Genomic DNA, 72089 nt, shown 5'->3' with positions numbered 1-72089 from the left:
TATACTACAAATTGCTGGTTTAAAGTCTTAATGTTTTCCTGTTTTAATATATATTTACATATTCTAATACTTTACGCCTTTATATTTGAATAACAATTTAATATTAAATAACTAATATTGTACATATTGTCATTTAATAATTTCAAGCTATAACAAATTATAAACAAAGACAACATGAATCAAGGTCTCTGCTTTTTGTATAGTGTGTATAAGTTGTTTAAAATTATTTGCTGTAAAATCTACATGCCATTAATCTCCTGCATAATAGTTCCCGTCCCTTCAAGATTCATTCCATAGTTTTTGCCACTTTGTGGAGCAGCTCTGCAAGCACTCTTCCTTGTCTTTCCCAAGACTCAAAATCACCATGAAAGATAAATGTTTTGAAGGGACTTAGGACGTTTAGGGAGGCAGGACAGCTTGAGAGCTGCTTCAGAAAGTGGTAGAAACATGAAAGAAGTGCGCTGGAGGACAGCAAAGCCATTTGGAAGGAGACACATGACAATGGGCCTTGCTGTAGTAAATTTTTAATTTAAATATTTGCCATTTTATCACACTTCATACTAAATCCTTTTCTTTAGATACATTTCACATTTGAAAATGATTTTTATCTGAAGGAACAAACTTATAAAAAAACAAAAATGCACCTTTATTTATAGGATAGAATTACTAGATTCCAAAATTATTGTGACATGTTATAGGTATACTGGGTTCCAAAAAGGGCAAAGGTGGGATATAGATTGTTACCCCAAAAGAAATCCTTCCTCAGAATTCACTAGATCAACCAGGGAAAAACAGGAATTCAGAGGCAGGATGGAAGTTAACACAGTGCAGAAAGGATTCTGGTGGTAGCAGTGTCTTCCAAAATCTGTGGAAATCAAAATCAAATCACAAGAAAATATACTGTGTCCTTCAAACAAATGCCACATGGTATTTGTGATTGATTGAAACACATAATAGAATAGAAGCAGTAGAAAGGATCATCTCTTACTTGTTAAAGAAAACACACACAATGTCATCCCAATAGAGCAGCACAAGATTAGAACATGCCAGGGAAAATTACCAAGCAGCACTGTGGATGCTATTTTAACAAATGACACTGAACCTCTTCCTTTCGTGTTCAAGGGTATTTTGAGGTTGTTTGGGGAGGTCTGGTTAACATTTTAGAAGTAGTTACTGTTACTCCTCAATTATTTTGGTCACCTTCTCACTCATTTTATTAGTGTTTTCCCCTCAACCTTATTATCCCACACTGATTATTCATTCACTTAAAGGATGTGAGCTGTGAGCTGTGGACCAGACCTGGCCCTTTGCTGCGGGAACAGAGGGCTAACTGTTCTTCCCTGCACCCTACTGAGGCTTGTGGCTGAAATCCACCAGCAAATGAGAACTTCCGTTTGCTGAAACAGTAGATGCTGGGTTTTGTAAGAATCTTTTGGTTTGCATTTTGTATTCGGTGTAACTACTTTGATAATGATAGTGTAATAACTATTATAATTCTCCTATTAAATTGCAAATAAATTTTTTCATAAAAAATATAAACAAAAAATTATTGTAAAGATTCTGTATCCCTGCAGGAGGACTGTTTGTTGAATTTTTCAATTACTAAATCAGAGATGTTAAAACATCCCATCCAAAACTGGTTTTTCTATATTTCTCCCTATAACACTTAGCTTCATGAATTTTAATGTTCTACCATTTTTTTACATGAAAATGGTTGTTTAGCTTTCCCTAAAACTTTCTTCTTTTCTTATTATACAATGTCTTTCATAGTATACTGTGATATCCTTTATTTTGGAGGCTGCCTTTTCTGATATTAATACACTTTGACCACTGTTCTTATGGTTAATGTTTATGTATTGTTTATTTCTTACACTCACAATTTCTGCCTATATTTCAAATGTGTACCTTCTAGAAATCATATAATGCTATTGCTTTTGGAAACTCATTTTGTTGAGCTGTGGGTCAGGAGGAAAACCAAGAAGCCAACGCCCTCCCATGAGCCAACCAGTACATGGGCTGGAAGAGTAGAAGAACCACACCTGCCCCCATAAGCAACCAACTGATCCAGGGGAACACTGGCTAAGCTGGTAGCTACTTAAGTGCACAAACTCTTAATGATTGTATTGTTCCATTGACTTTTCAGGGCAAAAGCCAGTGATCTGAGAATCTATTTAGAGGACAACCATATAAAATATAGCAACTATGAGGGATTTCCTTCTGTCTTGTATTTGAAATCCAAAACTGTTTCACTGTGTCATTTGATTCTATTTTATTTTAATCCCTTTAAATAAAAAAAAATCATGTTGTTTTGAAATGAGTATAAACTCACAGGTAGTTGAACAATAAGATGTTCTAAGACTTCTTAACCCATTTTCAATCAATGGTTAAGAGTTTGTAGAGATAATAGGGTGGTATCAGAACTAGGCAATGTTCCTCTTCACCAGAAGTGTATCACAGATAAGATTTATCACCCACGCTTACATTAGGTAACTAGAGGTTTCATGTGAGCAACTCAAGTAGGTTTGGGCGATATAGCATCATGGTTTTTAATGCTATTTCTTTAATGGGTTTTAGTTGTATCTCTTTAATGGATAATTATGCTAAATTTCATGTTTTCTTAAGCATTTTGCGAGGTCACTAAATTTGCCAAATAGGGAGCCAACCCGGCCTCTACCCCTGCATGCATGCAGGCCGCCATCAAGCCTGTCATGGTTAAACAGCACAAGCAGGAAAAAGACTGGCAGGTTTGTATGGATGGGGCCCACCAGTCTCCTTTGCCTTCCAGGACCTGCAGCCAAGCACTGATCAGGAGAACCACTCAAGCACACTTTAGAGTAGCTCTGAATGTCTGAAGAAGCTTGGCCTGCACCCCACCACCTCCCCAGGAACATGGTTTAAGAGAAACCCAGATGCCTAACTCATTTTCCTATACTGTGGATGGGTAGACAATGTGGGAAGTGCCTAGGACTCCAAAACACATTGGCCTTAAAGATGCTAGGGAAATATCATGTTGGAGGAGCAAAAGGCAATCTCTGGCCTCCAACTCAATTAGACAAAGTCCAGGAGAAGTAGACATGGAATAAGTGGAAGTCATACACCTGAAACTGCTGGGATGATGGCAGCTGAAGGGAAGAAACACTTCATGAGCCTGTAAAAGGAATCAGATAAAACATATCACAGATCGAGAAGAAATGACAAACATAATAAATGAGTTTCTGAGTATACCTAAAGAAGACATATGTTTCAAAGAAAAAGTGGAGCATAGGAAAATGAAGACAATCTTGAATAATACAAAGGAGAACTGGAGACATAAAATAGACTCAAAGAAATATCCAGGAGATTAAACACTCCATTGAAAGTTGGCAGAATTGCTTGAAACAAACTGAAGGTAGACTTTCAAACCTTGAAGTCAGGATGACATCCAATGATCATGAGAGGAAAGATCTCTTAAAAATAATGAACCAGGAAATAGCAATGCAGTGGTGGCAAGACAACACAAACATAATTTAAGAGTAATAAGTGTCAGCAAAAAAGTAGTCAACACAGATGACATAAAGAGACTATTTACAGAAGTAATAGCAGAGAACATCCCAAGCATGGGAAAAGGAGCTGACATACCCATAAATGAGGCACATACAACTCCTACTAGCCATAACAAAAATTAAACTACTCCAAAACAAATAATAATCAAGATCCCAGAAATTCATCACAAGAAAAGACTGTTAAAAGCTATTAGAGAAGAGAAACAGATCACCTATAAAGAAAAACTCATCATACTCATGATTGGTTTCTCAATCAAAACTATCAACTCACATACAGCTTTGGTTAAGTATTTCAAGTCGTGAAACCAAACAGCTTCCAACTCAGACTGATGCAACCTGCAGAACTATATTTCAAAATTAATGGAGAAATTAGATACTTCCCGGATAAAGAACAACTGAAGGAATTCATGAACACCAAGCCAAGCCTACAAGGAGTATTGAAGGCATTCTAGAGAAACATAAAAATGACCACAGATCCAGGAACAGTAGCAGAGTGGGGTCACCGAGAGGAGCAGACAATTGAATGGAGGGAAAAATAGGGAGCTTAAGGCTAGCAAAGAGCACGGCAGAGATGAACCAGTGCATGTTGGCCACAACCATTAATGTAGATGGCCTCGGCTCATCAATAAAAAGAAACACAGACAGAGCAGATCAAAAACAACGTGCACCAATATGTGGTGTACAAGACACCCACTAACTTGAAAGGAAATTCATGGACTGAAAGTCAGAGGAGAAAAAAACAGTGCTCCATGTGACAGGGAACAGAAAAAAGCAGAAGGAGCTTGCCCATCTATCACATAATAGTTAACAATGATTTGGCATTTTATACAATGGAAATTTACTCAGGTATAAATAAAGATAATCATGAGGCTCTTGGGAAATGGGTGCAACTTGTGATTGTGCACTTGGGTGAAATGGTTCAGACACACTTAGCTGAACATCATGGTATCTCCCTGGAATAAAAAAAAAAACTAAAGGAATTAGTGGGATCTAAAATGCATAATAGTGAAAGGGAAAGAGAAGGTGTAGCCATTGTTAATTCCATATCATCTTGTTTTAAAGTCTTGTATCATTTTCATTTGATGTTGTTTTGATTGGTGTCATTCTATCGTGTTTTGTGTCATTAGGGCTGATGGTATGACAGCTATTTTGAAGATAACAAGAGGCACTGTGGTAGTCATTGTTGATTTGCTATTATCGTCTTTTTGAAGTCCTGTATCCGTGTTACAGTCTTGTTTTAATTGACTTTATTCTGTTTTATTTTGTTTAGTTTTATTCTCTTAAAAAGAAAACGATTATCAAACTGGTTTGTAGTTAAGACTTCACAGTGTCCTCAGTGTAATCTGGTCGCAGGTCTGCCCCCCAAACCCAGTGTCAGAGTTTTTGCCCTTTTGGAAAATTGTCCTTAATTTCTTTTGAGTTTTTCTAATAAAGTTTTTTTTTTATTTGGAGTATTGGGGAAATTTATAAAATACATCCTAGACATTTCTACTTCACAGACAATTTTTGCACATATTTTGTTCAGTTTATGGCACTGGTGCGCCCGGAGCTCCAATGGAGAGGAGCCGCTGCCTACAGTAGTTTTCCCAGGTCTCCATCAGGAACTGGATGGCACTGATTCGCAGCCCAGAGGAGGAAGCAAGGTTCCTTAGGATTTGGCGCTCCTAGGAAAGAAGGACTCTGTGAGAAACACTGAAGCTCTAAACTCCACATGAGATCCCTGTCCTGATCACACAGACCTTCCTGGAGCCCCCAGTGGGGACACTCGGGAAGCAAGGTATAAGAGAGCCCAGGACCACAACTACTGCCTAGGAAAGAGTGGCAGGATGAAGGACTGGGACATAGGAGTGCAGACCAGAGCAATCCTAGGAATGAGAGACCTGAGGTCTATGCAGGGTGTCAGAGCTTAGAGCCCATAAAAATGGAGTCCCAAGCCCCTCCTGAAGCTGATCCAGGATCCCTGGAGATTCAGTGTTCCACAACCTGAGTACGCTCCGAGGCTTCCATGAGGCGATGCCTGAGGACAGTGCTGATGACACACTGGGCCACACTTGAGGGCTGAAGGAAAGTGGTGCAGATGGCAGCAGCACGGTGCTCCTTGGCTTTTTTGTCCTGCTGCATCTGGGTAGAATCCTGGAAAGGGAAGAGTACAATGTTTTTAAACAGCTCCTGAAGAGAGATGGTATTACTGGGCCCTGCCACAGGCCACAAGATCCCAAGCAAAGATGGAGACTACTGATCAGGTCTGCAGCTCAGGAAGTCAGGACTGTGCCTCCCACTTCATGGCGAATTCCGGGTTCTGTTTGCCTGCAACCAACAACCTCTCACATAAGAGTGACCCTGTTGTGTGCAAGAATGGAGCTGGGATTTGGGCTCTGGACTAGGGGACAACAGGCCTTTATAACAGATGCCTGAAAGGAGTACAGGCTTGCCTTTCCTTCTGAGCCCAGGCACGCCCCATGACTCTCAGCATCACCCCATGACCAGGTCAAGAGGGAACACCATCATGTGAGGCTTTTCCATACTCACTCTTCTCTTCATGATCATAGGTGAGGGCCAGCATGGCACCATGGGTAGAAGTGGCCCTGCCCTGATTGGCTCCAGCTCCTGAGTCACAGATACAGTCTGCTTCTTCTTTGCAACAAAAGCTCGAGGTGGCTTTAGAGGCACATGTCGCAGTGGAGCTGGTACTGCAGTTGACTCTGGCTCCAGAATGGCTGATGGATCTGCTTCTGGTTTACAGGCTGCTGCTGCAGCTGATTCTCCCTCTCCAGTAGGACCTGGCACTGGGGCTGGTGCCATAGCTGCAGGAAAAAGGTGCTCAACATCACTGCCTTGTTCTGAACCATTACCTGCTGCCAGAAATATCTTCCATCCCTGATTCCAAAACATGATCTTCTCAGAATGTGGTCCACCAACTCAGGGGCCTGTGGCTCATGTATGGGCCTGGCCTGACACAGCCAGAAGCCTCATCCTCATGTGCTTGGATGGACCCATCCCAGCCCTCCTCACCCTCAGTCTTGGCTCTCATGGTCTGCATGTCATCCAGCTCTGCCAGTAGAAGGAATGCATGGTGCTCCAGGCCTGAGCCAGGCATGTGCAGCTGTATATACTCCACCAGCTTCTTAAGGCACACAAACTCCGGAGGCTGATTGAACTGGTCTGAGTACTTTTCAAGCCATGTACCCAAGATGGTAGAGATGGCACTGAGGGCAGATGGGTTTGCAGTGTCACAAAACCCAGCAAAAATGACAGAGAACATCCCCTGGTGGGACTCCAGATTGGCTAATCCCCTTCTTCAGAAAAGACCATAAACTGCTGTGTGGAACTTGAGGGTCCCTGTTCATGGTAAAGTAAACTGGTCAACAGGTTTTGCTCCAACCCATGACTCTGGTGACATCTCAACCTGCAGTCCATGTTACTAGGTTGTGTCTATTTCTGAGACACGTATGAAGTGGTCTTGTCTTCCTATCCACACTTTTATTGAGAGGTGCGGCTACCCCTTACAGTCACCAAGTCCCCTAAAAACTACTAGCAAATTAGCAAGGCTGTGACAAGCATGCTGCTTCCCAAACAGCCAGTGTGTCCCAGTGAGGGATGGGGTGGACACACACAGCTGGAATGGGCTCTGGTGTTCGAGGAGCTTCACAGGGCGTGGCTCAAATCTCTGGGCCTACTTATGTTCCCTGGTCTAGGACCCCACCCACAGCTCTCATTTCCTGCTCCTGCAAGGGAAGCATCTGACCTCCACCCACCATCAGGAAACACATGTAAGAGAGGTGGTGTTTATCCCCCTTCCTATCACATCTCCCGAATTCCCTACTCTGGACACACGCCACTTCCCTCTTGAGTCAAAGCCCACTCACTTTTTCAGTTGATCCAGAGTCCTGCCATTCTTACTGGAGCAATGGAGGCTTTGGCTGTATGTGGAGGCCATGAGACTATCACATCTGTAACCAGTATGACAAAATGGTACTTTAAATGTGAGAGTTACTCCTTAGGGACAAATGGCTTCTCCAAATTTCTACAAGCTAAAGACTTAACCTCAACTACCTCTTTCCTTAGTCCAGACATAAAGAGAGACTATGCAGATGCAAGAAGTCAAGTAGGTCAAGTCCCATTCCTGTCCAGAAGGGAGGGAGGGATTCGAAGGTGTCTGGAAGACATGGAGCAAGCCTAAAAGGGTGTCTTCTTTCTTTTTCATGCCTTCTCCCTTCTCTACCTTGCTAAGAAAGACTCTGCGCACTTGGACACTGTCAGTTGGTGATCTCAGGTCAAGATAGCACCTCTGTCTCCTGGGAGGAAGGTTAAGGTAAATGTTTCTCTTTACCCAGAATAAATGGCTTCCTTTGATTTTTTTCTGGAATGAGTCAATGAACCTGAGCAGATGGACCTGGGAGGCTGGTAATGCACCTGCCACAACTTCTTATGGCTTCTTGGGTTACTGGCTACTCTGACATAGAAATAAAGCCTAGGAGAGAAGGTATTTTCCTTAGGCTTGAATTGGGCTAAATATCCAGAAACATGCCTATGTACAATTACTGCTTCATATCTATGTGAGACATGAATGAACCCAAACATCTCCTTCAGAAATAGCTCCATTGGGTCCAAGACCCAGTCTCCCCACAGCACCACCTCCCCCATATTTTTCTCTGTCTGCATCAAACAGAAGAAGCTCCCAGATGGAGTCCAGAGTCTCCCATACAGATGGGAAACTTGCTCTGCTCTTTCAAGTAAGTGAGGACCAAGATTGAGAGCTTCTCCATTGGATGAAAGGAGAATGTCACACACAGGTCGACTGTGGCACTGGATAACCTGTGTGTACAAGCAAGCCTCAGACAGACATTTGCAGGCTCCTTTGGTCCTGATCACACCTATTAGCATCCCAATTTCCACATAGCAAACTGAGTCGCTTAATAATGCAAGGTATTCCCAAGACCCACCCAAATGGTGCTGAGCTCCCCTGGCCTGTAAGATGATGCACAAACCTTTTCAATAGCTGATCTAACACCTGATCCATGGTGCCAAATGCTTGGTAGTTTTGCAAAAACTTTTGTAGGAACAATGGGTTCCCTTGAAGCAGGGATGACACAAGATGGTTGACCATCGTCTCCCTTATATCAGCCTTCAGAAATTCCAGGCAAGCTGGGATATCCACACTCTGACCGGATTTCTTTTCACCCTGTATTGCAGTTAACATGGAAACAATAGTTGTATTAATCACTTGTCTATCTCTAGGACTAATACGCAACACAATTTAAGAGGCACAGAGGCTTATTTGAGCTCATGGTTTCAGAAAATTTAGTTCGTGGTTGACTCCAAGGCAGAAACACTGTGATCCAAACAAATGGGAGAGGAAAGCTGCTCAATTCTTACAGCCAAAAGAGAGAGGCAGAGAGAAAGGAAGAGACTGGGACAAAAATACGTCCTCCAGAGTTACACCCACAGTGACCCACCTCCTCAAATCAGGCCCCAACTCCTAGCAACATATTCAGCTAGGGAGTCATCAGTTCATTAGTCCACTGATGAGTATGTCACCCACACAGTCAAATCACATCTGAAAGCCCCACTGCTAGATACATGAGACATCTGGGAATATTATACACCTAAGCCACAACCTTAGAAAACTGCCAAATGACAAGAGACATTATGGTAGACATTGGTATCTCCCTATTGTCTGGCTTTGAAGACCTAAAATGCCTTCATCATTCTGTTCTGATGAGTTTAGTTCAGTATGTATTCACTGTGTGAGAAGATGTGGGCAACTATTTGGAAGAAAACAAGAGACAATATGACAAGAGAGTGAAGATCTCCAGGGGTCTTGCTTTGAATTCTGTGTTTCTTAAAATAATTTCCTTAAGATCTGGGGTTTTTTTCTGTTTAATTTTACCCTCTTTAAAATAAAAATTGAAAAAGGAAAACTGTCAAATGACTCTGCCATAAAATAATGTGAGAAAACCACAGACTACGGATATACACACACATACACGTACATGTACGCATACACTTACACACAGAGGGAGGGCCTGGATACACACAAAAGAGATTAGAGCAGTGCGCTGGCCTTTGCTGACCTGTCCTTGGCTACTGTGTGCCCCACTTTGTCCCTTCTGAGAAAATGGCCACAGGCGTCGAATGAGACGAGGAATGTTGTTTCTCCAGACATGGCTGAGTCGTCCCCTGTGAGATCTCCTGGGGCCGAAGCCTTGGGAAGTCGGGAAGCAGCAAGAAAACATCCTCACGTGTCCTATGTCTCCAGACAAGTGAGCAAGCTTCAGTTAGTTAAGTTACCTGGTGCTTGGCAACAGGGTTCCGAGTTTGATCATCAAGGAAGTGAGGTCATCTCCTGGGGTCTCCTTAACTGAACTTTTCATTTTACTGGACTTCAAACAGTCCCTGGGCTGCTGACTGGCCCAAACCTACACCAGATACACAACCAGACACATGCAGTGACACAACATCATCTGACCCACCCTCCCCAGGCAGACCAAGGGTTAGCTGTCAACCCACAAAACAGGTGGACCCTGCCACTCTTAACTCATGGTTAGGTTAAGTACGACATGGTTTAGGGCTAGAAGTTAGGGTTAAGTTTTGTTGTGAAGGTCAGAGTTTGTTTCAGGGTTAGGATTTAGAATTAGGGTTCAGGGGTAAATAAAGAGCTATGATTTAAGGGGTAAGGTTGGTTCCTGCTTTAGAGCTAATTTTTAAGCTTTATGGTTAGGTTTGGAGTTAGAGATGGATTTCTGTTTTATTCTTTGAGTAATTGAAAAGATTACATAATGATTTACTGCTAAGGATTTGGTTAGGATATAGTTGCATTTAGAAGTTAAATGTAACGCAGACAGTTTTGTTTGGATATTTATAGATGTGAGAGTTAGGGGTTAGGATTAGAATTACTTTTATAGCTAGCTATAGTGATAACAAAGTGAGAAGTCTAACTAAATTTGAAAATATTTAAGATATTTGGCTTTCAACAGTTCTTTGTGATTTCTAATATTTAAGTATCCCACGTACACCTTGAACCATAAAAATGTCTTAAAGCACTCATATGCACACCACCATTTTTCTGTTTTCACAGTTTCTGCCAAACATCCTCTTAGAAACTCATTTTGAAGATTCATTTAACCCTTTGCATTTTAGATAACATCTTTATTAAATATTGAATTGTTATAGCTATAAATTATGTTAACAGTTACTATTCTTTGAATGCATTTTTGTGCTTAAACTTTGACAGTGCTTATTACAGCTGAAGAGTATGTAGAGGAAGTAAGTATGCAAGAAACAGAAACTTAAGGTGGTCAGTTTTCAAGACAAAGTAGTTAACTTTGAATGGAAAATTTCTAGTCGTTCAAATTGCCTGATCTAGGGGCCTAAGAAAAGTCAGCACCTCCTGAGAATGGGCCATGCTGGGACTGGGAGTAGCTGACCAACACACCAACTAGCCAGCCTTTCTGGTAAGCTGCACAAGCCATGTAAGACCCAGGAAGAGAAAAGTCAGATAGCACCTCCCATGAGCCTAGCAGCACATAAATGAGGCTCACCAACTCCTTCTTTCCCGCTCTAGCAATTGGCTGGTTCGTGGGTAGGCTGAGTTGATAGCAGCTGAGATACAAAAAGCAACTGAATGCTTGTATTGTTTGACTTTTCAGGCGAGGGGCCAGCGGACTGAGCAACTATAGGGAGGACAGCAGCATGCAGTAGAGCAAATATGGGGGATTTTATACTATATTATTTTTGAAGTCAGATATTGTTCTCACTGTTTTGTTTTGTTCTCATTCATTGTTTTGCTTTGTTTTATATACTGTTTTGATTGGTTTTACTCTGTTTTGTTTTGGTTTGATTTTTCTATATCTGATAGACTGGACAACTATTGTAAAGATAAGCTATACTGTAGTAACCATTGTTATTGTCCTATTATCTTGATTTGAATTTCTTTATCATTTCACTGATTTCTTTGGATAGGATTTAACCTATTTTGTTTTCTTGGGTTATATTATCTTTAAAATAAAAATTTTAAAAATTGCCTAATCTGAAAAGTCTCTATGCAAATGGGACCTGAAGGGAGAGATAAACTAGTGAGAAAGCCTTTATTAAGAAACATAGATGTGAGTGGAAAAGGGAAAAGAAAGGCATAGAATGATCCATTTTCACAACAAGCTATCTAGGTCTAAGTGGAAACATAATAACCACAAGATCACATTAAAAGCTCTAAACAGGATCACCTACTCCTGGGAAACACCCATAGTAAAGAACAGATGGTATCATGAAGAAATCCAATTTGGAGGGGGACCAGGAAACTGCCTTATCAGGAGATAATGAAACATAAGTGAGGTCCAGAAAAGGCTGCACCCCTCATGGTACTCACGCATGAACGGGAATGAGGGGAAGGGATCTGATGCTGGGGACAGACTGCTTGCTGTGACTGGCATAGCAGAGACCCAACCTTGCAAGGCTGAATTAAAGCCTCACGTTCACTGCTCTTCATGCTTCCGAGTCCTTCCTTAAGGCTGAGCAAGCAAATGCATTTCTCACAAGTAGACACCAGGTTTTCTGGGTCAGCATCAAGGAGTTAAATCAGGCAACGCAACCTAATAACACAAACTAATTCTTTAGAAGTTGTTCAGTTACAAGCTGAAATAGGGTCTGTGTAACATGAATTTTTATTTTCTGTATAGTGAGCAGTTTTTCAGAGAATAAACCCAGGACATGGCTACCGCATAAGAACAAAATATATAGTGACGTTTACATGTACAAGTTATTACTTCAATGGAAATATGCTAAAGTAGCTCTTATCTTGACTTATATATTAGAGAATCATTTAAGTTTGAATCATTTAATTTTGCCTAAATGCTCTTACTTAAAATCAGGGTTCAGGAATGGGGATTTAGCTCAGTAGCTTCAGCACGTACTTGGTAAACACAAGATTGTGAGTTCAATCCCCGGTACCAAAAAAGAAAAAGCAGGATGAATGAAGAGGATCAAATACAATATGGCACCTTATAAAGAGTGACGAAAGACAAGAATAAGTCATGGCAAGATGAAAAAGTAACAGTATAAAAATTAAAATCATGAGACAGTCATATTTTCAAGGAAATGAAGTGGAAAAGTGAGTCACATGTGGTGGTGCACAACAGTAATCCCGGCACTCTAGGATGAGGCAGGAGGATCAGTGGTTCATGCTAAGCTTGGGCAACTTAGCAAGATCTTATCTCAAAATGAAGAATTAAATTAAATTTAAAATAAAATAAAAGTTTGTAACTTGGTAAAAAGGCTCTAGGCCCAATATCCAGCAGAAAAGAAAGAAAAAGAAAAGAAAGAGAGAGAGAGAGAGAGAGAGAGAGAGAGAGAGAGAGAGAGAGACAGAGAGAGAGACAGAGAGAAAGAGAGAGAGAGAGAGAAGAAGGAAAGAGGGAAGCAAGGAAAGAGAAAAGGGAAATTTTCAGTTCCATTTGTACACTGATTCCTACATTTTCTCATCTCTGGTGATGAGCATGTCCTTTATTTCAAAAAAGAACCAAATGCAGCCTACGAGATGCACTCAGTGGCACCCAGACAGCCATGTGTCTGTCTTGAAGGTAATTCACTCTGAAAACATATGGAGAATGAGTGTGAATGATTTTCCCATGACCTTTCCCTCTAGCGGGAAGAATAGATCTTGTTAATCCAAACACAAAGGCAAGTAAAATATTAAACCTCAACTATGAGAAAGCAAAAAAACAGGAGAATATATAGAAGACCCAGAAAGGAACGCTAGGCTCCCATCTAAGTAGGTTCCTGTAGATGCCAAGACAACGTTGTAGCAATCATCACTGGCATCCTCCATCTTCTGGATTTCACAGGTGCCATGATCAGGCATAAGTAGCCTGTATTCTTTCTGACAATCAAGTGCTTGTATGGCTTACCAAATGCCATGAGGCACAATGGCCGATGAGGCTTTGCCATACAGCTTTTCCAAACTGGTAAACTATAATATAGTAACAAGGTAGCAGGTGTGGTTATCAGGTGTGGTATTTACCAAAAGTGTATCCAGAGCAGCCTTGACCAGGAAAAGTCCAATGTTGAGCCTATTTGCAATCTGTCTCCTGACATTATGGCCCTCTGTGCCTGTGTCCTATGAGAGCACTGAGGTAGCTCGGGAACTCAGGAGACTGGCATTCATAGAAACAGTTCTCTTGTCTTGGTGGTTTTGAGCATAATGCTATTATGATGACACATGGACAGTATGCACATAGGACAAATATGTCTCCATGCATTGTCTTTATGACAGATTTATCTAAATTCCTATTTTCCAAGTGATTATTGCTTATCTTTCCTTTTTTTCTAAGTCTGTGAACATCCAGACATAGCCACTATCCATGAAACATCTGTAATTTCTGAACTATTCCTATTGCAGGAAAATAAACAACTATATATACTACTTAAAGTTGTGCCTATTGGGAAGACATACCACCTCATTGCCCTTCAGGATCACCTAGCGGGATTGATTCTACAACCCTGTGGTCATTCTCTCTCAGGTGATAGCAATATGCCATCCGAACTATCTGTAAATCAGACCTGGTCTTTTCTCCAGTCAGTTCATCACAGAAATCTTCCCATGGAACCTACACAGCAAGGAAAGCAGTTGTGTCCCTTTAACAGGATTACACACTATTGAAGATACTAAAATTGGAGTTAGGAGGGGGTAGAGTAAGGAAGTAATGGCCAGCACTTAGGAAACTTGTCAGGAATGAGGTAGGGTTTTTCTTAATGTTCCTGTTCTATAAGAGAGAACCCAAGTAAGTCAATTCATTCAGTTCATCCAACTAGCTAATGTGGGATCATGAATTTGAGCAATCTTACTCCTGAGTACTCTAAACCTCTACTCATAACCCTTTAAGCCCTGAGCAACCAAAAACTAAAAAGAAAACAAAGTGGTGTTGTGTGCTTGAAACCCTAGATCTCAGGAATCAGAGGTGGGAGGATCAATGGATCCTGGGAATTCAAGACCAGCTAGCGCAATAAAGAAACCAATGTCGAAAAAAGAAGAAAAAGAAAAAGGAAAAAGCAGATCATTGATAGAATAGCAACAATCTATTGGAGGCTACTAAAGTCCTTTATCGCCATCTGCTGTTGGTCCAAGGCTGGCTGTAGTAAATACTTACCCTCATAGCTCATGGGATTTTCACCAGTTTACTGAAACATGCAAATTGTGTTTTTAAATTTACAGAGAAAAAACACAGAAAAGAAAAACAAAAAACAAGCATGCAGACAACTATGCTATGTTCTTCTCTGCCTCTGGGTCATTTTTCAAACAAAAATTTAGGTTATTATCCTCATTTTAACAAAAATGGTGCTTCTAAGTAGATGAACAAATAGAAAAGGAGTGAAAATTAGATAATGAAGCCAACATGGGCCGCTCTGGCTTTGGGATCAGAAGACACTGTGCTGGAATTCATCTTCTGCACTTGAATATTGGTAACAGATCCTGTGCTTCCTTCTAACACAGTTTGCCGCCTCATAGGAGCTGCTATAACTGAAAAGGTAAAAAAGATCCTTAAAAGATAAGGCTGGACTACAATGTAGGCCTCACTAGGACTGAGGCCTGACTAAGCCCCAGTAAGACTTTGTGACACTGGAACCAAGCCATTCAAAAGCAGGCATGAGATCAGTTTCCAGCTTGCAAGAAAAATGTCCAGAGCAGAAGACACTGATTCAACTATTCTTTTCTTTGACATACAACCTGAATTTTAATGCCTAGCATGCTCCAATTTTAGCCATTCATACCTATTGTTTGAACAAACACATGCTCTCCCATGTGAGCACACAAGATAGTGATAGAGAAGTCACACATCAGGTTCCCAAGGGAATTCTATTCAGCCTCTTGATGCAGACGCAGTGTCTTCAGAAGCTGAATATTTGTGGGGGGAAAAAGAACCCAGGCATGGTTGTGTAAGCCTGTAAAATTACCAATCTGGCAAGCTGGGGCAGGAGGATCAACCCCAGGACCGGGAGGATCAGCCCCACCCGGACAAACAAAGGACTTAGTAAGGCCCTATCTGAAAAAAATTTTTTTTCAAATTTTAATGGCAGGGGATATAGCTCAAGTCCCTGGCTTCAATTCCCAGTTTCTCAAAAACAAATATTCAAATAGAAGCCAGTCCTAAAGGTTCCAATAAAAAAAATTTGACCCTGTAATAGTTTGTCTATCCGCATACTATTCTTAAACTAACCTCTTTAAAATGAAAATAAACTCAAAAATGAAGAGACGATACTAATAAATATAAATACACATGCACCCAACTGTGTAAAACAAATATTAACAGACATGAAGAATCAAATAAACACTACCACTATCACAAACACACAAGTAAACCAAACAAAAACATCAACAAATAAATACCAGAAGTGACCAAGCTTGTGAACAAACGATCACAGTATATATCTACAGTGTTCTACCTCTCGAAATCAGAACATGCATTCTTCTCAGCTGCACGTAGGATGTAATCCAAAATAGACCACATACTACCTTACTGAATATGCTTGAGTAAATGAAAAGAAACTGAAGTCACCCCGTGTATATTATCAGACTATACTGTGATGAACTGGAAATCAATAGCAAAAGAAAACACAAAAACTCCATAAACATAGAGAAATTAAATAACACACTTGTGAACAGCCAGTGAGCCACAGATGAAAATGAAGAAATTAAACGTTATCTACAATTAAATGCTAGTGCCAGTACAACACACTGAAACATACAGGACATAATGAAAACACTCCTAAGCGGAAAATGCAGTAGTTAATTCTCATATCAAGAAAACAAAACCAATTCAAATAAAAAACCTAAAATTGAACTTCAAACCTCTGAAAAAAGAAATGAAAACCAAATCTCTTACAGGGGAGGAAATTATAAACGTCAGAGCAGAAATTAATGCAAATGAGACCAAGAAAATAATACAAAAAATGAATTTAAGAGTTGGTTCTTTGAAAGATTAAATAAAATTGAGAAACCTTTGCCAACTTTATCATAAAAAATAAAGAAAAGACTCAAATTCATGCATCACTAAGAATGAAAAGGGTGAAATCACAGCAGATCCTGTAGAAATCCAGAAGATCATTGATATGTACTTTGAGGACCTTTATTCTAATAAAATGGAAAAAATAGAAGAAATAGATAGATTCTTAGGTGCATATGAATTACCAAAGCTGAATCTAGAAGATGTAAAAATTCTAAATTATGCAATGAAAATTGGAGAATTATAAAACTAACAACAACGAAAAGCCCAGGTCCTGTGGACTTACTGCTGAACTCTACAAGAAATTTAGAGATTTAATGCCATTATTTCTCAAAATCTTTAATGAAGTTGAAAGACAAGTAGTACCCGCAAATTATTTCATGGAGGCAAATATCACCCAATACAAAAGCAAAATAAGGAACCAACCACAAAGTACAACTATAGGAAAAATTCCCTACTGAATAAAGGGCAAAAATCCTCTACAAAATACTGGAAAACAGAATTCATCAAACCATCAAGAAGATCATACAGCATCACCAAGTAGGATTCATCCAGGGGATGCACAGATAGTTGAACATATGCAAACCAATAAATGTAATACACCATATAAACTGAGTCAAATATAAAAATCAAATGATCATCTCAATAGATGCATGAAAAGCATTTAATGAAGTCCAACACTCATTTGTGATTTTTTAAAAAAGCCCTACAGAAAATTAGAATAGATGGTCTTCATCTCAATCTATAAACTCCATCTATGACAAAACAATAGCCAACATCATACTAAATGGGAAAAATAAGAAAGCTTTCACTCTAAAATCAGGAACAACACAAGGACTTCCATTATCATCACTCCTATTCAGTGTAGTTCTACAAATGTTGGCCAGAACAACTAGACAAGAGAAATTATAAAAGGAATAAAGATAGGAAAGGAATAAATTATCGTCATTTGCAGATGACATGTCGTTCTACAGAGATGACCCCCAAAACTCCACCGAAGACTTCTAGATATAAGAATCAAATTCAGCAGTATATCTGGATACAAAGTCAACACTGAAAAATCAACAGCATTCCCATACACAAATGACATACTCACTGAGGGAGAAATTAGGAATATAACATCATTCACAATAACTTACAAAAAAAATAAATACTTGGAGTCAATATAATAAAGTAAGTAAGAGACCTTTACGTTGGAAACAATAGTACTCTGAAAAATGAGCACAAATAGGATATAAGAAAATGTAAAGACATTCCTTACTCCTGGGTAAGAATAAGGAACATAGTGAAAACAGTAATGCTTCCAAAATTGTTATACAGATTTAATGCAATCCCAATAAAATACTATTGGAATGCCCCATCCCAGAGACCTAGAGAAATCATTCCTAAAATTCATGTGGAACCAGAAGAGATATATGCAAGCAAAAACAATTCTTGGAAATAAAGGCAAGACAGGGGCATCAAAATCCCTGACTTGAAACTATAATACAAAACTACTAGAATAAAAATAGCATGGTATTGGCAAAAAAACAGACCTGAGAATCAATGCAACAGAGCAGAAGATACAAGAACAACTCCAAACACAATCAGCCACCTTATCTTTGACAAAAAGTCCAAATACATTCACTGGAAGAAAGCATCTTTAATAAATAGTTCTGAAAAGATGGCTTTCTACATGCCAAAGACTGAAGTTTGACTTATGTCTATCAGCATGCATTAAAATAAAATCAACATTGATCATAGTTCAAAATATTGAACCAGAAACACAAAATCTGTGGGAAGATACAATAGGTAGAACTCTTTAGACACAGGTGTAGGCAAAAGTGATATATGCACACCCCTGTTTAGAGCAGCACAATATAATAGCTGAATTTTGGAAACAACCTAAATGCAGTCAGCTGATGAAAAGGACAAAGAAGTTGTGGGCTTTTATATAATGGAGTACTACTCAGCCACAAACATTTATAACTAAATGAATAGATCTTGAGACCATGCTATTAAGTGAAATAAATCAGCCAAATCTGCAAATATTGCAGTCTCTCTGGTATGAGAAAGTCAAAGTATAAATAAGGTTCTAAATGTATAATAGATACTTTAAAATAGGAAGAAATTTTTTCTTCTTTTTTGAAGAAATTTTAATGAGAACATGCAGGAATTGAAAGCAAAACCTTACCAATTAAATTCAGGTAAATTTCAATTATGAAGTAATAACCCTGTAAGTCTAACAGTCTCACAGATAATTTTAAAATCATCTTTCAATGGGGAGAACAAGAAAGGAAGCTAAGCTCCCCTTCTCCCCACTCCCCCTGCTCTGTGATCAACCAGCTGATTTGGGGAACTGTATTGTTGGACTGACTTTGCTAGTCTAAAGCCAAGCAACTATTTAGACAAATACAATATGCAATACAGTAACTATTGTAGATTTCTTTCTGTCTTAGGACTTTTTAATCTTGTTTCACTGCTGTTTTATTCCCTTTAAAATCAAATTTTAAAAAATCATCTTTATCAATTTGGATTATATAAAAAATAACAAATTTGACCTCCTTAGATGTTATGTTGACAGTCACACATATTACTACCTATTTGTAGTGAGGACATTTTTTAAGCTACTTCAAGTATTTTTCAAACAAAGCAAGACCAAAAAATGCCTATATATATGATTAGCATTTATTTTTCCAGCACATCTAAGTATCTTCTTTGATCTCCAGAGTTTAACATAAAAATAAATAAGTACCACTTACTGTAGTTTTTTGGTTGTTGCTTTTGTTGTTGTTGTCATTTCATTTTTTATACTGGAATCAAAATCACCATCTTGTGCTTATCAAGTAGGTGTCATGCCCCTGAGCTATATCTCTAGCCCTACTGTAGTTTTTCATGTGAATGAATTGTAAGAAGGTAAATTCATATATTTTATATTTAAGTAAAGGGTGGTAAGATACTAAATTATTGGTATAATTAATTTTACAAACAGTTTGTGGAAACAACCAGAAAATGTCATTCACTTATAGAAGTTCTTACAAGATTGCTGTCCTTTTTATTTTATTTCTTGTGAAAATATAAGCTTTATAAACACTTCTAGTGCTTGAGCCAAAAATTCTTTTTAATTAATTTTGTGAAAATTAAAAGATTATAATTTGCCTATTCCACTCAACTTAACTGCCTAATGCATTTATATATATATATATTTTTTTTTAATTTTGAAAGTAGTAAAGTACAACAGAACAAGACAGAATAAAGCCAACTGAGACCGTAGAGTGAAATTGGTACAGAACTTCACAGCAGGTTACCAGGAAGACAATAATAGGTATCAGAGTATATTTCGTTATCTTAACAATAGTTGTTCTTTCAATCATGTACATCAAAATAAAATGGAATACAGAACATTATAAAACTTATCAAAACAGAATATTGAATAAAGCTGTACTATTAATCAGAATAAAGCAAAACAGCAATAAAATTATTTGCCTTCAAAGACAAGGTAGAAGGAAATCCCCCTCATTTGCTATGGTCAACGTCCCAAGAGATGCTCAGATTTCTGGTTCCCATTGGATAACGGGGAGACAGGGGATGGGGTTAGGGGAAGTGGGATGTCTGACTCTAGGCCATGCACCAGTAAGTTCACTATTGCTTAGCAGGGAGACAAGCTGGTTGCTGGGTTTCCTGGCATCCTAAGTTCCAGCATGGTGTGGATCTCAGGAGACACTAGGGGTTCTCCCCCTGGAAAGGCCACAGTCTCAGAAGAAGTTTTTCAAAAGGAAAAGGAACTAAGGGGGCAAGGGAGAAAGGAAATAAGGGGAAAATGAGAAAAGAGACACAAAATGGAAACACCTATTTAATAAGAAGGATAAGAGGGGATGCAGGGAGGGAAGTAGAATGGGAAAAAGGAGAAATGAATGTATATCATGTACAGGACCAAATTGCTAATGATGAATAGTATCATTATGTATATCTAAATACACCAATAAACTTAAGTTTTAAAAATCAATAAGCATCAATACAATTGTAATGGAGCACCTCAATACTCCACTATCACAAATAGAACACTAGACAAAAAAATCAATAAAGTAATATCAATGTTGATCCAAATCCTTGAACAAATGGCCTTAAGAGATAGTCACTGTGCATTTCACCTAACAACAAAATACACATTCTTCTCAGCAGCACATGGGACTTTCTCCAACATACACCATGTGCTAGCCAATAAAGAATACTTAAATATATGCAAAAAACTCAAAATTAAACCAAGCATAATACAAGGTAATAGTGTGATGAAACTGGAAATCAATGACAAACAAACCACTATAACTGTACACACAGATGGAAATTAAACAACTCCTGAATAAAGAATGAGTCATAGATAAAGTTAAGGGAAAAAATCACACCATTCCTATTTCTTTTTTCTTTTTTTTCTTTTTCTTTTCCTTTTTCATTTTCTTATTTTAAAGATAAAAAAGAAATAACAGAAAAATCAAAAAACAAACAAATCAGAAAAAAGCAACAAAAGCAAATTGACGAAAACAAAGAATAGCTATACAGGTTTGGAAAACAGGATGATAGAAATTTAACACCAATTGTTATATTGCATATTGTTATATTCAAAATAATTGCTCAGTTACCAGATAGATGAATAAAACAAAACAGTAAAACGGAAGAAAACATTGGATTTCAAAAACGAGACAGAAGGAAATCCCCCCACACTTGCTATAATGCATATTATTATCCTCCAAATAGATGCTCATACTACCTGCCAAGTCAGTCAAACAATACAAATATTAAACTACTTTTTCTTACCTCAGTTATAATGATTGCAGCCTGACTTCCTCCAAACAGCCTATTGCTTGTGCGTGTTGTGGGTTGCTTTTCTTGTCTCCCAGCCCGAACACTGGGTGACCCACACGAAGGCATGGTTTGGCTTCTTGATTCTCTTTGCATTCCCCATGATGGCTGCTCTTGGCTCATGGGAAGATACAGTTTGGCTTCTTGGTTCTCTTCTCATTCCCCTATGGCCGCTGCTCCTGGCTCATGGAAAGAGATGGTTTTTGACAACTTCTATAATCAAACTATAAAGCCAGTATGACATACAGGAGCCCATAGACACAGTGAAGGCAGTCCTAAGAGGAAAGTTTATAGCAGTGGATGCCCACATCATAAAAATAGGAGCCCAAGTAAATGACCTAATAATGCATCTCACTGCACTAAAGAAAAGGATAATCCAAATCTAAAGTTAGTACAAGGAAGTAATTTATAAAGACCAGAACAGAAATTGATGAAATAGGGACTTTAAAAAGTACAAAGGGATTGATGTAGAAGATTGTGGGTTGACAGGTATCAGGACAGAGAGCCTCTATGAGAAAAACAAATTAGATGTTAGAATGTAACACATTGGAATAGATCAGACAAAAGGAGGGGGATTCTCATGACCCAAGAAGAAACTGAGGAAAAAGAGAAAGAAAGAAAGAAAGAAAGAAAGAAAGTAAAAATGTGGACAAAAGGCTAGAACCAGACACACTCTCACTGGAGTCAGTCCCGTGCTGTGCTGGGTACACCTTGGAGTCAGACAACTCACTGTAGCGCTGAAGACATGGTAGTGGTGATATAGGGGGTTCTGAGCCCAAGGCCCTTAGTGGGAGGATGCAGTACAAGAAAGAGTGGAACCAACATGGAGAGCTGTGCTAACTCATGATGAGTGCTAGGAATTTGGTCCTGCGAAGGGAGGGACCAGCTGGATGACATATTGGAGTTGGGCAGGACGGGCCTGAACCTGGAACCACAGTGGCATCAGTCAGCGACTCCTGACCGAAAGAGGAGTAGTGGGCTCTCCTTGGGCTGGGTCATGTCCCTGGTCAGGACACAATAGCCAGGGACCAAAGTGTCCCAAACCTGTGACATCCCCACAGCACAGACTAACGTGCTGAAGGGACTCACTGGTTGACTGGCTCAGAGGACAAGGGCCAGCCCACATCATCCCTGCATGCACCTCGCAGATCCACAGTAAACTGGAGAGGGCAGCAATCCCCTAGCCAGCACGCTTCAGAAAAACCGTAAGAAATACAGAAAGGGTCGGAGACCTCCACCATACACATGTCTGAATGAAACCAGAAACATGACAAGAGAAAGAAACAAGAAAAAGCCTCCAGCCACTGACTCAAGGAAAATAAGTCCAGGAGAGGTAAATACAGAAGAGCTTGAGGGCAGCAAACATGCAATATCAGACACATCAGTGGACATAAAGAAATACCTTCGTAACCCATAGACGAACTTAAAACTGAAAATCTAATTCAAGGGAAGCAAGATATAAACTGATTAATAAAACAAATGCTAAGCACCTCTCTAGAATACACAGATGGAAGAATGGAGCAATCCAGAAAAAGGAGAGAAAGCTTTGATGAAGAATATAAACAAAATCTAGAATACATCAAACAGATTTAAAGAGATTATCATGAAATTAAAAACTCCATTGATGGCAAAATTGCTTGACAGAAACTAAAGATAGGCTTTCAAAACTTGAAGATAGATTTTCAATGGGAAAGGAAAGATCTTTTAAAAATAACAAGAAACCAGGAAGTAACAATGCAAAGGCTAGAAGACAACAAGAGGATCTATAACTTAAGAATAAAAAATGTGAGCAAAGAAGCAGGAGTAACTACAAATCAAATACGAAGTCTATTCACAGAAATAATTAAGGAAAACCTCCTAAGCAGAGGAAAAGGAAATGATATTCAGATATATAAGGCATACAGAACTCCAGGTAGCTACAAACAAAATAGATCTTCACCCCAAAATATAATAATCAAGATCCTAGAAATTCATCACAAGAGCACAATATTAAAAGCAGTCAGAGAAAAGAAACCGATCACCTATAAAGGAAAATCCATCAAAATCATGACAGACACAAACTATCAAATCAAGAAGAGCTTGGAATGAAGTATTCTAAGCCCTGAAAGAAAGTGACCTCCAACCCAGACTGATGTACCCTGAAAAACTCTCTCTCAAAGTTAATGGAGAAACAAGATGTTTCTATGACAGAGAAGAATGTTTGGAGTTCGTGACCACCAATCCAACCCTACAAAAACATTGAAGGACATTCTAGAGAGAGAGAAAAATCACCAGGATTCCAACAACAGTGGCAGAGAGGCCTCGATGAATGGAGCAGACAGTGGAATGAAGGAGAAATGTGGAAAACCAACAGCAGAAAGATAGCATAGCAGGGATGAGGCAGAGAAGACTGGCTATAATCTCTAACACAGACGGCCTTGATACACTAACAAAAAGAAACACAGGCAGAGTAGATCAAGAGATAGGGTCCATCAAGATGCTCTGAATAGGAAATATAATCTAGCTGAAAGAGGGTAATTGAACCAAAAGTCAAAGATGAGAAAACAATGCTCTATGTGACAGGGACCCAGAGAGAAATAGGGACAGCTCGTCCAGCAGCTGCAGATAGGCTGGAAAGTCATGACACTTTTGTGCAGTGGAGAACTACTCAGCTATAAGGAAGGAAAACCTAGAGACTTTGGTATGCAAAGGAATACAGCTCAAATCAAGCTCTGGGTTAAAAAGGTTTAGAACCACTTACGTAGAGAGCAGGTTGCCCCCTAATTTAAAAACTAAAGGAGTTAGTGGGACCCAAAATGTACAAAGCAACCTGAGAAAGAGAAATGGGAAGAGTTGTCTAAAAAATGAAGGCAGAGGACTTTGTTACAGTGTATCAAGATTTAAAAGCCACAGTATTCTTATCACTCTGTTTAGTTTGGTTTTATTCTGGTCCAGTCTGTCTACTCATACTAGATTTGAGGGCATGTTCAGCTATCCCAAAAATAGCAGGATATACTACGGCAAATATCCTATGTCTTCTTTTTTTCTCTTTCCTTTTCATTGGTACCAGGGATTGAACTCACATCCACGTGCTTGCAAGGCAAGTGCTTATGCCGCTGAGCTAAATCTCCAGCCACTCTGGCAAATATCCTGAATTTCCTATTAACTTAACCTGAAGCCCTGTATTACTTACACAGTCTTACTATGACTGATCTTATTTGAATCTAGCTTGTTAGATTGCTGTTTTTTCTTGACTGATTTTATTTGTATTTGTCATGCATGATAGTATCAGTCTAAGAGCAGAGGCAACAACTGTGAAGAAAAAACAAGAGACATCATAGTACTTCCTGTAGATCACCTAGTATTGTGGTTTTATGTCTTTTTCATTTCTTCTTTTTCTAGGAATTTGTTTTCTTGTCTTGTTTTGATTTGTTTTTCCCTCTAATATAGAAAAGATAGATATATATGTAGAGATTCATACATGTGTAGAACTTCTAAACAGTTTACCAGAATAGATTATATAATGCACAATGTAATGAACAGATACTCTGAAGAAAAAGAGACACTAAGATACCCAGTGCTAATTCTGTAGCATCATGATATAAAATGTAGCAATACTATTATTCTATATCCAGAGTGATATTAATCTGTTTTCTTTTGTTTAAGGTCAACATACATAAAGATATGGACAACTATTTGGAAGAAAACAAGACACAATACAAAAGACAGTGAAAATCTCCAGTGGTCTTGCCTTGAAATCTGTGCTTCTGAAATTGTTTTCTTATGATCTGTTTTGTTCTGTTTTGTTATGTTTGATTTTACCCTTTAAATTTAAAAAATAAAAAAGAACAAAGAATCAATAAGTCAACGTTTTGGCTCCTTAAAAGAATTTTAAAATATGCAAATCCCTAAACAGTCTTTGCAAAATAAGAAAAGACCCAAAGCTATGCCTTTAAAAGTGAAAAAGAATCACAAGGGGTTCTACCAAAATCCAGAAGATCACAAGTAACTACTTTAATGACCGGTATTCTAATAAAATAGAAAATTCATAAGATTGGGCAGATTCTTAAATAAACATGTATCTAGATATATATGAATTAAGAAGTTATAGTGTTTTGTTAGTTATAGTGTTATAGTGTTATTGTGTTTTGTCTTGTAATAAAAATTACCTAAAAAATTGTCTCAGTTGCAATACATTCCTATTTTACTGATATAAGAAAGACTATTTAAGCATTCAACACAAGGGGTGGACAGAGCCTTAGCAGCCACGGTGGTAGATCACTACACTAACATTCCTCAATGAGTCATACTCCATGTATCCACATCCCATTGTACCATTTTTTCTCTTCCTGTTAAGAGATGGCATCTGGTTCTTCACACACTTGACTTTAGATTGGGCTGGACGTTTGTAAAATGAATAGCTTGATTTGACTGATAAGGGACAGTAAAAATGAGACAACATGAGATCAGATACTTGGTCCCATTAGGCCTGTGGTTCCTGCTCTTCCCCCTTCAGCCACCAGAGACCATGATGCTGTGAAGAAACCCTGTTGAGTCTAATAAATAAGAAGGTGATGCCACCCGGGCCAGGGCCGTGGAGCCCCAGCCACAGACAGCCCTGTGTGAAGCCCATCCTGGGACAGCCCTTTATTTAGCCATTCATGTAACTGCAAGATGCCCTCATGAGTGTTCCCAGCAGGCAACAGCAGAGACTCACACTGCCAACCCCAGAATCACCAAGAATAGTCACTGTGGTGGTTTAATTTTATTTGGGTGGCTTTTCTGAAGCAAGAAATCACTAATATACCTCCCAAGAGATTCCAAGCCAAATTCTGAGGGTCTTGACTATTCAGAAAACTGCTCTTGTTGGAAAAAATCAAAGTACTTAGCATCACTCTGATTTGCCAAATATATTAAATATTTTAAAGTAAACTAGTAATTCATAGAATAAATCATAAAATGATTGTTTTATACTTGGCAAAGAACTTTTAAAGTGAAATGATGGTTACCTTGAAATATAAATTCTTTAGTTCAATGTAAATACATCAGTAAAAAGAAAAAAAAACAAATATGTATGAATAGACAATGTTGTAGTCACAGATTGCAAGGAAAACAAGACAATACAGGAAACATGACTTCTAGCATTATTTATAATGGTCACCCAATGAGTCAAATAAAAAGTGTAGGAAGACCCAAAGAATCCAGCTGAGGGCCAAAATCCAACGGCAACATCCTGTATGAGTTTAGACGAAAACCTAAAGAGCATCACAATGCCTCCCACAAGTACAACAGAAGGGCTAGAGGCCAGGACAATATCTCATGCAAGATTGTACACGGATCTGGCCTACGAAGGCCCTAAGGTCAGTGGTAAAAGTTAGAAAGACTTTCCTAGCAGAATAAAGGATCTGTGCCAGTATGCTGATGGCTCTGCACTGGATCCAAGAAACAACACTCAACAGTAAGAACCAGAGCTCCCCCAAAAAGTACCATAGCCATCCTCAGCCTCAATGAGATCTTGAGCTCCTCCAAAGTTGTAAACAGCTGAGTTCATATCAGGAAACCAGCATGCCAAGCTTATCCAGAAGATTAAACAGTACACCATCTTCCCTTCTAGAGCCAAGAAGCAATGCTTAAAATAAGGACCAGAGCTCCATCAAAGAGAACCGCAGCCATTCTTAAAACAGCAAGGTTTCAAGCTCCTCTGATAAGTCCATATCAGGAAAGAAGTTCGACAAGCTCCTCCAGGAGAACCCACAGCAACAGGAAAACCAATAGCACCAAACAACACCAACACTAAACTCTTCCTCTCCACTTCTCATTTTTGTCTTGGGATAATCCTCAGGTGGACCATCCATGCTTAGCACTACACTGATTCAGTTCAGCTAGTATTACAAGATAACCACCAGTTATCAGTCCATCACAGGTATAAAGCAATGTCATTAGTAAAAACTAAAGATTCATATTCTAATAAAAGCACTGGCTCTTTTATAAGGATTTTTTGCTAGAGAATAAAGGAAATCTTGGTTTAATGTCTTCTGGGTCCCTGCTCTATTACAAGAAAATGTACAAAAGATATACATATGTACAACAGGCAAATAATTAATAATCCTGACAAGTCACATAAAAATAAAAACAACAGTGTCTAGATCTAAGACCCTTTCACCATATATTTTACAAGTCAGAAGCCAAGTGTGGGGGTTTAGGCTTGTAATCCCAGCACTGAGGAGGCCAAGGGAGAAAGGTGGGGAGCTAAAGGGAATCTGGACTACAACAGTGGTAACCTGACTCAAAAAAGCCCAACAAACACAACCTGTATGTAGGGAAATGCAGGGGAAAAAGCAGGAAAGTAAAATCAATGTGGTTATTAAATTTTAATTAGGTTCTCTTGTATCAAATTAAATTGATTGATGAATTTCATATACAGATCTATCTGTTCTCTGATTCTTGCTATAGTATAAAATAAAAATGTAAACACGGCATCAGGGTAAGCATAACCAAGACTTTGAGTTTGGATTCCTAAAAGACAAGACTAAATAAAATCACCTAGAAAGAGAGATTCCCTGTGGCTTAATAGAGAAGGAGCCACGTTGGAGTTCATCAGAGAAAATCAGTTAAAAATACAGGTAATAGGAGTAAAGCTAGAGACATATGATTTTGATGCCAAAATCAGTCTAAACTAAGACACTTGTAGATCAAACAAAACATAGACACGGATTTGCAGAACAGCAACCCAGCTCACGGGGCTGCCTTTGGCACTGCTGCCTGCATGCTGAACAAGATTCACTATACTGTGACATCTCCAAGAAACAGAAGGATTGCAAAAGTGTAGCTAACAAGCCAGACAGATTTAGGACATAGGCCCTTTGCCTCTTATGGTTTCCTCCACAGAGATGACACAGCAGCCTAGGAGCAAATCTTGACCACACTGCTCCCTCCCCAAAGAGTCATCAGCATTTTATTTTGTTCATGCAACCTAGCTAATGAAATCCCTAGTGACATGTCTAAAGTCCATAGCAGAGATGACCCTTCCTGCCCTGTATTAATGATAGGGATGCAGACATGAAGGATTTAAACAGCTATGACATTCCCCATGTGGTAAAGGAGACTGAAGCATAATGAGAGATCTTGGGCTGCCTCTGAAGCACTGGAAGAAGCAGTGAGTCAATAAGGGACCAAGCATCAACTTGGTGACAGCATAGTGCCAGCAGTAGTGGCAAAGATACTGAGCACAACAGCAAATCCCTTACAAACTGGAACCAGTCACTTGAGAGAATTAGAGCACCTTGCACCCTGCCACAGAAAACAAGTGAGAGGCTGACACTCGCCTAGCAGCAGAGGAGACCAAAACGGGGCCAGCTGTCTCTCCAGTGATGGCAGTGGCAGAGGGCACAGGGCACCCAACCCACCCCACGCTTCCCTGCAACAAGCAGCACTGGAAGACAGAAATACACCAGAGGAAGTGGAGCTGCAAAGGCTGGTCCAGCCCGGAGGAGTCAACTATGCACACTGGTAGCAGCTTCAAGCTGCCTCTGTCGGAGGGTACCACAGCACCTGAGAGACAGATACAGAGGCAAACAGGTATTTTTGGCTTTTATGTCTTTACCTTTATTCTTGTTCTGATCTATTTCTCTTCTTTATCTCTTTCCTCAACTATCTTTCCGGATTTTGTGATATTTTCATGTGAGTGAACATGAAACCAGCCTTTGTGTGTGTGTGGGGGGGGGGGTTGAGAAGGGGTCTCGCTATGCAGTTCAGGCTGGCCTTGAGCTCACTTTGTAGCCCAGGCCAGTCTCAAACTCGAAATGATAATCCCACCTCAGCCTCCCGAGTGCTGGAATTACAGGCGTGAGCCACCATGCCAGGCTCGAAACTAGTCTTTCTAATCTGCTTTGATAATACTCTGCTATCTCCTTCATCCACTTTCTCCTGTTTCCCAAACACTGAATGATCATCTTTTGTCCTCAGCATTCTGCCATGTTTCTCTTCATTTATCTCTGTTTTATCCCCTGTCCTCTTAAGTTGGTCTACCATAGTCTAAAATCACTCTGCTAAGGGAAATTCATTGCATAAAAGTTCTTTATTGGATTTTGTTATATAAGTGTAGATCTTGTCCCTTAGGCTGTGCTTGATGCTATTGTTATATCTAGTTGTACTATATTAGCCAGGATGTCATACCTGTTGTGTTCAGTTCTTCCCCTTGCATGACAACACTGTGCCTGTCTGGAGTCATAAGCATCACCAGAGTCCAATACCAATGGACTGGGTGCTAAACCAAATAGAAAGCAACAACTCAACCTTAATAAACTGGGAAGGTAGGCCTTGGCACAGACACAAACTCCAAGAACCACCTACACATAGAACACATCTCTGAGGAATAGACATTCCCCTTAGGAAAGCCTCGACATGCCTGATAAAGCTATCTCTCTAAGAAACTTACAAGCAACAACACAGAAAACAAAATAAAATCATAGAAAATGACAAGACACAGAAGTAAAATGCAACTTCAGACCACCAGCACACCAAGGTAAAATTCAGGGCAAAGAGAGGAAATCAGAAGCCACCACCTGAATTCTCTGGAATGACAGCAGCAGAGGTTAAAAAAAAATGCTTGATACTATACAGGAAATCGGAGAAGAAATAACTTCCCAGGTTTATAAAAACAAATAACAACAATAAAGATGTACCTACTCAGCAAACATAAAACACAGATGTTTTAAACAATAGAAAAACAAAATAAAACAATGGAAACTATGAACACCTTTTGGAGGAAAGAAATAGAATCCATGAAACAGATTCAAACTGATAGTTGTGAGGTTAAATTTTTCATCAAAAGTTTACAAAACTGGCTGAATGAAAATGAAGACAGACAATCAGACTTAGAAGACAAAATCCGAATTAGTAATCACAAAACAAAAACTCTCTTAAAAATATAAAGAAACTATGAAAAAACAAGTCAACAGTTGCAAGATGGTGCAAAGAAGAACAACATAAGAATGACCAAAGTCAATCAAAAAGCAAGAGTCAGCACAAATGACAAAAAATAACCTGGTCACAGAAGTTTTGGCAAATAACTTTCCAATATAAAAAAATAGACATACAGATAAATGAGACATATAGAATTCCATTAATCATGATGAAAATTAATCAAATATAATAATCAAGATTCAGAAATTCAGAACAAGAACAGAATATTAAAAGGTGTTAGAGAGAAAGAAACCAATCAAATATAAAGGAAAACCTATTAGAATCACAGCAGATGGGGCTGGGGATTTAGCTCAGTGGCATAAGCACGTGCCTGGCAAGAACAAGGTCATGAGTTTGATGGCTGGTATAAAAAAAAAGAAGAATCACAGCAGACTTCTCCGCATAAAGCCTTAAGTGAAGGAGAACTTGAAATATTTCAAGTCCCATAGGAAAGCAAGTTCCAACTCAGATTTATGTACCCTGCAAAACTATTTTTCAAAATCAATGGAGAAATAAGATACTTTTGTGTCAAAGAACAACTGAAGACATTTATGGAACAAAACCAGCCCTCCAAAATATTCTGAAGGATAATTTAGAAAAACATAAAAAAAAAACCACAATTCTGAAAACACCAACAGAAAAAAGTGCAAGACAAGCATTAAATAGAGTTGAAAGCTGGAGAAACTACAGGAAAATAAAAAGAAAAGCATGTCAATATAAATCAGTTAAAACATCAATGTAAAAGGTCCCAATTCACTACTCAAAAGAAACAGACTACCAGAATGGGTCAAGATCCAACAATATTTGGCATGCAAGAAACACACTTAACTCAAAAAGAAATTCATAGACTGAAACTAAAAACGCTAGAAAACAATATTTCATGTGATGGGAACCTGGGAAAAAAGCAGTGGTAGCTATTCTATTTGAAGAGAATGTGAACTTTAAGCCAAGACTAATCAACAGACACCCAAAAGGTCACTACATACCTTTTAAGGGAAAACTCCAAGATGAGTCAGCACCACTCACCGACCAGGGGAGAGAAAACAAAGGACACATCAGCAAGAAAACCCAGTTTGGGAAGCAGAACATGCATGGCGCTCTGCCTGACTGGGACAACCAAACCCCAGCCCCTTCCAGTGCACAGGCTGGAAAACAAAAATTACCATCCCACAAGCCTCCCCTCCCCTGCTGTAAGCAACCAGCTTATCCAGAAAAACACAGGCTGTGATGATAGCTATGGAGGTAAAATGCAATTACATGCCTGTGGTGCTTTGGTGTTTCACTAACATTGCAGGTCTATGGCCAGTGGCATGATCAATGGTTCAGAGGATAGGGGTGCAGTGTGGCATCTAAGGAAAATCTGCTTCTGAGGGTTGTAACCATTCTTGATTCCCTATGGTGTTGTTTTGAAGTTCTGTATCATTTCTATTGTTTTGTTGGATTGGGTTTTGTTCTTTTTTGTTTTGTTTGATTATGTCAAATCCGATAGCAGGCACAACTATTTCACAGACAGGACATACATTATGATAGCAATTTTGGATTTACTATTGTCTTGTTTTGAAGTCCTTTATTGCATTCATTTCCTTGTTTTTATTGTTTCTATTCTATTCTGTTCTGTTTCACTTTTACGTTGTGTGAAGTTATCTGCAGCTATTTTGAAGACATCAAAAGGCATTAGGGTAATTATCATTGATTTCATAGTGTTTTAGGCCTGTATCTCTTAAACTGATAGGTTTTGATTGGTTTTATTCTGCTTTATCTTCTTTAAAATAAAAATAAACTCAAAAATGAAGAGACGACACTAATAAATATAAATACACATGCACCCAACTGGGTACAACAAATATTAACAGACATGAAGAATCAAATAAATACTACCACTATCACAAACACACAATCAACCAAACAAAAAAATCAACAAAGAAATACCAGAAGTGACCAACCTTGTGAACAAATGATCCTACTAGATACCTACAAGGTTCTACCTCTCGATATCAGAATATGCAGTCTTCTCAGCTGCACGTAGGATGTCATCCAAAATAGACCACATACTACCCTACAGAACATGCTTGAGTAAATGAAAAGAAACTGAAATCACTCCGTGCATATTATCAGACTATAATGTGATGAAATTGGAAAGCAATAGCAAAAGAAAACGCGAAAGCTCCATAAACATGTAGAAAGTAAATAACACTCTTGTGAACAACCAATGAGCCACAGAAGAAAATGAAGAAATTAAACATTATCTACAAATAAATGCTAGTGCCAGTACAACACACTGAAACATACAGGACATAATGAAAACACTCCTAAGCGGAAAATGCAGTAGTTAATTCTCATATCAGAAAAACAAAATCAGTTCAAATAGAAAACCTAATATTGAACTTCCAACTTCTGAAAAAAGAAGTGAAAACCAAAGCTCTTACACGGGAGGAAATTATAAACGTCAGAGCAGAAATTAATGCAAATGTGACTAAGAAAATGATACAAATAATGAATTTAAGTGTTGGTTCTTTGAAAGTTTAAATAAAAACTGAGAAACCTTTGGCCAACCGTATCACAAAAAAACAAAGAGAAGACTCAAATTCATGCATCATTAAGAATGAAAAGGGTGAATACACAGCAGATCCTATAGAAATCCAGAAGATCATCGATATGCACTTTGAGGACCTTTATTCTAATAAGAAGGAAAAAATAGAAGAAATGGACAGATTCTTAGGTGCATATGAATTACCAAAGCTAAATCTAGAAGATGTAAAAATTCTAAATAATGCAACGAAAATTGAAGAATTATAAAACTAACAACAAAGAAAAGCCCAGGTCCTGTGGACTTACTGCTGAATTCTACAAGAAATTTAGAAATTTAATGCCACTGATTCTCAAACTCTTTAATGCATTTGAAACAGAAGTAGTACCCCCAAATTAATTCATGGAGGCAAATATCACGCAAGACCAAAAGCAGATAAGGACCCACCCAGAAAGTACAACTACAGGAAAAATTCCCTACTCAATAAAGGTCAAAAATCCTCAACAAAATACTGGCCAACAGAATTCATCGAATCATCAAGAAGATCATAAAGCATCACCAAGTAGGTTTCATCCAGGAGATGCAGAGATGGTTGAACATATGCAAACCAATAAATGTAATACACGATATGAACAAAGTCAAAGATAAAAATCAAATAATCATCTCTATAGTCGCATAAAAAGCATTTGATGAAGTCCAACACCCAGTTGTGATTTAAAAATAAAACTACAGAAAATTGGAATAGATGGTCTTTATCTCAATCTATAAAATCCATCTATGACAAACCAATAGCCAACATCATACTAATTGGGAAAAAATAAGAAAGCTTTCACTCTAAAATCAGGAACAACACAAGGACTTCCATTATCATCACTCCTGTTCAGTGTAGTTCTAGAAATGTTGGCCAGAACAATTAGACAAGAGAAAAAATAAAAGGAATAAAGATAGGAAAGGAATAAATTATTGTCATTTGCAGATGACATGTCATTCTACCTAGATGACCCCCAAAACTCCACCAAAAGGCTTCTAGATATAAAAATCAAATTCAGTAGTATATCTGGATACAAAGTCAACCCTGAAAAACCAAAAGCATTCCTGTACACAAATGACAAACTCACTGAGGGAGAAATTAGGAAAATAGCATCTTTCATGATAACTTACCTAACAAGACATTAATACGTAAGAGTCAATCTAACAAATAAGTAAGAGATCTTTAGGTTGAAAACAATAGTACTCTGAAAAATGAGCACAAAGAGGATATCAGAAAGTGGAAAGATATTCCTTGCACCCAGGTAAGAATAAGCAACATAGTGAAAACATCAATGCTTCCAAAATTGTTATACAGATTTACTGCAGTCCCAATCAAATACTACTGGAATACACCCCCCAGAGACCTAGAGAAATCATTCCTAAAATTCATTTGGAACCAGAAGAGACCATATATAAGCAAAAACAATTCTTGGAAATAAAGGCAAGTCAGGGGCATCACAATCCCTGACTTGAAACTATACTACAAAACTACTATAATAAAATAGCATGTTACTGGCAAAAAAAACAGACCTGAGAATCAATGCAACAGAGTAGAAGATACGAGAACAACTCCAAACAAAATCAGCCACCTTATCTTTGACTAAAAGGCCAAATACATTCACTGCAAGAAAGCATCTTTAATAAATGGTTCTGAAAACCTGGCGTTCTACATGCCAAAGACCAAAGTTTGACTTATATCTATCAGTATGCATTATAATTAAATCAACATTGATCACAGCTCAAAATATTGAACCAGAAACACAAAATCTGTTGGAAGATACAATAGGTAGAACTCTTTAAGACACAGGTGTAGGCAAAAGTGATATATGCACACCCCTGTTTATAGCAGCACACTTTATAATAGCTAAATTGTGGAAACAACCTAAATGCAATCAGCGGATTAAAAGGACAAGGGAGATGTGGGCTTTTATATAATGGAGTACTACTCAGCCACAAACATTTATAACTACATGAATAGATCTTGAGACCATGCTCTTAAGGGAAATAAATCATCCAAATCTGCAAATATTACAGTCTCTCTGGTATGAGAAATTCAAAGTATAAATAAGTTTCTATATGTATAATATATATTTAAAGTAGGAAGAAATTTTCCCTTTTTTTGAAGCAATTTTAATGAGAAGATGCAGGCACTGAAAGCAAAACCTTACCAATTGCAATCAGGTAGATTTCAATTATGAAGTAATAACCCTGTAAGTCTAAAAGTCTCACAGATAATATTAAAATCATCTTTGAATGGGAGGGAAGGAAGCTAAGCTCCCCTCCTCCCCCGTCCCCCTGCACTGTGATCAACCAGCTGATTTAGAGGAACTGTACTGTTGGATTGACTTTGAAAGTCTAAAGTCAAGAAACTATTTAGAGGACAACAATATGCAATACAGTAACTATTGTAGATTTCTTTCTGTCTTAGGACTTTTTAATTTTGTTTCACTGCTGTTTTATTCCCCTTAAAATCACATTTTAAAAAATCATCTTCATCAATTTGGATTATATAAAAAAATAACAAATTTGACCTCCTTAGATGTTATGCTGACATTTACACATATTACTACCTATTTGCTGTGAGGATATTTTTTAAGCTACTTCAAGTATTTTTCAAACAAAGCAAAACCAAAAAAAATGCTTATATATATGACTAGTATTTGTTTTTCCAACACATCTAAGTATCTTCTTTGATCTCCAGAGTTTAACATAAAAATGAATAAGCACCACTTACTGTAGTTTTTTGGTTGTTGGTTTTGTTGTTGTCGTTGTTTCATTTTTTATACTGGAAATCAAACTCACCATCTTGTGCTTACCAAGTAGGTGTTATGCCACTGAGCATTATCTCTAGCCCTACTGCAGTTTTTCATGTGAATTAATTGTAAGAAGGTAAAATCATATATTTTATATTTAAGTAGAAGTTGGTAAGAAACTATATTATTGCCATAATCAATTTTACAAACAGTTTGTGGAAACAACAAGAAAAGTTCATTCACTTTTAGAAGTTCTTACAAGTTTGCTGTCCTTTTTATTTTATTTCTTGTGAAAATACAAGCTTTATAAACCCTCCTAGTCCTTGAGCCAAAAATTATTTTTAATTAATTTTGTGAAAATTAAAAGTTGAAAATTTTCCTATTCCATTCAAATTAATGCCTAATGCTTTTATATTTTTTTTTTAATTTTGAAAGTAGTAAAGTACAACAGAACAAGACAGAATAAAGTCAGCTGAGACCATGTAGTGAAATTGGTACAGAACTTCACAGCAGGTTACCAGGATGACAGTAATAGGTATCAGGTATATTTTGTTATCTTAATAATAGTTGTTCTTTCAATCATGTATATCAAAATAAAACGAAATACAGAACATTATAGAACTTATCACAACAGAATATTGAATAAAGCTGTACCATTAATCAGAATAAAGCAAAAAAGCAATAAAATTAATTTGCCTTCAAAGAGGTGGTAGAAGGAAATCCCCCTTACTTACTATGGTCAACATCCCAAGAGATGCTCAGATTTCTGGTTCCCATTGGCTAACGGGGAGACAGGGGATGGGGTTAGGGGAAGTGGGATGTCTGACTCTAGGCCGTGCACCAGTAGGTGCACTATTGCATAGCAGGGAGACAAGCTGCTTGCTGGGTTTCCCAGCGTCCTAAGTTCCAGCATGGTGCAGATCTCAGGAGACACTAGGGGTTCTCCCCCTGGAAGGGCAACAGACTTAGAAGAAATTTTCAAAAGGAAAAGGAGCTAAGGGGGTAAACGGGAAAGGAAATAAGGGGAAAATGAGCAAAGAGAAATAAAATGGAAACAGCTTTCTAATAAGAAGGATAGGAGGGGTTGCAGGGAGGGCAGTAGAATGGGAAAAAAGAGGAATGAATGTATATCATGTACAAGACCAAATTGCTAATGATGAATAGTATCATTATGTATACCTAAATTATACCAATAAACTTAATTTTTAAAAATCAATAGGCATCAATACAATTGTAATGGAGTACCTCAATACTCCACTATCACAAATAGAACACTAGACAAAAAAATCAGTAAAGTAATATCAATATTGAACCAAACCCTTGAACGAAGTGCCTTAAGAGATAGTCACTGTGCATTTCACCTAACAACAAAATACACGTACTTTTCAGTAGCACATGGGATTTTCTCCAACATATACCATGTGCTAGCCAATAAAGAATACTTAAATATATGCAAAAAACTCAAAGTTAAACCAAGCATAATACAAGGTGATAGTGTGATGAAACTGGAAATCAATCACAAACAAACCACTATAACTGTACACACAGATGGAAATTAAACAACTCCTGAATAAAGAATGAGTCATAGATAAAATTAAGGGAAAAGATCACAGAATTTCTTTTTCTTTTTTCCCTTTTTTCTTTTTCTTTTCTGTTTTCTTTTTCTTATTTTAAAGATAAAAAAGAAATAATAGAAAAATCAAAAAACAAACAAAACAGAAAAAAGCAACAAAAGCAAAATGACGACAACAAAGAATAGCTATACAGGTTTGAAAAACAAGATGATAGAAATTTACCAGCGTTATATTGTCATATTGCATATTGTTATATTCAAAATAGTTGCTCAGTTACCAGATACAGGAATAAAACAAAACGGTAAAACTGAAGAAAACATTGAATAACTCACTAATAGTGATCAGAAAACAACACTATTTTTTCAGATCCATTTTATGGCAGAGAGAAAAATAAAACCAAATAAAAAAATAAAATTTCAAAACACAACAATCAAGAACAACAAGGGAACACACACTGAGCATTGCCATACCCAAATCATCACTTGTAACACAAGACATCTGCATTCAATTGTCCCAACAGCACCAGCACAAATGTTTCTCTTCAATGAACAATGAACTCAGAGCAATCATTAATATAACTACCCTAATCATGTTTACATACACACACACATATATTGTTTCTTTCACTCTAGTGAAGCAATGCAATGTTTGCACATGTCTGAATTCTTTTTTTTTTTTTTTTAAACCGGGAATCCAACTCAAGTCCTTGCCAAGTAGGCACTTATAGCACTGAGCTATATCCGCAGCCCATAAAGTACAATATTTTTCACAAAACATTACTTCAAGTTTCTCTAATCCTAATTTTACAACATCTCAAAGTAGCAATAATGTTAAATGGCCTCATGAATCAAAAAATCTAATTATAGTTTTAAGCTTTTAATTAAAAAATGTATTCTGTCCAGCACATCATAAATATATGAGTAATAAATGCCAACAGGAAATACTAATATGAAGTGAATACTATGTCTACATTTATCAAAAGCATGGAAAATTTTATCTAACATGTGTAACTTGCTACTCATGAGATTAATGGGGTTTATATAACTTAACAAACTGTTAACACAAAATAATGAAAGTGTTGTCTGTATATAAGTCTTTCCATTCTTTCTTATCTGAATTCTATAGGAAAAACTTGAATCATAGCAAAACACAGAGCAAGATCCCAAGAAAGTAGTTCTCCTTTACAGTTCTTAGCAAAACTCAGGAGAGAAGACTGGAATAATGAAAAAAAAATGATGTATATTCCTAGTACTCAGTTTTCACTGGTTCTCAAAACCTAATCTCTCTCTCCCTCCCTCTCTCTCTTCTTACTTTCTGTTGACAAAGAGTCTTGCTAAGTTACCACATTACCTGAGCTGGGCTCAAACTTGTGATCTTCCTGCCTCAGCTTCTCAGAGAGCTAGGATTACTGGCATGCACCACCACTCCCTAACCGTTTGGGAGTCATCCTGAACTGAATTCTGCCCAGGCTTTGCACAGCTCCCGCACTGTGTCAAGATTCCTGTACCCTGGTGTACATCTCAGGCTCTGATTCTAGTCTCAAAATCCTTCCCCAATCACATCTGGGCTAAGAAAAGGCATCATTCACATCCTGTTTTGCCTTTTTTAAAAACAAGCAATTCTTCCCCTTTCTCCTCATGCTTCAGATCAGAGCTTATTAGCCACATCCTGAAATACTCTCATAATCCCCAAGTTAGACCCTGATGTAACTTATACTTCTAAGTCAACAGTACATGCTATATGCAAAATTCAATCATCTTTTACCACTATCAGCTGGGAAATTTTTCTAATACTGAAATTATTTTAATTCTTTAAAACCCTAGATTGGACACATGGCTGTTACCTCCAAAAGAGATTAGCCTGCAATCCCAGAGCTCTGGAGGTTGAGGCTGGAGGATCGCCACATGTTCAAAGCCAGACATAGTGAATTCAAGGCCTGCCTGGACTACGTAGTAAGACTCTGTCTCAAAGAAAGGAGAAAGAAAGAAAGAAAGAAAGAAAGAAAGAAAGAAAGAAAGAAAGAAAGAAAGAAAGAAAGAAAGAAAAGAGAGAGAGAGAGAAAGAAAGAAAGAAAGAAAGAAAGAAAGAAAGAAAGAAAGAAAGAAAGGGATTAGAATGTAAACTGAACTTCTGAACTAAAAAGAATTCTAGCTGTACATTACGGTTTGGAGGCAGGGAGATAGTCCCCACCAAAGGATTCAGGTATCATTTAAATGTGCCTTCCTCATACCTCCAAAGCTGTGTTCTTAATGCACCATGCACAGGCATCCTGCATAGCACCACACCCCTGGGCTTTCGAAATTAACAAGAGTTTCCTATTACCCTGTAAAGCTTATGTTCAATTACTGAAGAACAACAAGGGCAAAGGTATGATTCCATTGTCTTTTCATAGAAAGTACCTTAAGAAAATACTGAAATGACCTTTGTGTGAATATTCTACAAATTCTTATTATAGAAAAGTCACTAAGAAAATCCTAGAACCTGGGTTCTTACCTTATCATAAGAAGCAGAGGTGAGGTCATCATAGTCCGAGAGCCATGGATGAGCCTCAGCATCTCGCTTTGCCATCTCCTCCAACTCTGCCTGCAACTGGCCCCAGAAATCCACATCAGACTGTGAAGGAAGGAAGGCAGTAGAGAGAGGAGCCTTCAGGACCATGTTACACTGCCTTTTGGCCTCTGGGATGCATTCCCTGGGCACTTAAATTTCAGGGTGACAAGGAACCTTCTGAAGAACTTTTTCCAATACAGATACTTAGATCCCACCCTAAATTCTCAAACAGTAGTCAGGAGTGAGGCCCAGGAGTCTGCATATTGAAAAGCACCAGCAGAATCCTTCCCAACTCTGACCCAGATGGTCAGGGACATTAAGAAACAATGTTCCCTGCCTTGCATGTTATGCACCACCCTCCCCAGAGGAGCACTTGCTCACCGGGAGCCCACTCCTACTCTATCTCCTCTCACCTCTATGGCTGATTCCGCTCGCTCAAACTCCATATCAAGGGCAGATGTGTTTACTGGCCTTGTGACCTGGTCAGCCCAGGCATCTGAAGTACCCTGTGACAAAGAAAGAAAGTCAGCACCACCTCCATCAACCTTCTTCCCACTAACCCAGACTAAAGGCCCACTAAACACCACCAGCCTGGACTCTGAGAACATTCTCAGGTTCTCTATCCCACCCACTCAGGCCCTGGGTGCTACCAAGACAAGCTAACAATAAAATCCCTTTCCCATGTGGAGCCACACAACACTGAGGCCCAGGTCCAGGGCACCAGCTGCCTGAAACAGCCTGGGAAGTGACAATGTCCTACCTGCTGCTGTATAAACTCTGCTGCCCACTGTTCTGCCTGAGCTCGGCTCGACCCTGCAACAGACTCCAGGGACACCTGGCCCTCGCCAATCTGCCACACGAATTTCAGGAACTGGGCACAGAGACACACATAGGCACCTTGGGAGAGGACTTCCAGGTGTGCATTCAACCATCCCCAAGAGGACCCTGCACTCGTCCTTCCCCTGGCCACCTTCAGCTGAAAACAACATAGGCCAAAAATATCAGAGAGCAAAAAAAGACAAGAGTTTCTGCCTCTAAAGATTTCAGAGGCATGAGAAAAGACAAAAGGTTAGCTGGCAAGGAATTAGGGAAAGAATATTGGAAGGAAAAATCCAGAATCCTAAGTCTCTTTATCTAGGAAGAAAGGAACAGACCTACAATCTCGTCTCCTCTTTAAAGCAGAGTGAGAGAAGTAACCTTGGCTTCCAAGACCAGCTCTCCTGAGCACAGTAAGATGGGAGGTCGCTCACCTCAGAGTTGGCCGATTTGGGATCATCACCCTTGGCCTAAATACCCTGAAATACTTTCATTCACTTGAATGGTTTCACACTGTCTTGATATGATTGATGCTATAATATACGAAGTTATACTCAATTATTTCAAGGAAAGAGACACTATGGTAACTACTATTATGTCAGGTTATCTGGTGATGAAACACTATGATGCTTAAGTTGTTCTGTTAAAACAGTGACTGATCAGGAAGAAGGTGTTCCTGAGAACAGTAACACTGTGTCATTTTGTTATTTCTTATGAACTCCTGAGAGAGACCAGCTGGTAAACCTCATAGTATTTCACTTGACTTTAATATGGCTTTTATATAGAAATGTTCTGTAGAGAGGGCTGGGGATTCAGCGCAGTGGTATATTTGCCTGCTTGGCAAACACAAAGTCGTGAGTTTGATAACCACTACCAAAAAAAAAAAAAAAAAAAAAAAAAGAAAAGAAAAGAAAAGGTTCTGTGGTACTTGTTGTAATTTATATACAAGCCATATCTAAAATGATCCAAATGAATAATTTATTATTTTGAACAATTTATTCTTATTCATGAAAATTTGCAATCAGTGTTTGTATATGTGCCTGTTTTAATTTTTTATTGGTTGGTTAGGTTTTATCACTTATCAGTCACGTAAACACACCTCAGATTACACTTTCTGCCATTTTAACTTACTTTGTGCGACTTTAGGAGTGACAATGTTTTCTGTACCCGTCATTTAAACTGGTGACTTTGTTATATCCTCAGTTCAGTTCCCAGAGTTGCCAGACTGCTAGTCTACCCCGTGGCAGCCGCGAGAGGCCTCAGGGACCCGAGCTGCGGCACCTGCGCCTCCAATCCGCAGAGAACAAAGTACCACCCGCCCTGGCCCTCCCACCCCGGAGCAGCTACAGCCAGGCGGGAGGCTGAGGCGCTGCTGCGTGGCTGGGCGGCCTCCTGCCCAGAGGCTGCAGACCTCAGCATCCTCCACCTGCTCTTCTCGGGCCTCCTGCGCGGCCCGGTGCGAGCCACTAGGGGGCGCATGCAGCGCCTGGGGAATCAGTAATGGGGGGTTCACGGGGCTGCTGACAGAACAGATTCATCCACGGAGGATGTTTACGAAAGAGGAGGTGTCTGACATGAGTGAGAACAATCAGTCTTGACAACAGCAACAGAAATGAAATCTAGAAATGTAACACTGAAAAATACAACCAGAGCCCAAATAGTAAACGCAGTGTAACAGCTTACATTGCTTGAAAACAAGCAAAACCAAAGGACACAATATTTACGTATTCGTATCTATTATTTTGGAAGACAAGATCCATAGAAATATGTCATGCAGGAGAGGGTGGCAAATAGGTGGAAGAGAAGACGAAATATAACTAGAAAAGAATAGTTATGAAATTCGTTTTCTGATGAGGGATAAGTTTAAGGATGCCCAGTATGTGAAACTTAATATGATGCATACATGTCCCAGACACTTTTGTCTAACCAAGTGTTATATTAAAAAGAAAGTTTAATGCATTTTAAAAAGTAAACAAGTTAATCAAAACTATCGGTAATACACAAAAAGAAGGCAATACTACTTGGGGACATATAGCTGTCGTACTATTCTCTTACTAAGTTGAAATATTAGCAATGCATTAAAAATAAGCATTCATTTAAGAATTAGGAAGTTGAATACTGTGATTCAATCTCAACAGAATAAAAGTCTTCAGTTATCAGCAAAAATACCACCTGCACTATAATTTTCATAGAAATTTAATAATGTAGAAAAGTGAAATTTTTAGTGTAATTTTAATGTAGTGAAATTTTTAGAACAATGAACATTTGTGTGTAAGAAATTATTCTGTAATTATTTAAAAGGATATTAATTAAAATATACAACCTAACCAGATAAGTGGAGTAATCACTCATACATCTTACAAAAATCTGTTTGTTTTATCAAGATAATAGTACCCTGCACACAAAAAACCCATGTCATAAGTGAATATATGATGAAATAAAAATATTAAAGAATTATGTAGTTAACAGCCAATATGTGCAGTGTAAGGATTTTCCTTAAAATACTATAAAACTGAATTTAAATATACTACACATTGCTGTTTTAAAGTCTTAATTTTTCCTGAGTTTCATATATATTTACATATTTTAATACTTTATTATTATATATTTGAATAACAATTTAATATAAAAATAATTAGTATTGTACATATTATAATTTAATAATTTCGAGCTATACCAAATTATAAACAAAGACAACATGAACCAAAGTCTCTGCCTTATGTATCTTGCAAATTTTATCAACATCCTGTTCTAGCTTCAAAATTACAAAGAGTATTTAAAACTATAGTGTGTATAAGTTGTTTAAAATTATTTTCTGTAAAATCTACATGCCATTAATCTCCTGCAAAATAGTTCCCGTCGCTTCAAGATTCATTCCATAGTTTTTGCCACTTTGTGGAGCAGCTCTGGAAGCACCCTTCCCTGTCTTTCCCAAGACTCAAAATCACCATGAAAATAAATGTTTTGAAGTGACTTAGGACGGTTAAGGAGGCAGGACAGCTCGAGAGCTGCTTCAGAAAGTGGTAGAAACATGGAAGAAGTGCGCTGGAGGACAGCAAAGCCATTTGGAAGGAGACACGTAACAATGGGCCTCACTGTAGTAAATTTTTAATTTAAGTATTTGCCACTTTATCATACTTCATAACATGTCCTTTTTTAAGATACATTTCACATTTGAAAATGATTTTTATCTGAAGGGACAAACCTTATAGAAAAACAAAAATGCACCTTTATTTACAGGATAGAAGTACTAGATTCCAAAATTATTGTGACATGTTATAGGTATACTGGGTACCAAATAGGGCAAAGGTGGGATGGAGATTGTTACCCCAAAAGGAATCCTTCCTCAGAATTCACTAAATCGGCCAGGGGAAAACAGGAATTCAGAGGCAGCATGGAAGTTAACACAGTGCAGAAAGGATTCTGGTGATAGCAGTGTCTTCCAAAATCTGTGGAAATCAAAATCAAACCACAAGAAAAAATACCTTCAATGCTGCATGCTATTTGTGATTTAAACACATAATAGAATGGAAGCAGTAGAAAGGATCATCTCTTACTTGTCAAAGAAAACACACCCAATGTCATCCCAAGAGAGCAGCACAAGATGAGAACATGCCAGGGAAAATTACCAAGCAGCACTGTGGATGCTATTTTAACAAATGACACTGAACCTTGTCCTTTCGTGTTCTAGGGTATTTTGAGGTTGTTTGGGGAGGTCTGGTTAACATTTATAAGTAGTACTGTTACTCCTCAATTTTTTGGTCACCTTCTCACTCATTTTATTAGTGTTTTGCCCTCAACCTTATTATCCCACACTGATTATTCATTCACTTCAGGACATGAGCTGTGAGCTGTGGACCAGACCTGGCCCCTTGCTGCGGGAACAGAGGGCTAAATGCTCTTCCCTGCACCCTACTGAGGCTTGTGGCTGAAATCCACCAGCAAATGAGTACTTCCCTTTGCTGTAACACTAGATGCTGACTGAGCTCCTGATTCTTTACCACAGCTACCATTTTCTGTGATCTCGGTATTTTATCTGCACAATCTTGCCAGTGTCCCCACGTTCCCCTCCCTTGCCAGTGATCGCCTCTGCAGCCAGGAAACCTCTTGCTGCGTGTGTGAGGAAACAATGAGCTGAGATAGGCAAAAGCAACACGCCCACCAGGGGAGAGAATTCATTCACAGAGTAATCTGGAGACATCACTGAATTTAATTAGAGCATGATGGCAAAATCCACGTTTTAGAAAGATAAATTTAAGAATCTCAACTGGTAGGAATTTCTGTGGATAATTCCCTGGCAAAGATTTTATAGAGAGCTACAGGGGTAGATATGTGAGGGAGTGTTTGAAAATAATATTTATTATCATGTTTACTCAAAAATCTGTGAATTTCTAGAGATCAATTATGAGTAATATTTTATTGATATCTCATAGGAAACATGAAGTAAGAGTTAAACTGAGTAGACCTAACTTCAGACAATGAAAGCAAAAGTCTGCTTTGTCAGTGCCGGAGGAGGAGTGCGGTACCCTGAGCAGGCCGGCCCTCAACAGGATGGGGTTACCTAGGTGAGCAGCTTATTTTTTTTTTCAGGTTATGCTTTGAAACTAAAACTGATTCCAGAATCTTCTTTAAGAACAAGTAAAAATCATCAGACATAGGGGCACACACCTGTAATCACAGCATTCAGAAGGTCGAGGCAGAAGGATCACTAAGAGTTCAAGGCCAGCCTGAACTGCATAGTGAGACCCTATCTCAAGAAGACAGAAAAGAGTTAACCCAATATTTTCTTTATGACTATTGTTATTTATATCATTATTATAATATTTAATGAGTAGGTTTTATACCATATTAATATTATAATAAAACAGACATTATTGGGGTAACTATCATTCATCATAACCATTGTTCTGAGAAAAATCACCTAAACCATAAGAAATAATGTGGAATAGACAATAAGTCCCCCAAGTTCTGTTTTTTTTTCCATCACCGTGCAAAACAGCTACACAGTTGGTCTTTTCTCTCTTGTTATCTCATTTCTAATGATAGGGATACTTAGTCCCATCAAACTTCCTGGGTGTGATTATCCTAAGAGGAGCCCTTTGACCTGCCCAGCTTCCCCAGAAAAGCCCTGCTGCCTTCTGGCTAGAACATGAAGCATGAGCTGTAAGGAGACTCGTTAGAAAGTTCTGACACCAACACATGAAAGAAGTAGTGAACCTCAGCAAGAAGAGCAGGGAAAGAGACCAGTAGAGGGAAACCATCAAAGCATGACGGCCAGAACCAGGGACTCTTTACGTAGCTCATGTAATCTTGCTAGTTCAAGGCTGTGTCTTTGCTTGTTCCCTTTCTTATTAAATACTGGCCAGGAGTACATTAAGGTTAAACACAACACTCCTTCATGAAACACCCAAGAATTATGAAGGGCTGTAATTGCCTTCCCAGATGCCCAAAGTCAGAAGCTTTTCAAAGAAAAAAGGGAGAACTATGTGTCAAAAGTTGGAGATGAAGTCACTTCCTGAGATGTTCAAAACTCAGTATCTCCAAAAACATGTTCATGCTGGTGGAATCAATGGCAAACTTGCAAGCAAATGCTTGTACCCTGATCCATCAAAGTGAAAACTAAAGATAATAAAAAATAATACCCTAGTTATTTCTATTTTTATCATGTGAAGAATTTATTTTTTGACTTTACTTTTATTAGTACATATGTCCTACATATTGATCACATTCATAAGAAATTTGCACCTGTGTGTATCCTAATTCTTTTTCTCCCATTCCCCTCTCATGCTACAACTCGTCCCCCTTCCCTAAGTTTGTTTCATGTTTTTCCTTCCATTCTCTTTTTATTCCTTTTCTCCTCCTTTCCCTTCTCATTTGAACACTTTCTCTCTACTTCCCAGTATCGGTTGTCTATTTTCCTCCTTATCTATGCTTTGATTTCCCACACAAGAGAAACAGTGCAATACAGAAACATACCTGATATATTTAACTTAAAAATATGGTCTCAAGGTGCATCCATTATTCAAAAAAGGTCTCTAGTTTGTCTTTCTTTCTGGCAGAGTAGTCCTACATAAATCAGTGTGGAGTTTCTTCAAAAAACTAAAACTACAAGTTCTATTTGACCCAGTTATTACCCTTCTGGACATCTTCCTGAAAGAGTTAAAAAGCATCATATCGCAATGATATATGCATGCTCATTTTTATAGCAGCACAACTTGTAACAGTGAAGCCTTAGAAACACCCAGATGCCCATCAATAAATAATGGATAAAGAAAATGTGTCTTTTATATACAATGGAGTTATTTCTATTCTTTAACAGAACACATACCTCCGCAAGACAGTTTGCTTCTATTTCCAGCTTCTCCCATTTCCAGGACCTGAACTTATCTCACCCTCAGATATTGGGTAGCAGATTCTAAAGCTGAATCCGTTTCTTACTTTTGTATAATATGTACAATGATGATAGTTCTTCTTCAAGGTCTTTCATGGGCTATGATCAGGTTGAAAAGAAGGCTGTGTTTTCATCTGAAATCTTGACTGAGGAAGAATCTGCTTCCACGTCTACAACATCCCACAAATGGTACCAGCCCCACCAAATTTCACAGACTGAACCTCTAACCACCTATTCGACTCTGGTCATAAGACTGTTATGAAGGTGAAAGAATAAGTGACATCGTAAGTGTGAAACCTGTGTTTAGAAAAGATGGTGGATAGAGAACAGGAGCTACAGAGGCTCTCTGAGATAGCCAACTTAGATTCCAAAAATAATACAGCGTGGGGAGTCCCAAACAGAGGGAGATACACATCCCAACCCAGGAAAAAACTAAGCTGAGGGAGACCAATTAAAAATACAGTCCTGGTGCTACGACTGGAACAGCTAAAGTCTCAGTGCCACCACTTGAACCTGAGGCTTAAAGACCCTGCTGCTGCCACACCTGAATGGGCACAGCCAGGATATCCCACTAGTTTCAACTCACTGGAGACGTGAATGCTCTGAGAGTAGGAATCATCAAATCGAATTGAGAGAAGACTTGGTGGGGAATGCTGCATCGACCTGCAGTGATTGAGAGGAATAAAGATCCTTCCGTAGACAAAGAGGCTCCAACAGACCACATTCTGGGACTGGGCAGATTGGCCAGAACAAGGTACTGCAGTGACTTCATTCATATATTCCCTTCTCAACTGGGATTGGTGGGGAGCTCTTGATCTGGGTGATGCCACGGCCTGAGGCCCCAGTAGGCTAGCCTTCACCAAGTCCCTACACCAGACAGTGTACCCTAGCACAGTGAAGCCTTCAGTAGGTTGACCTGCAGGGGTGGCACAACCATACGCTGCCCAGGCCTGTACCTCCCAGTACACTGCAATAGGCAGGACCACTTAGTAAGCACGCTTCACACAAACTGAAACTGACAAAGAAAGAACCTGGACCTCCTATATACGCCTATATGGAAGGAACAAAAATATGACAAGAGGAGGTCACAAGAAAGGATCCTCAGCAGCCAATCCTGAGAACACTAATCCAGGAAAGGTAAATACAAAGGAGAATGAGGACAGAAAACATGCAATATCAGGCATGGCACCAATAGACATAAAGCTATATTTTTGGGACCCCAGAGATGAGTTCAAAAGTGAAGTATTTAACCAAGTAAAGCAAGATATAAATAGAATAACTAAAGAAATGTTAAGCACCTCCCAAGAAAAAAACAGATAGTATAATGGATGATCAAAAAAAGAGGAAGAATTTTTAGAAGGGGAAAATAGAGAAAACATAGAATACATGTTACATGAATACATGAATACATGAATACAGGTTCAAAGAGATTACCAGGAAACTAAAATCCCTGTTGAAAGCTTGCATAACAGCTTGAAAGATATTAAGGATAGATTATCCAAACTGGAGGACAGGTTTGTAATGTGGGAACATGAAAAGGAAAACTTTTTAAAAATAACAAGGAAACAAGCATTAGCAATACAACATGACAAGAGGATCTATAACATAAGAATAAAGAATGTGAATGAAGAAGCAAGGGTACAAACAAAGGAACTGAAAAGGCTATTCACAGAAATAATTAAGGAAAACTTCTCAAACCTAGGAAAAGGAAAAGATTCTCAGATGTATGAGGCATACGGAACTCCAGCCACCTACAATCAAAACACAACTACACTCTGGCATATATAATCAAGATTCCAGAAATCCAATATAAGAAGAGAATATTAAAAGCTGTCAGAGACAAGAAACACATCACTTACAAGAGAAAACCCATCAGAATTACAACAGACTTCTTGGCACAAACCATAAAGTCCAGAAGAGTGTGGGGTGAAATAATCCAAGCTTTGAAAGACAATAACCTCCAGCAAACATTGATATATCCTGCACAAGTGTCCCTAGAAATTAATGGAAAAACAAGGTGCATCCAAGATAAAGCGGAACTTGGGGAATTCACAACCACCAAATGCAACTCTACAGAGAGTACTGCAGGACATTCTACAGAGAAAGCAAAGCACAAGGATTTCAGAAACAGTGGCAGAGAGGCCCCAACAAATGGGACAAAAAGCAAAATGAAGAAGACAAACAAACAACTAATGAGAGAAAAAGCACAACAGAAATGAGGCAGAGAAGCTTGGATATAATTTCTGATATAGATGGCATAGATACACTAACTTAAGGGATAAAAGAGAGAATCACAGGCAGAGTGGATCAAGAGGAAGGGTCCAATGAGAGGCTCATTATAGGAATTATAATTAGGCTGAAGAAGGTTATATGGACCAAAATCAAATATGAGAAAACAGAACTCGATGTGATAGGGAATCAGACTGAAATAGGGGGAAATGGACCAGTATTTATGGGTAGGTTGAACAGACAGGCTTTAATAAATGAAGGAATATAACTAGAAATCCATTCCAGGAGTGAGAAAGTTTGCAAACGCTTAGATAAATAGCAGATCCCCCCCCCAATATAAAACTGTAAGTGATGGGGAGACCCAAAAATACACAGTTCATCCTGGGGGAGTAAAAGAGCAGGAATAGCGTTTAAAATAATAGCAGAATATATAGCTAATAGGGTATCAGGAATCAAAACCCTTAGGAAGGGTTTTAATAATAATACTCGCACTACTCTGCTTGGATGGAACTTCTTCTGTCCTAGTTTGTATACAAGCCCTGGATCAGAGGGCACAGATAGCTGCCCCAAAGATATCACATCATAGCACAGTGGTCATCTTTAATTTCCTATTAACTCAATCAGGATCCCTTTATAACTTATTGTGTTGTATCATGACTGATCTTAGTTAAATCAGACTTTTTTGATTGCTGTTTATCATTGACAGATTTTATTCAAAACTGTTAGGTTGCTGGTATCAACTTGAAGAGTATAGACAACTATACTGAAAATGACAATGATTCACTGCAATATCCATTATGACTTGATTACTACCCGTTTTTGTAGCTCTACATTATCTACAATGTTGTATTTCTATTAATTCTGCTAGGTACTGATATATTCAATTATACTTTATCTGATGATAAAACCAATTCTGTTGATGATAACAAGAAACAGCACAGTGACCATGGTAGATCTCCTTTTACAGCAGTTTTATATGTCTTTGTGGTTTTGTGTGTCCTTAGGAATTCTTTAGTTCTGTCTTCCTTTGTTCTGTTTCTCCCTCTAATATGGAAAGGTTAGAAATAGACATTAAGACTCATGCCTGCATAAAACCTATAAACAGTTTATGAGAACTGAGCTTATGACACATGATGAAATGAAAAATACTTTGAAGGAAAGAAAGGGACACTGCAGTACCCACTGCTGACTCTGGAGTATTATGATGTGAAATCTAGCAATATTATTAGTCTTTGTTCAGAAGAATTCTAATCTAATATGTTTAGTTACGACTCAACATAAATGAAGATATGGGTAAATGCGTACAGGTCTAAGTGTATAGGATTGAGAGCAATATTACTTAGTTTTTGTTGGATAGTTGAACAGAACTGTCTGCAGTATCCCTGGTGGAATTCCCATTTATATGTTCCTCTTTTGTGTCTCAAACAACTATTTGTGGGGGACAATATGTATACATCAACTAGTGATTTATTACTGTTTATTCCTTTTCATTGAAAGGATGTACTATTTCTGTCTGTTTTCTATTTTGCCATTCTTTAAATAAAAAAAATAGTGAAACCTAACATAGGACAGATGTTGAATAGCTCAGTCTTCTACGGAATTAATTCTTAAATGGCAAGTATATATTCATATTGATTATGTACAATATGATATTCTGAAATATGTGTGTATTTGCAATGGCTAGATCGAATTAATTAAATTAGCATGCATTACCTCACATAGTTCTGTTTTTCATGATGCAAACACAATTACTTTTTTTTTAAGAGACCTTTTTAATAACTCACTCCCCAGTTTAAAAGGCCTGACACAGACATGTCAAAAGTTTCCAAACTGGTAAGGAGTTTACAGAATTACTAACTTCTATTAGTAATTTTTAATAATACAATAGATTGTTATAACATACAGTAACCATGTTATATAATAGATCTCTCTAACACATACCTCTTATCTGACTGTAATTTTGTGTATCTTACCAGTCTCCCTGGTATCCCCTCCAACCCTTACCAAATAACATTCTACTCTTGCGTATGAGTCTACTACATTTATATTCCCCAGGTCAGTGAGATCATGTGTCACCTGAATCTCAGTGCTAGGCTTCTTTCTTTTAATACTAATCTTACTCAGTATCACCCACATTGTTGAAGATAATATGGCCTTTGTATAAAGCCCGAATAATATATATGTCCTTACATACTAGTAACTATAACTATGGAAGGAATACTCAGGTTAAAATGGATAAAAGGACCTGTGCAGTTGTTATTATTATCATTATTATTATTATTGTTATTATTATTACAAAAATTGTTTTAGAAAATGCCAGATTGCTTTCTCCAGTGAATACTAAACTCTTTGAGTGAAGAAATGAAGCCACCTTTCCCATAAAACAGCAGCAGCCATGGAGGTCAGGAGGAAAACCAAGAAGCCAATCTGCACCTTCCATAAGGAAGCCAGTACACAGGCTGGGAGACTGGGACACAAGAAGAATTCCTTTCTCCCCTGCCCCATAAGCATCCAGCTGATTCCAAAGAACAGAGACTCACATGGTAACTACTGAAGTGCAAAAACAACCTAATGGTTGTATTGTTTGACTGAAATGCAGGCCACATAAAGTCAGTAAGTATGAGCATATTTTAAAGGATAACAATGTGCAATATAGCAACTATGGGGGATTTCCTTCTGCCTTCTTCTTAAAATCCAATGTTATTCTCATTATTTTGTTCCATTTTATGGTTTTTACTCCCTTCAAAATAAAAATAAACTCTTCAAGTAACAAGGGTTTAAAATTTAAATTTCTCTGCATTACTATCAGCAAGAAATTGTGGTATTATTTTCTTTTTTGTTAGTCTGATCATTATAAAGCAATACCACATTGTTAGATCCCATTTGCATTCTCCTGACAGAGTGATGAATTTAGCATTATAAATGAATGTTTTGATATAAAACATTAAAAAAATCAGACCCCTGAAATTCAAAGACTCCTTCCAAAAGCAGGCATCTGAGATGAATACACAGTTCGCAGAGGAAGAAATACAAATGGCAAATAAATACATGAAAAAATATTAATCGTCATTACACATTAGAGAGATGCAAACAAAAACCATGCTAAGATTCGATTTCACTCCTGAAAGAATGGCCAGGATCAAGAAAACTATCAACAACAAATGCTGGAGAGGCCTCAGGGAAAAAGGAACTCTCCTGCACTGTTGGTGAGAGTGTAGACTGGTGTAGCCATTGTGGACGTCAGTCTGGAGATTTCTCAGAAATCTGGGATTGGAAGTCACATTTGTCCCAGGTAGTCCACTTCTAGGCATATTCCCAGAAGAACTGAAAATGTCATACCTCAGTGATATATGTGCAGCCATGTTTAAAGCAGGACAATTTGTAATAGCTGTTGGAAACAACCTAAGTGTCCATCAGCTGAAGAATGAAAAAAAAACCTGTGGTATTTTTATACAATGGAGTTCTACTCAGCTATAAAGAATGATCACATTGAGATATTTATAAATACATGAATGCAGCTTGAGACCATACACATTAGCGAAATAAATCAAACTCACATGTATAAATACAAAATAGTCTTTTTAGTGTAAGAAATGATAAGAGTACATAAGAGTTTATAGAAATCATGATCCCCATTACATTGACCAGAAGCCTTATAATGTCTGCATTCATTAGTTGGAATGGTTTTATAGTAGCATGTTTGATTTTCTTATCTGTGATAGTATAAGCAGCTATTTTGAAGAAAAAAAGACATTAGAATAGTCAGAGCTGATTTACGATCATCTTACTCTGAAGTCATAGTATGCTTTTGTTTTTCTGATGCCTTCAGTTCTATCCTGTTATGTTTTCTTGGGTATTATTATGTGTGATAGTATAAACAAATTTTCTATGGAAAATGAAATAATATAGTAACAATTGTTCATTCCCTGCTATTTGGATCTAAAAGAACTCAAAAGCTTTCATTTTCTTGAATGGTTTTACTCTGTTTTCTTATGCTCGATACAATTGTATATGAAGTTATGCTCAGCTATTTCAAAGAAACGGGCCCTATGGTAGTTACTGTTAATTAAGTGTTGTCTTGCAGTGAAATGCTGTGTTGATTGAATTGCTCTGATCTGATCTGCTTTGTTATGTCTTTTGTCTTAACCTCTTTTGAATAAAAAAAATTTTAAATTAAGAAAAACAAATGAATGTTTTGTCATTTGGCTTTATTTTGTGCAAATTGTCTTTTAATGATTTGTTCAATTATGCTTTAGATATTGCACTTGCATATGAAAATTTACATAAAATTATCCTTTTCATGATACATTCAAGTATAGGAATCCCATACATATATATGTGTGTATTTATGGTGAACCCTTTACCAGATAGATACTGGTATAGACATTTCATTTTGGGTTTCTTGGTAATCATAGTGGTTTTCCTTTTTGTTTTACTGTTAAATATCAAATACGGGCCTTGAGCATGCTATGCCAGAGCTCTACCACTAGGGACACCCCACGCCAACACCTCATAAATTTTCCTAACCTGGTCCAATTGTACCCTTTGCCTCAATCTATATTTATTTCTCTTACGAAATATTTTACCAAAAAAGAAAACCCACGTTTTCTAAATGTGACTTCTATTTATATACTTCTTCCCTAAGTAATACTTTCTTGAAAAGAAAATGTATTCACTAACTCACCAACTTTTGTTTTTGGTGTGTAGCTTAAATTTTCCCACCATTCCCACTTTTTAACTTTTTCATGCTTTCCTCCTGAAAGAACATTCTTCAGTGAAAGTCAGCTGATGTCTTGCCTTATTGCTTTGTCGTAAATAAGAAACACCTGTGTTTCCACGATGTAATCTCCTCAAGGTTTTATCAACGAGTACAAGGATACCCAAAGGTATTTTCCTGCTGGGAGCCAGCTGAGCCTCAGCCCTGTCAGGCCCCACTGCAGGCTCAGGAGGAGGGACAGGAGATCCTCTACCTGCCTGCTCTGTCCTAAGATCTAAGAAGCCATCCCAGTCTTCCGCGGCTGAGAGGAACACTTCTCAGTTCTCAAACCATCAAGATAACTTGGTGCCTAGTTATCTGGAGATCCCGCCCCACACCCACCACTTCCTACCTTTCCACAGCTCCCTGACCTGCTCCCTGACCTGGTCACACTGTGAGGAGCCAGCCTTGAGCCTGGGGCCCAACAGCCTAACACAGGAGATGACAGGCCTGGAGTGCCCCTGTGCTGAGATCACAGCATCTGAACCCAGCCCCAGCAGCACCTCCTGGATCTGGACGTGAGAGCCCTGCACAGAGCCCCAGACAGCACGGAGTCCTGCGAGGACAATGACCCCACACCTGCAGTTGAGGGGGGTACCAGTGCCTGCTCCTGAGGGACCACAGTTCTAAGAGCTCCTGGCCAGTGGCACGAACGAAAAGGGGCGGAGTTTAGGGTCACACAGTCTCCTGGGAAGTGACTGGAGACATTTTCTCTGCAGAGCTGAAAAGGCAAGGAGTGTCGGTTGCAAACTGTTAAATTACACTAGACTGTGGGCTGGTCTCCTGCTTGAGGGTGAGTGCAGGACTGCTTCTGCACACAGTCCCCACAGAGGCTCTCAGGGGCTCCTAAACTGGATGCATCTTGGTGTGGCTCGCTCCAGCCGATGCTTGCACGGAAGCCTTGACCTGGTAAGGCACGCCTGGTTCACCAGACCTTGGCCTGCACAGGTCGCCTTCACTCACCCTGGCTGGCTCAGACCCCGAGGGAACTGACCAAGCTAGAAACTCGCCTGAAGCTGATCTCTGGCGCCCCCTTCTGGGTGTGTCCACAAGTGAGACGCGCTGTCCTGGCACAGGCCACTTGGAGAGGTGGCAGGGGTTAGTGGGGAGGAATCTCCTGAAGCCAAGTCCCAGCACTCTGCACAGTGGCAGACCTGCGTCACCTTTCTAGGAAAAGAACTTAGGCTTCTCTGACTGCCTTTCCTAGGGATTCGCATTTGCAGCTGTTTGAGTTTGGGGGAGGAGTGTTCAATGAGGGTCTCACATTAAGAGAACTAGGTGTGACCTGGTCCACATTTATAGACCATATCACCTTCTCCATGGCACTTGTCAGAAACAGCCTCGTCTCACACCTATCATACAGCAGACTAAAACAGGTCTTTAACTAGGAACACAGAAAGGAAGTCTCGCCAACCCATGCGACTAGGCTGGGCAATCCAGGAACTCAGGGAGGCCCTGATTCAAAAACATAAAATAAAACAGGCTAAGGTTATAATCAGTGCAAGGACCCTACCCTCAATACAAGCAGTGAAAAGGAGAAGGAGAAACAAAAAGTAATACAAATACATTGCAAACCATGTTAAAATTTATTTTACCTTAATTGTAGTGCTAATCTGGAGAGAAATGTCCATTTGATCCTGTTGTTACATTCTCCCTGGACAATGTATGAAGTGGCAGACAGAGAGAGTAATGGTGATATGAATTCCCAGTATTTCAGGACAAACACTTTAGAGCTCCAGTTCTCTAAAACTTTCCCATCCAAGTCTGGCTCTGAGCTGTCCCCAAGTCTACATATGCACTGGAAGGGCACCCTAGTCTGCTGCTATTGGATGGCATTTATATAAGTGGCCACTCTGTCCAGAAATTAAAAGTATTATGGAACTATTCACCTATGAATGCCTCAGTTTGTCTTTCTTTATAGCAGCATAGTACTCTGTTATATGTAAATACATTTTTCTTATCCATTCATCCGTCAATAAACTTTGAGACTGTTTCTAACATCTAGCTATTATAAATTGTGCTGTTATAAATATGGGTACATGTATCTTAGGTTTTAGTAAAGAAAGATCTATATTATCTGGGTTTTGTAAGAATCTTTTGGTTTGCATTTTGTATTCTGTATAACTATTTTGATGATGATAGTGTAATAACTATTAACATTCTCCTGTTAAATTGCAAATAAATTTTTTCATAAAACAAACATATAAACAAAATATTATTGCAAAGATTCATTATCAATGCGGGAGGACTGTTTGTTGAATTTTTCCATTACTAAATCAGACATGTTAAAACACGACATCCAAATCTGGTTTTCTCTATATTTCTCCCTTTAACTCTTAGCTTAATGAATTTTCATGTTCTACTAAATTTTACATGAGAATGGTTGTTTTGCTTTCCTGAAAACTTTCTTCTTTTCTTATTATGCAATGTCTTTCATAGTATACTGTGATATCCTTTACTTTGGAGGCTGCCTTTTCTGATATTAATACACTTTGACCAGTGTTCTTATGATTAATGTTTGTATATTGTTCATTTCTTACACTCACAATTTCCACCTATATTTCAAATGTGTACCTTCTAGAAATCAGATAATGTTATTGCTTTTGGAAACTCATTTTGTTGAGCTGTGGGTCAGGAGGAAAACCAAAAGGCCAATGCCCTGCCATGAGCCAACCAGTACACGGGCTGGAAGAGAAGAAGAACCACACCTGCCCCCATAAGCAACCAACTGATCCAGGGGAACACTGGCTAAGGTGGTAGCTACTTAAGTGCACAACATCTTAATGCTTCTATTGTTTGATTGACTTTTCAGGGCAAAAGCCAGTGATCTGAGTATCTATTTAGAGGATAATCATATGCAATATAGCAACTATGAGGGATTTCCTTCAGTCTTGTATTTGAAATCCAAAATTGTTTCACTGTGTTATTGGATTCCATTTTATTTTGTGTTTTATTACCTTTAAATAAAAAAAAGAAAATCGTTTTGTTTTGAAATGAGTATAAATTCACAGGTAGTTGAAGAATAAGATGTTCTAAAATTTCTTTACCCATTTTCAATTAATGGTTAACAGGTTGTAGAGATAATAGTGTGGGATCAAAACTAGGCAATGTTCTTCTTTACCAGAAATGTATCACAGATCTGATTTCTCAACCACGCTTACATTAGGTAACTAGTGGTTTCATGAGAGCAACTCAAGTAGGTATGGGCGATATAGCATCATGGTTTTTAATGTTATTTCTTTAATGGGTTTTAGTTGTATTTCTTTAACGGATAATTAAGCTAAATTTCATGTTTTTTTTAAGACTTTTGCTAGGTCACAAATGTGCCAAATAGGGAGCCAACCCAGTCTCTACCCCTGCATGCATGCAGGCCGCCATCAAGCCTGTCATGGTTAAACAGCACAAGCAGGAAAAAGACTGGCAGGTTTCTATGGATGGGGCCTACCATACAAGCCCACCAGTCTCCATTTCCTTTCAGAACCTGCAGCCAAGCACTGATCAACAGAGCCACTCAACCACACATTGGAGTAGCTGTGAGTGCCTGAAGAAGCCTGCCCTGCACCCCACCACCTCCCAAGGAACATGGGTTAAGAGAAACCCAGGTGCCTAACTCATTTCCCTATACTATGGATGGGTAGCCAATGTGGGAAGTGCCTAGGACTCCACAACACGTTGACCTTAAAGATCCTAGTGAAATATCAAGATGGAGGAGCAAAAGACAATCTCTTTCCTCCAGCTCACACAGAAAAAGTCCAGGAGAACTAGACATGGAATAAAGTGGAAGTCCTACACCTGAAACTGCTGGGATGATGGCAACTGAAGTGAAGAAACTACTTCATGAGCCTGTAAAAGGAATGTGATAAAACATATCACAGAGAGAAGAAGAAATGATAAACATAATAAAAGAATTGCTGAGTATACCTAAAGAAGACACAGGTTTAAAAGAAAAAGTGTAGCATAGAAAAATGAAGACAATCGTGAATAGCATAAAGGAGAACTGGAGACATAAAATAGACTCAAACAAATATCCAGGAGATTAAAAACTCCTTTGAAAGTTGGCAGAATTGCTTGAAAGAAACTGAAGATAGACTTTCAAACCTTGAAGGCAGGATGACATCCAATGATCATGAGGGAAAGATCTCTAAAAACAACCAAGAAATAGCAATGCAGTGGTGGCAAGACAACACAAAGAAAAATAATTGAAGAGTAATAAATGTCAGCAAAAGTAGTCAACACAGATGACATAAAGAGACTATTTATAGAAGTAATAGCAGAGAACATCCGACGCATGGGAAAAGGAGCTCACATACCAATAAATGAGGCATATACACCTCCAACTAGCCATAACAAACATTAATCTACTCCAAATAATAATCAAGGTCCCAGAAATTCAGCATAAGAACAGAATGTTAAAGACTATTAGAGAAAAGAACAGATCACCAGTAAAGGAAAACTCATCATACTCATGATCAGTTTCTCAATCAAAACTATCAACTCAAGTAGAGCTTTAAGTAAAGTATTTCAAGTCGTGAAACCGAACAGCTTTCAACTCAGACTGATGTACCCTGCAGAAATATATTTCAAAATCAATGGAGAAATTGGATACTTCCACGATAAACAACAACTGAAAGAATTCATGACAACCAAGCCAAGCCTACAAGGAGTATTGAAGGACATTCTAGAGAAACATAAAAATGACCACAGATCCAGGAACAGTAGCAGAGTGGGGTCACCGAGAGGAGCAGACAATTGAATGGAGGGAAAAATAGGGAGCTTAAGGCTAGCAAAGAGCACGGCAGAGATGAACCAGTGCATGCTGGCCACAACCATTCATGTAGATGGCCTCAACTCATCAATAAAAAGAAACACAGACAGAGCAGATCAAAAACAAAGTGCACCAATATGCGGTGTACAAGAAACACACTAACTTGGAAGGAAATTCATGGACTGAAAGCCAGAGGAGAAAAAAACAGTGCTCCATGTGACAGGGAACAGAAATAAGCAGAAGGAGCTTGCCCATCTATCACATAATAGGTAAGAATGATTTGGCATTTTGTACAATGGAAAGTTACTCAGGTATAAAGAAAGATAATCATGAGGCTCTTGGTAAATGGGTGCAACTTGTGATTGTGCACTTGGGTGAAATGGTTCAGACACACTTAGCTGAACATCATGGTGTCTCCCTGGAATAAAAAAAAACTAAAGGAATTAGTGGGATCTAAAATGCAAAAGGGAAAGAGAAGGTGGTAGCCATTGTTAATTCCCTATCATCTTGTTTTAAAGTCTTCTATCACTTTCATCCTGTTTTGTGTCATTAGGCCTGATGGTATGACAGCTATTTTGAAGATAACAAGAGGCACTGTGGTAGTTATTGTTGATTTGCTATTATCGTCTTTTTGAAGTCCTGTATCCCTGTTACAGTCTTGTTTTAATTGACGTAATTCTGTTTTATTTTGTTTAGTTTTATTCTCTTAAAAACAAAACAATTATCAAACTGGTCTGTAGCTTAAGATTTCACAGTGTCGTCAGTGTAATCTGGTACCAGGTCTGCCCCCCAAACCCAGTGTCAGCATTTTTGCCCTTTTGGAAAATTGTCCTTAATTTCTTTTGAGTTTTTCTAATAAAGTTTTTTTTTTTATTTGGAGTATTGGGGAAATTTATAAAATATATCCTAGACATTTCTACTTCACAGACAAATTTTGAACACATTTTGTTCAGTTTAGGGCACTGGTGCGCCCGGAGCTCCAATGGAGAGGAGCCGCTGCCTACAGTAGTTTTCCCAGGTCTCCATCAGGAACTGGATGGCACTGATTCGCAGCCCAGAGGAGGAAGCAAGGTTCCTTAGGATTTGGTGCTCCTAGGAAAGAAGGACTCTGTGAGAAACACTGAAGCTCTAAACTCCACATGAGATCCCTGTCCTGATCACACAGACCTTCCTGGAGCCCCCAGTGGGGACACTCGGGAAGCAAGGTATAAGAGAGCCCAGGACCACATCTCCTGCCTAGGAAAGAGTGGCAGGATGAAGGACTGGGACATAGGAGTGCAGACGAGAGCAATTCTAGGAATGAGAGACCTGAGGTCTATGCAGGGTCTCAGAGCTTAGAGCCCATAAAAATGGAGTCCCAAGCCCCTCCTGAAGCTGATCTGGGACCCCTGGAGACTCAGTGTTCCACAACCTGAGTATGCTCTGAGGCTCCCATGAGGCGATGCCTGAGGACAGTGTTGATGACACAATGGGCCACACTTGAGAGCTGAAGGAAAGTGGTGCAGATGGCAGCAGCATGTTGCTCCTTGGCTTTTTTGTCCTGCTGCATCAGGGTAGAATCCTGGAAAGGGAAGAGTACAATGTTTTAAAACTGCTCCTGAAGAGAGATGGTATTACAGGGCCCTTCCAAAGGCCACAAGGTCCCAAGCAAAGATGGAGACTACTGATCAGATCTGCAGCTCAGGAAGTCAGGACTGTGCCTCCCAATTCATGGCGAATTCCGGGTTCTGTTTGCCTGCAACCAACAACCTCTCACATAAGAGTGACCCTGTTGTGTGCAAGAATGGAGCTGGGATTTGGGCTCTGGACTAGGGGACAACAGGCCTTTATAACAGATGCCTGAAAGGAGTCCATGCTTGCCTTTCCTTCTGAGCCCAGCCACGCCCCATGACTCTCAGCATCACCCCATGACCAGGTCAAGAGGGAACACCATCATGTGAGGCTTTTCCATACTCACTCTTCTCTTCATGATCATAGGTGAGGGCCAGCATGGCACCATGGGTAGAACTGGCCCTGCCCTGATTGGCTCCAACTCCTGAGTCACAGATACAGTCTGCTTCTTCTTTGCAACAAAAGCTCCAGGTGGCTTTAGAGGCACATGTCGCAGTGGAGCTGGTACTGCAGTTGACTCTGGCTCCAGAATGGCTGATGGATCTGCTTCTGGTTTACAGGCTGCTGCTGCAGCTGACTCTCCCTCTCCAGTAGGACCTGGCACTGGGGCTGGTGCCATAGCTGCAGGAAAAAGGTGCTCAACATCACTGCCTTGTTCTGAACCATTACCTGCTGCCAGAAATATCTTCCATCCCTGATTCCAAAACATGATCTTCTCAGAATGTGGTCCACCAACTCAGGGTCCTGAGGCTCATGTATGGGCCTGGCCTGACCCAGCCAGAAGCCTCATCCTCATGTTCTTGGATGGACCCATCCCTGCCCTCCTCACCCTCAGTCTTGGCTCTCATGGTCTCCATGTCATCCAGCTCTGCCAGTAGAAGGAACGCATGGTGCTCCAGGTCTGAGCCAGGCATGTGCAGCTCTATATACTCCACCAGCTTCTTAAGGCACACAAACTCCGGAGGCTGATTGAACTGTTCTGAGTACTTTGCAAGCCATGTACCCAAGATGGTAGAGATGGCACTGAGGGCAGATGGGTTTGCAGTGTCACAAAACCTAGCAAAAATGACAGAGAATCTCCCCTAGTGGGACTCCAGATTGGCTACTCCCCTTCTTCAGACAAGACCATAAACTGCTGTGTGGAACTTGAGGGGACCATGTTCATGGGAAACAGTGGTCAACAGTGTTTGCTACAACCCATGACTCTGGTGACATCTCAACCTGCAGTCCATGTTACTAGGTTGTGTCAATCTCTGAGACACCTATGAAGTGGTCTTGTCTTCCCATCCACACTTCTATTGAGAGTTGCGGCTACCCCTTACAGTCACCAAGTCCCTAAAAACTACTAGCAAAGTAGCAAGGCTGTGACAAGCATGCTGCTTCCCAAACAGCCAGTGTGTCCCAGTGAGGGATGGGGTGGACACACACAGCTGGAATGGGCTCTGGTGGGCAAGGAGCTTCACAGGGCGTGGCTCAAATCTCTGGACTCCCTTATGTTCCCTGGTCTAGGATCCCACCCACAGCTCTCATTTCCTGCTCCTGCAAGGGAAGCCTCTGACCTCCACCCACCATCAGGAAACACAAGTAAGGAAGGTGGTGTTTATCCCCCTTCCTATCACATCTCCCGAATTCCCTACTCTGGACACAGGCCCCTTCCCTCTTGAGTCAAAGCCCACTCACTTTTTCAGTTGATCCAGAGTCCTGCCATTCTTACTGGAGCAATGGAGGCTTTGGCTGTATGTGGAGGCCATGAGACTATCACATCTGTAACCAGTATGACAAAATGGTACTTTAAATGTGAGAGTTACTCCTTAGGGACAAATGGCTTCTCCAAATTTCTACAAGCTAAAGACTTAACCTCAACTAACTCTTTCCTTAGTCCAGACAAAAAGAGAGACTATGCAGATGCAAGAAGTCAAGCAGGTCAAGTCCCATTTCTGTCCAGAAGGGAGGGAGGGATTGGAAGGTGTCTGGAAGACATGGAGCAAGCCTAAAAGGGTGTCTTCTTTCTTTTTCATGCCTTCTCCCTTCTCTACCTTGCTATGAAAGACTCTGCGCACTTGGACACTGTCAGTTGGTGATCTCAGGTCAAGATAGCACCTCTGTGTCCTTGGAGGAAGGTTAAGGTAAATCTTTCTCTTTACCCACAACAAATAGCTTCCTTTGATTTTTTTCTGGAATGAGTCAATGAACCTGAGAAGATGGACCTGGGAGGCTGGTAATGCACCTGCCACAACTTCTTATGGCTTCTTGGGTTACTGGCTACTCTGACATAGAAATAAAGCCTAGGAGAGAAGGTATTTTCCTTAGGCTTGAATTGGGCTAAATACCCAGAAACATGCCTATGTACAATTACTGCTTCATATCTATGTGAGACATGAATGAACCCAAACATCTCCTTCCCAAATAGCTCCATTGGGTCCAAGACCCAGTCTCCCCACAGCACCACCTCCCCCAGATTTTTCTCTGTCTGCATCAAACAGAAGAAGCTCACAGATGGAGTCCAGAGTCTCCCATACAGATGGGAAACTTGCTCTGCTCTTTCAAGTAAGTGAGGACCAAAATTGAGAGCTTCACCATGTGGATGAAAGGAGAATGTCACACACAGGTCGACTGTGGCACTGGATAACCTGTGTGTACAACCAAGCCTCAGACAGACATTTGCAGGCTCCTTTGGTCCTGATCACACCTATTAGCATCCCAATTTCCACATAGCAAACTGAGTCGCTTAATAATGCAAGGTATTCCCAAGACCCACCCAAATGGTGCTGAGCTCCCCTGGCCTGTAAGATGATGCACAAACCTTTTCAATAGCTGATCTAACACCTGATCCATGGTGCCAAATGCTTGGTAGTTTTGCAAAAACTCTTGTAGGAACAATGGGTTCCCTTGAAGCAGGGATGACACAAGATGGTTGACCATCATCTCCCTTATATCAGCCTTCAGAAATTCCAGGCAAGCTGGGATATCCACACTCTGACCGGATTTCTTTTCACCCTGTATTGCAGTTAACATGGAAACAATAGTTGTATTAATCACTTGTCTATCTCTAGGACTAATATGCAACACAATTTAAGAGGCACAGAGGCTTATTTGGGCTCATGGTTTCAGATAATTTAGTTCATGGTTGACTCCAAGGCAGAAACACTATGATCCAAACAAATGGGAGAGGAAAGCTGCTCAATTCTTACAGCCAAAAGAGAGAGGCAGAGAGAAAGGAAGAGACTGGGACAAAAATACGTCCTCCAGAGTCACACCCACAGTGACCCACCTCCTCAAATCAGGCCCCAACTCCTAGCAACATATTCAGCTATGGAGTCATCAGTTCATTAGTCCACTGATGAGTATGTCCCCCACACAGTCAAATCACATCTGAAAGCCCCACTGCTAGATACATGAGACATCTGGGAATATTATACACCTAAGCCACAACCTTAGAAAACTGCCAAATGACAAGAGACATTATGGTAGACATTGGTATCTCCCTATTGTCTGGCTTTGAAGACCTAAAATGCCTTCATCATTCTGTTCTGATGAGTTTAGTTCAGTATGTATTCACTGTGTGAGAAGATGTGGGCAACTATTTGGAAGAAAACAAGAGACAATATGACAAGAGAGTGAAGATCTCCAGGGGTCTTGCTTTGAATTCTGTGTTTCTTAAAATAATTTCCTTAAGATCTGGGGTTTTTTTCTGTTTAACTTTACCCTCTTTAAAATAAAAAAAAAGGAAAAAGGAAAACTGTCAAATGACTCTGCCATAAAATAATGTGAGAAAACCACAGACTACGGATATACACACACATACACGTACATGTACACATACACTTACACACACAGAGGGAGGGCCTGGATACACACAAAAGAGATTAGAGCAGTGGGCTGGCCTTTGCTGACCTGTCCTTGGCTACTGTGTGCCCCACTTTGTCCCTTCTGAGAAAATGGCCACAGGCGTCGAATGAGACGAGGAACGCAGTTTCTCCAGACATGGCTGAGTCGTCCCCTGTGAGATCTCCTGGGGCCGAAGCCTTGGGAAGTCGGGAAGCAGCAAGAAAACATCCTCACGTGTCCTATGTCTCCAGACAAGTGAGCAAGCTTCAGTTAGTTAAGTTACCTGGCGCTTGGCAACAGGGTTCCGAGTTTGATCATCAAGGAAGTGAGGTCATCTCCTGGGGTCTCCTTCACTGAACTTTTCATTTTACTGGACTTCAAACAGTCCCTGGGCTGCTGACTGGCCCAAACCTACACCAGATACACAACCAGACACATGCAGTGACACAACATCATCTGACCCACCCTCCCCAGGCAGACCAAGGGTTACCTGTCAACCCAAGAAACAGGTGGACCCTGCCACTCTTAACTCATGGTTAGGTTAAGTAAGACATGGTTTAGGGCTAGAAGTTAGGGTTAAGTTTTGTTGTGAAGGTCAGAGTTTGTTTCAGGGTTAGGATTTAGAATTAGGGTTCAGGGGTAAATAAAGAGCTATGATTTAAGGGGTAGGGTTGGTTCCTGCTTTAGAGCTAATTTTTAAGCTTTATGGTTAGGTTTGGAGTTTGAGATGGATTTCTGTTTTATTGTTTGAGTAATTGAAAAGATTACATAATGATTTACTGCTAAGGATTTGGTGAGGATATAGTTGCATTTAGAAGTTAAATGTAATGCTGACAGTTTTGTTTGGATATTTATAGATGTGAGAGTTAAGCGTTAGGATTAGAATTACCTTTATAGCTAGCTATATTGATAACAAAATTAGAAGTCTAACTAAATTTGAAAACATTTAAGATATTTGGCTTTCAAAAGTTCTTTGTGATTTCTAATATTTAAGTATCCCACGTACACCTTGAACCATAAAAATGTCTTAAAGCACTCATATGCACACCACCATTTTTCTGTTTTCACAGTTTCTGCCAAACATCCTCTTAGAAACTCATTTTCAAGATTCATTTAACCTTTTCCATTTTAGATAGCATCTTTATTAAATATTGAATTGTTATAGCTATAAATTATGTTAACAGTTACTATTCTTTGAATGCATTTTTGTGCTTAAACTTTGACAGTGCTTATTACAGCTGAAGAGTATGTAGAGGAAGTAAGTATGCAAGAAACAGAAACTTAAGGTGGTCAGTTTTCAAGACAAAGTAGTTAACTTTGAATGTAAAATTTCTAGTAGTTCAAATTGCCTGATCTAGGGGCCTAAGAAAAGTCAGCACCTCCTGAGAATGGGCCATGCTGGGACTGGGAGTAGCTGACCAACACACCAACTAGCCAGCGTTTCTGGTGAGCTGCACAAGCCATGTAAGACCCAGGAAGAGAAAAGTCAGATAGCACCTCCCATGAGCCTAGCAGCACATAAATGAGGCTCACCAACTCCTTCTTTCCCGCTCTAGCAATTGGCTGGTTCGTGGGTAGGCTGAGTTGATAGCAGCTGAGATACAAAAAGCAACTGAATGCTTGTATTGTTTGACTTTTCAGGCGAGGGGCCAGCGGACTGAGTAACTATAGGGAGGACAGCAGCATGCAGTAGAGCAAATATGGGGGATTTTATACTATATTATTTTTGAAGTCAGATATTGTTCTCACTGTTTTGTTTTGTTCTCATTCATTGTTTTGCTTTGTTCTATATACTGTTTTGATTGGTTTTACTCTGTTTTGTTTTGGTTTGATTTTTCTATATCTGATAGAATGAACAACTACTGTAAAGATAAGCTATACTGTAGTAACCATTGTTATTGTCCTAATATCTTGATTTGAATTTCTGTATCATTTCACTGATTTTTTTGGATAGGATTTAACCTATTTTGTTTTCTTGGGTTATATTGTCTTTAAAATAAAAATTTTAAAAATTGCCTAATCTGAAAAGACTCTGTGCAAATGGGACCTGAATGGAGAGATAAACTAGTGAGAAAGCCTTCATTAAGAAACATAGATGTGAGTGGGAAAGGAAAAAGAAAGGCATAGAATGATCCATTTTCACAACAAGATATCTAGGACTAAGTGGAAACATAATAACCACAAGATCACATTAAAAGCTCTAAACAGGATCACCTACTCCTGGGAAACACCCATAGTAAAGAACAGATGGTATTATGAAGAAATCCAATTTGGAGGGGGACCAGGAAACTGCCTTATCAGGAGATAATGAAACATAAGTGAGGTCCAGAAAAGGCTGCACCCCTCATGGTACTCAGGCGTGAACGGGAATAAGGGGAAGGGACCTGATGCTGGGGACAGACTGCTTGCTGTGACTTGCATAGCAGAGACCCAGCCTTGCAAGGCTGAATTAAAGCCTCACGTTCTCTGCTCTTCATGCTTCTGAGTCCTTCCTTAAGGCTGAGCAAGCAAATGCATTTCTCACAAGTAGAGACCAGGTTTTCTGGGTCAGCATCAAGGAGTTAAATCAGGCAACGCAACCTAATTACACAAACTAATTCTTTAGAAGTTGTTCAGTTACAAGCTGAAATAGGGTCTGTGTAACATGAATTTTTATTTTCTGTATAGTGAGCAGTTTTGCAGAGAATAAACCCAGGACATGGCTACCGCATAAGAACAAAATATATAGTGACGTTTACATGTACATGTTATTACTTCAATAGAAATATGCTAAAGTAGCTCTTATCTTGACTTATATATTAGAGAATCATTTAAGTTTGAATCATTTAATTTTGCCCAAATTCTCTTACTTAAAATCAGGGTTCAGGGCTGGGGATTTAGCTCAGTAGCTTCAGCACTTACTTGGTAAACACAAGATTGTGAGTTCAATCCCCGGTACCAAAAAAGAAAAAGCAGGATGAATGAAGAGGATCAAATACAACCACCTAACTGTTTGAGTAAATTCATAAGCACGTGTTTGAAATTCTGTGACCCTGTGCTAAAATAAAGCTTTATTTTAGAGTAGTTTTGTAAGTCTTTAAAATCTGAACAAAGTACAGAGGTTTCTCCTGTAGCCGCAAGCTAGTTTCCTGTTTTGCTAACATCTAGCGCTAAACATAATGCTAAGCCAAGGTGCTTTAGTAGCAAGAAAGAGAAAACTAGCTTAACTGGATGTGTTACTTATTTATGTATTTTGAACAATAACATAGAACAGCGTGAGCTGTAGTGCAAAATGCCCAAACACTCGTGTGCAAGTCGAGGAATGAAGCACAGTAAATTGAGTGCTCCAGAAACAAATGCAATTGCATTCCCGCAGCCATACTGAGATTGCTGCTTATCAGGTTGTAGGGATGGTGCAGGCTTCTTTGCACACCTCGATACAGAAGAGAAGCCACAGCACACTGAGAAGCAGAGCCCCTCAAGCCTCTTGAACCAATCTAACTAGGACCTACTCAATGGGCAAGATGTTTGCATGTTTATCACATTTGGCACATATTCTGTTCAGCCTATTTTCTAGGAAAATCTATTTCCTCTTCAAAGCACACATGACTTACAAGGGAAAAAATGTTTGTTATAAACATTTAATTCAGCAACTTCTCTATTAAAAAATGCAGAAAAAATTTGTGATCTTCTGGGTAAATAAGTGCTTCATTGGCCTTTGGTTATAACAAAATGCTACAGCAATATTGTAACATGGTATTGTTATTCCCAGTTTAACAGAGAAACTGAGGTTTGCAGAGGCAAAGTAATCTCATTTGAAGTATTTAATACACATCTTACTTGAGAGACAGTACACTGGACCTAAAGAATGCCAGTGATTATGATACAGAATATTACTTATGAATTCAAAAGATACATAAATCATGCAGGAAGATACACTAGGTTATCGCATTGAAGCATTGGAACACCCACCTTATCCATCTGTATTTTTTCACTGGTGGTTCAAGGTTAGTAAGTCCCATTTCTCAAGGCCCACTCCCCTCAGAGCAAGAAAACAAAAGGCCATAAGTTGCCTCAGGACAAAGGACTCCTGTTCCACCATGGGCAGGCTCCAACCAGCAATATCTCCTGGAGATCTAGCAACTTTCTAGGTCTCATTCATTTATCTACAAGCCCAGTGCACAGGTCCAGACACAGGACCAAATCAAGTCTACATACACAAGACAAGCAATACTAGAGAGAATGCGTGTCAACCTTTAAAACGAACTATAGCAGGAAGAATGTCAAAAACCCTAAAGTCATTTGGCTTATCAAGGTACATGCCATATAAGAAAATATGGCACCTTATAAATAGTGACAAAAGACAAGAATAAGTCATGGCAAGATGAAAAAGCAACAGTATAAAAATTAAAATCATGAGACAGTCATATTTTCAAGGAAATGAAGTGGAAAAGTGAGTCACATGTGGTGGTGCACACCAGTAATCCCGGCACTCTAGGATGAGGCAGGAGGATCAGTGGTTCATGCTAAGCTTGGGCAACTTAGCAAGATCTTATCTCAAAATGAAAAATTAAATTAAATTTAAAATAAAATAAAAGTTTGTAACTTGGTAAAAAAAGGCTCTAGGCCCAATATCCAGCAGAGAAGAAAGAAAAAGAAAAGAAAGAGAGAGAGAGAGATAGTGAGAGAGAGAGAGACAGAGAGAGAGAGAGAGAGAGAGAGAGAGAGAGAGAGAGAGAGAAGAAGAAGGAAAGAGGGAAGCAAGGAAAGAGAAAAGGGAAATTTTCAGTTCCATTTGTACTCTAATTCCTACATTTTCTCATCTCTGGTGATGAGCATGTCCTTTATTTCGAAAAAAAACCAAACGCAGCCTACGAGATGCACTCAGTGGCACCCAGACAACCATGTGTCTGTCTTGAAGGTAATTCATTCTGAAAACATATGGAGAATGAGTGTGAATGATTTTCCCATGACCTTTCCCTCTAGCGGGAAGAATAGATCTTGTTAATCCAAACACAAAGGCAAGTAACAGTATGAAACCTCAGCTATGAGAAAGCAAAAAACCAGGAGAATATATAGAAGACCCAGAAAGGAACGCTAGGCTCCCATCTAAGTAGGTTCCTGTAGATGCCAAGACAACCTTGTAGCAATCATCACTGGCATCCTCCATCTTCTGGATTTCACAGGTGCCATGATCAGGCATAAGTAGCGTGTATTCTTGCTGACAATCAAGTGCTTATATGGCTTACCAAATGCCATGAGGCACAATGGCCGATGAGGTTTTGCCATACAGCTTTTCCAAACTGGTAAACTATAATACAGTAACAAGGTATCAGGTGCGGTTATCAGGTGTGGTATTTACCAAAAGTGTATCCAGAGCAGCCTTGACCTGGAAAAGTCCAATGTTGAGCCCATTTGAAATCTGTCCCCTGACATTATGGCCCTCTGTGCCTGTGTCCTATGAGAGCACTGAGGTAGCTTGGGAACGCAGGAGACTGGCATTCATAGAAACAATTCTCTTGTCCTGGTGGTTTTGAGAATAATGCTATTATGATGACATATGGAAAGTATGCACATAGGACAAATATGTCTCCATGCATTGTCCTTATGACAGATTTATCTAAATTCCTATTTTCCAAGTGATTATTGCTTATCTTTCCTTTTTTTCTAAGTCTGTGAACATCCAGACATAGCCACTATCCATGAAACATCTGTGATTTCTGAACTATTCCTATTCCAGGAAAATAAACAACTATATATACTACTTAAAGTTGTGCCTATTGGGAAGACATACCACCTCATGGCCCTTCAGGATCACCTAGCGGGACTGATTCTACAACTCTGTGCTCATTCTCTTTCAGGTGATAGCAATATGCCGTCCGAACTATCTGTAAATCAGACCTGGTTTTTTCTCCAGTCAGTTCATCACAGAAATCTTCCCATGGAACCTACACAGCAAGGAAAGCAGTTGTGTCCCTTTAACAGGATTACACACTATTGAAGATACTAAAATTGGAGTTAGGAGGGGGTGGAGTAAGGAAGTAATGGCCAGCACTTAGGAAACTTGTCAGGAATGAGGTAGGGTTTTTCTTAATGTTCCTGTTCTATAAGAGAGAATCCAAGTAAGTCAATTCATACAGGTCATCCAACTAGCTAATGTGGGATCATGAAGTTGAGCAATCTTACTCCTGAGTACTCTAAACCTCTACTCATAACCCTTTAAGCCCTGAGCAACCAGAAACTGAAAAGAAAACAAAGTGGTGTTGTGTGCTTGAAACCCTAGATCTCAGGAATCAGAGGTGGGAGGATCACTGGATCCTGGGAATTCAAGACCAGCTAGCGCAATAAAGAAACCAATCTCGAAAAAAGAAGAAAAAAAAAAGGAAAAAGCAGATCATTGATAGAATGGCAACAATCTATTGGAGGCTACTAAAGTCCTTTAGCGCCATCTGCTGTTGGTCCAAGGCTGGCTGTAGTAAATACTTACCCTCATAGCTCATGGGATTTTCACCAGTTTACTGAAACATGCAAATTTTGTTTTTAAATTTACAGAGAAAAAACACAGAAAAGAAAAACAAAAAACAAGCATGCAGACAACTATGCTATGTTCTTCTCTGCCTCTGGGTCATTTTTCAAACAAAAATTTAGGTTACTATCCTCATTTTAACAAAAATAGTGCTTCTAAGTAGATGAATAAATAGAAAAGGAGTGAAAATTAGATAATGAAGCCAACATGGGCCGCTCTGGTTTTGGGATCAGAAGACACTGTGCTAGCATTCATCTTCTGCACTTGAATATTGGTAACAGATTCTATGCTTCCTTCTAACACAGTTTGCTGCCTCATAGGAGCTGCTATAACTGAAAAGGTAAAAAAGATCCTTAAAAGATAAGGCTGGACTACAATGTAGGCCTCACTAGGACTGAGGCCTGACTAAGCCCCAGTAAGACTTTGTGACACTGGAACCAAGCCATTCAAAAGCAAGCACGAGATCAGTCTCCAGGTTGCAAGAAAAATGTCCAGAGCAGAAGACACTGATTCAACTATTCTTTTCTTTGAAATACAACCTGAATTTTAATGCCTAGCATGCTCCAATTTTAGACATTTATACCTATTGTTTGAACAAACACATGCTCTCCCATGTGAGCACACAAGATAGTGATAGAGAAGTCACACATCAGGTTCCCAAGGGAATTCTATCCAGCCTCTTGATGCAGAAGCAGTGTCTTCAGAAGCTGAATATTTGTGGGGGGAAAAAGAACCCAGGCATGGTTGTGTAAGCCTGTAAAATTACCAATCTGGCAAGCTGGGGCAGGAGGATCAACCCCAGGACCGGGAGGATCAGCCCCACCCGGACAAACAAAGGACTTAGCAAGGCCCTGTCTGAAAAAAAAATTTTTTTAATTTTAATGGCAGGGGATATAGCTCAAGTCCCTGGCTTCAATTCCCAGTCTCTCAAAAACAAATATTCAAATAGAAGCCAGTCCTAAAGGTTCCAATAAAGAAAATTTGACCCTGAAATAATTTGTCTAGCCGCATACTATTCTTAAACTAACCTCTTTAAAATGAAAATAAACTCAAAAATGAAGAGACGACACTAATAAATATAAATACACATGCACCCAACTGTGTAAAACAAATATTAACAGACATGAAGAATCAAATAAACACTACCACTATCACAAACACACAAGTCAACCAAACAAAAACATCAACAAATAAATACCAGAAGTGACCAAGCTTGTGAACAAACCATCATAGTACAATATCTACAGTGTTCTACCTCTCGAAATCAGAATATGCATTCTTCTCAGCCGCACGTAGGATGTAATCCAAAATAGACCACATACTACCTTACTGAATATGCTTCAGTAAATGAAAAGAAACTGAAGTCACCCCGTGTATATTATCAGACTATAGTGTGATGGACTGGAAATCAATAGCAAAAGAAAACACAAAAACTCCA

The sequence above is a fragment of the Cavia porcellus genome, unplaced genomic scaffold (assembly GCF_034190915.1).
Source record: "Cavia porcellus strain 051 isolate PalLab524CR breed Dunkin Hartley unplaced genomic scaffold, mCavPor4.1 scaffold_27, whole genome shotgun sequence".
Lineage (NCBI taxonomy): Eukaryota > Metazoa > Chordata > Mammalia > Rodentia > Caviidae > Cavia > Cavia porcellus.
Note: the sequence above shows the minus strand (reverse complement) of the source record.